General features: G+C 39.1%; 1 protein-coding gene and 3 long non-coding RNA genes across 10 annotated transcripts; 3 read left to right on the forward strand and 1 right to left on the reverse strand.

Annotated features, from left to right (window-relative positions):
- The first annotated feature begins 3,124 nt into the window (after nucleotides 1-3,124).
- LOC131247857 (uncharacterized) lies at nucleotides 3,125-16,793 on the forward strand. 3 transcript variants are annotated; one of them, XM_058247771.1, is made up of 4 exons: nucleotides 3,125-3,282; nucleotides 8,658-9,016; nucleotides 10,130-10,309; nucleotides 15,843-16,793. In XM_058247771.1, the coding sequence occupies exons 2-4, from the start codon at nucleotides 8,771-8,773 to the stop codon at nucleotides 16,500-16,502; spliced, it is 1,086 nt and encodes a 361-aa protein (XP_058103754.1). In that variant the 5' UTR covers nucleotides 3,125-3,282; nucleotides 8,658-8,770; the 3' UTR covers nucleotides 16,503-16,793. The 3 variants fall into 3 exon arrangements, with proteins under 3 accessions (XP_058103754.1, XP_058103753.1, XP_058103755.1); XM_058247770.1 differs by having other exon boundaries at nucleotides 3,147-3,325; XM_058247772.1 differs by lacking the exon at nucleotides 3,125-3,282 and adding an exon at nucleotides 3,366-3,389.
- Nucleotides 16,794-25,030: 8,237 nt separating this feature from the next.
- On the forward strand, nucleotides 25,031-37,901 carry LOC131247859 (uncharacterized). Its single transcript, XR_009172065.1, has 2 exons — nucleotides 25,031-25,627; nucleotides 36,871-37,901. It is a non-coding gene; the product is annotated as an uncharacterized LOC131247859 (long non-coding RNA).
- Nucleotides 37,902-49,657: 11,756 nt separating this feature from the next.
- Nucleotides 49,658-51,704, reverse strand: LOC131247862 (uncharacterized). 2 transcript variants are annotated; one of them, XR_009172071.1, is made up of 4 exons: nucleotides 51,648-51,704; nucleotides 50,610-50,837; nucleotides 49,831-50,410; nucleotides 49,658-49,755 (listed from the first exon to the last, which is right to left on the reverse strand). It is a non-coding gene; the product is annotated as an uncharacterized LOC131247862 (long non-coding RNA). The 2 variants fall into 2 exon arrangements; XR_009172070.1 differs by having other exon boundaries at nucleotides 49,678-50,410.
- A 3,318-nt stretch (nucleotides 51,705-55,022) lies between these two features.
- Nucleotides 55,023-56,615, forward strand: LOC131247861 (uncharacterized). Of its 4 annotated transcripts, none has more exons than XR_009172068.1 (3): nucleotides 55,023-55,163; nucleotides 56,066-56,158; nucleotides 56,371-56,615. It is a non-coding gene; the product is annotated as an uncharacterized LOC131247861 (long non-coding RNA). The 4 variants fall into 4 exon arrangements; XR_009172069.1 differs by having other exon boundaries at nucleotides 56,066-56,128; nucleotides 56,355-56,615; XR_009172067.1 differs by having other exon boundaries at nucleotides 56,066-56,128.
- Nucleotides 56,616-72,089: the final 15,474 nt, after the last annotated feature.

Raw genomic sequence — 72,089 nt, forward strand, 5'->3', positions numbered from 1 at the left:
CTCATCATATATATAGAAATGGAACATTAAATTCATTTAGATTGCTTTTGAATGAACCTGGATTGATTTTCTCCTAAGGCCGTATGGAAAAGGAAAAATAAAATAAAATACTTGTAAGGGTATTCTCAGTCTGATGGAGCTAGCGGGCGTGCAATAGGAAGGCTAAGTGGGGCATCGTGATATTTGTGAAATATCTACTCCATTCATCCATTTTGTCAAATTATGTTAAGACACAGGCTAAAAATAAAGCAAATCCAAAACATAAGTAGATTACAAAATAGGAAAAACTATGTAGGAAAATGCTTACCTTGGAAACCTCATTAGGATCCACCATGATGTATATATACCACTCATACCCTTTGTAATGTCATTGTTATCAGGATGTACAAAAACACAAAACAATATCAGCCTGATCCAAAACTAATGTGGCCTCGCAAATGTTTAAATGGTGTACGTTCAATGTTTAGTGTTTCTTGTAATGCAGCCCACTTGAGTTCTGGATCCGTCTCATTTTTCGGGTCATGTCCTGACATGATTGGCAACAGGATGAAGGGGATGGATTTCTCACAAACATCACAGTGAGCCCCATGTAACTTCCCGTGGCAGAAAGTTACAATCCGTGTCCAAGATGAGGATCCTATAATTCCTCCGTTAAAAGTACGCTTATTGTCCACATCGAAGAACACTGGCCAGCCAGCCGTTCGAGAACAGGCCTGCCCTTTATATAAATCCCACTTATCTGGATATGGGACCCACATAATGGGTTTCTGACACGGTTACCTTGTGTGTCATGTGAGTACGTGTAGAGGTGCGAATAGAGCCCCGAAAACGATTCCATTGAGAACTGGTGTGAGCATTTGGGCGCCAGAAGGTCCATCCAGATGGGGCTCTTCTCCAGGTAGGCTCCACCCCATAGAGTTCAGACATGTGGTAGGCAGGTGTAAGTAAAATGGATGGGTAGATAAAAAAATAAAATACCAACCACCTATATCGAACAAAGAGATAAGAAGAGCAGACTGCATTTTCTGCCTGAATGGTAGCCCGCATCTTCTGCCAGATCTCCGCACCGGGCATTCTTCCAGCAATTGCATCCTCAATCCCTCCTCGGGCAAATCGTTCAGCCAATTTCATGCATACATAAAGGCACACATGTAATCCTCGCTAATAGCTGCGTCCATTTCTACAGTAGTCCGCTGCAGCAGCACGCATGCATATGCCCACAGCATCTTGAGTTACGGTGGAGCAGGGACTAGTTTTGTTAGTAAAACTCATTTGGATGCCTGTAATTAGAATACACCATAATCCAAAATTAAATGGTATAAATTGAATTGACATGAATTGGAATCTGATGCAATTAGAATATACTGAAATTTAAAAATTGTGTGGATGCTTATAATTGGAATGAGCCACGAGTAGGCTCACTTTCGAAAATCTGATCATTATTTGACATTTTCATCTGATTCTAGCTTTTGAGAGGATTTCACCTCATTTGATTTTGCTACATTTCATTTCATTTCAGACCGAAACCATTTACCACTATTTATCATCAATCAAATGATGCCCATGTACATTCATTTTCTACCGATTACCATCACAACCCGAGTTCCATCCGACAACCTTCCACACCACCCCTCGTAATCATGGCCAGGAGCTACACATGCAGGAACAATTGAGAAGAGACGACCACCATGTGGTGCGTATTCCATCCAATCAATTAATTTGAAACATCTTTCGTGAATGGACGCAGATTGCGTCGTACCTCCGCTCGTCTCTAGCTGGGAACTTGCATGAACTTTGAGTGGCCAGTGTGATGTATGGGCCTTATCCACACCATATTATTCTAAGGTATAAGTTAAAAAATGAAGTAAATCCAAGGCTCAAGTGGACCACATCATAGGAAGCTGCTATAACAATGATACTCCACGTTGAAACTTTTCTAGTAGCCACTGTGGTGTTTATTTGCCATCCAATATATTTATAAAGTAATATAAACCTGGATGAAGAGAAAATACAAATATGAGCTCCATCCAAAACACCTATGGACCCCAGGATGTTCTTAATGGTAGGAGTTTAATCCCCATCGTGTAGTCCACATCTGTCCTGGATCTACCTCAATTTTAGTATTATATCCTTCAGAAAAATATGGTGTGGATAGGACCCAAACACCACGGTGGCCGCATGTTCCCAGCTGAAGACGGGCGGGGTTACTAAGCAATCCGCGTTCTTCACGAATGATGGTACATCTAAAAAAGCGGGCCCTGAAACTTTGAGGGCCTCAGATAAAATCAATGGTAGGAATCTCCTTCCCAACTGTTCTGGCTGTGTAATCCACTGGAATTCGTACGTTACCCCATGTCCGAGACCGGTAAGTTGGGAAACGGATTGGCTACTCCCCCTGACACCAGCCCGGTGGCTGGTGGTCAGTGCTCTGTAGGCCCCACCATGTTGTACGTGTTTCATCCATTCTGCTTATCCATTTTTATAGATCATTCTATGACTTCGTCCAAAAAATGAGAGGGACATAAATCTCAGATGGACGACACCACAGGAAAACAATAGTAACAAGATATTCACCATTAAAATCCTTCTAAGGACCACTGTACTGTTTATTTGACATCCAATCTGTTGATTAGGTCATGCAGACCCAGATGAAGGCAAAAAACAAAGATCAGCTTTATTCAAAACTTTTATGGCCTCTAAAAAGTTTTTAAAGGGCGACGTTCATTCAACACTATTTCCAGTTACGTGGTACACTTGTGATTCGGATACAACTCATTTTTAGTCTCGTGCCATAAAATGATCTATAAAAAAATAGATAGACTGCATGGATGAAACACATACATCATGATGGGCCCATAGAGCAACGACCATCAGCCATTGGCCGGTGGCAGCGGGAGTAGCCAATCCGTTTCCGGTAAGTTGGGGGGCGGTGGATCCGTACCTCCAGATTCGAGAGGAGAAACGTATGGATAGGATCGTCCGTGAGTAAAAGGCAGGGCCAAATCCGTGGAAGGCCTGGATCCACCTCATGAGTCATGAAATGCCACGTGTAAGAAAGTCCGTTACTAGAGAGAGTCGGCAAAGCACGAGCACAGGCGAGCCTCCATTTCCGTCTCTCCTCAAACGTGTCGCGATGCCAATCTACTCTTACCGCAACGTGTCCAAATCCATTTCCCGCTATCCTAATAACAAGCTGGTCCCCTCTATCCGTTCCCGTCTTCTCCTCTCTCTCTCTCTCTCTCTCTCTATACCCTAATACCGATATGTCATGTACGCGCGCGGGTAAGTATCGTCTCCTTCTCTATCAATCCTTTTTCTTGTTGAGGTATGATTCCTGTAATCTGGATTTGATACATTGTGGAGTAGGGTTTTATTTGTTCCCGTGATAGGTATATGGAATCTTTAGTTACCTTTCATTTATGATATCTTAATGCTTTCTAGGGTTGTGATGATATTAATGGGGTAGGGTACTTTTGCATTTCTCTAAAAATCCCCCTTTTCTTGTTGTTTTTCGTTTGTCGCTCTCAAGGGCCCCGCGCAACTCTCCGTGAGGTCACCTCCGCTAGCCTGAATCTTGCGTGGGGCATCCGGTCCGTTGCGTTGAGTGGGCCCTACCATGTCGATAACCCCGCACAAGAATCATGCTGTTGTGCATGCGTTTGCTGAATGCGGGTTTTCACGATGCAATCGCAGCACGAGCTGATGAGCGGATCACCCCTGATATATTGGTCGGGTTTATCTACACAGAAGTGCCCACCATATGCATGGTTTGGGATACCCCTCCACATATTTTGGTTTGGCGTGCATGGTTACACGTCGGTTTGGCATTTTTGCTTTCTTAGCGGAGCTCATGATTGTCTCATTAGCACTTTTTGTGAGAGTACGAGGGCAATAAACAAGTAAGATTGCAATTGCCAAATTAGATTTGATTGTTGGCAACAATAAGTTGGTAGTTAGAAAGGGAGACTGCAATTTCGCAATTTAGTGCAAGATGTAAGACAACTATGATATTGAAGTTGGAATTGTAAATTCTAACAGTTGGCATTGATGAAGTTGCCACGTATCCAATCATCAAATGGTTATGCCTGGTCCAAGAAATGTTGTTGGGTTATTATTATTATTTTCTTTTTTGCATAAAGGCATCTTTGAGCCCTTTGAAACTAGTTTCCTAAGAGAGTAGGGAGCTTGAGGGATCTGTTTTATTATTATTATTATTTTTTTTTTAGGTGGCATTGAGTTTTGTTACAATAGTTACTCCAAAGAAGTCTAAATTCATGGATTTTAATTAGCTCAGTATTTGTTTTTAGGGCTGGGCTCCAAATTTCTATGGGATAACTTCCAATTAGATGCCTTTCAAGTTGGAATGTAATGGCAAATTGAGTTATACTTCCTCATTGCAAACACTAGGAAACGTTATAGTTTCTTGTCATTTTAGTTGTTACGGTACCGTTTGGGTGATAATTAGGATGTTGCAAGGTTGCCACCTTCGCCAAATATTGCAAAGTTTTTGCTTTTGGCTTGCGAGCAAAAGTGGGAAAAATTGTAATATTCTGAAGAAATTACTGTCTAACATTGTAGTAACTCTTTGATGTAGGATCTACCACAAATGTGTTCTTTGCACGACTGGACCAAAATAAGGTCAAATGGAAGCAGAATTAGCCCATTAAATTTGGGCCTAGTCCTACATAGGGCATGACGTAACCGCGTCTTAGGCGTGTTTGGTTTGACGAAATTCATTACAGATAGGGAGAATTTGCCATTTGAAGTGTGAACCATAAATCGACCATAACTTTTGATCTGGGAATTGTCATAGGATGCATGACTTGTCAATCTCTATGTAGCGGGCCATTTGGGGCTAACCGACCCACTACGCGTTCGTCCATTTCGTGAGAAAATGCACGCTTCTTATTCAAAATTGTGATTTTATGAAAAATTTACTATTTTTAGTAATTTTGATTTTTATCGTATCTTCTTATTTTTAGAGTTTTAGATTTCTGTCTTTTTTATAGATTGATTGTAATCATGCTAGGAATCATCTAATACAGCTAATTTAGGACTTCCTATTTTTGGCAAAACTTACTATTTTGGGCAAGTTCTATTCTACCTGAATTAGGACTTATTTTAGGGTTAGAATTTTGCTATTTTGAGTATTCAAATTAAGGTATTTATTTATTTATTTATTATTATTTTTTATTAGTGGTATAATTGAGAAATCATACACATTACACATTATTCAATACAATATTCATATTTTCTATCTTAATTTCTTGTGTATTCAAGAACTCTCCTTGTGGATTCAAGGTTTTAATCACTTGAGGAAGACGGTGATCTTCCTCTTCACTTTTTTACACTCTTCCTTGCATCACTCCTAACTTTCAAAATCATCTTCATCTTAGCCTTCAGTGGAAATTACTGACATATCTTGTAGTAACTCTGGCTTTGATCATCATAATTATCATCATCATCTTGGCCTTTCTCCTTCTAGTTTCGGGTTGGCTTTTAAATGGTAGATCGCCAAAAGTTTTGTGATCATTTGCCCATTAGAAATCAACCTTCCTCTTTTAATTGGTCTCTTGGGACTAGCCATGGAAGAGTCTCACATTTGACACCACTCATTAGCTAGCACGGTCCCGTCCACTCCTAGCCCAACTATAATGGGCAAGCTCCAAAGGGCAAGTAAGCAAAGTAGGATCATGGAGGGGCAACCTCAAGTCCTACCTACTTACAGTTTGGGATCAGAACGAGAGAGTTGTACCATCATGCATGTGGTCATTGGTTTTGCCAAATAGGATTCACCAATGTGCCAGCTGTGAGGTTTCTAAGTGCGTGTGTACAAGAAGCCGATCTAGCACATGTGATAGCATGGGCATGAGCCTGTAGACACCCCACCTAGGGTTAACAAGTTGATCAGAGTGCAGTAGGAACCTATATAAGACCGCAAACTCTAAGCCTAGTCCAAGCCCACTTCAAGACCGAGCCCATTAGCACTTATGACCACAATAAGTGGACTAGAGGAGAAGTACCACAACAAGAGGGATCCCTACAAAAAATAGGGCCCATCATGCGCCACCTACCATGTGGACATCTGCCATCTTTTGCAGCGGGGTTAGGCGGGGGGATGATGTCAGAGTGCATGCATCGACAAACGCACTGGGAGTGGAATGACCTCGTTGCCTCCTCTTGTCCAAAATTACGCCTTTTACCCCTCCATCCAACCATTCATATCGCGCCATGTGGTGATCCCATTCCAGTTATCAATCTTGGCCCTTAGAGCCTTTTTACCCTTTCCCAAGAATCACCAAAAAACCACCCAAAAACCTTACGAATACCCCATTCGTTCCCATTTCAAATCATCATCCACATGTCATATCTTCCACATTCTTCACTTCCCATCTCACATCTTACACCACTCCTTAAGCCCATCCATTCACCAATGAGAGAAACTGCAAAAGAGAAGCCTATCTCGCCTTAGGTCAACCTAGCTAAGCCCAAACCTTAGCTACCTGAGTTACCAGAGGCTGATCCAGTCCACTCAAAGTCAATCATCACGATAAACCCATTCACCCATTTGCTCTACTCTAATAAACTTCATTCACATTTGCATCAGCATTGTGTATCACCATCTCCACTCCAACCCACCTGTTAGTCTAGTTGGTTCAAGTGTATGCTTTACGGCACTCCGGTGCACAGGATCTTGCCTATAAAAAACTCGAACTGAGTAGACTTTGATTGCTTCTTCTAGTGGGTGAGTCTGGGTAGACTTATCTGACTTGGGCCATCGCTTGTTGTAGGCACTGGATTGCCACACTGCATTACACATACATTTGCATCATCCGTGCACAAGAACTAATTTAATTCATGATATTTAGTCTCGTCCTGTGAAGTAGAGATCGTACACTTGTATGGGCAAAGAGGGTGCCTAACACATTCTCTCTTTGTAACCATGGTCCCTTAAGACGGAATTTCCCTTGATTCCTTATCTTAAGGTTTCTACGGGGTCTAGCCGACTGTGGAAATCTAAGTAATTAGTTGGTAGTGACTCAAGTCACATATACAATACCCCCAAGCCACAAATACACCACGAAAGCTCTAAAAAGGCACCCATGAGTGTGATCCGCCCATGATCCAGCGTCCACAAAGCCTTAAGACATCAGCAGGTGGGTTGATGCAATCAGATTCATAGTCCCATATGTGTTCATGTGGGCCTGACATGACCACATTGTCTCGAATCTCATGTTATGTCAGCTAGTTATTGATTAACTGGTATTTTTGCCCTTTCTGATGAAATTGATTAAAATGTCCTTATTAGCTGACTGTAATCTGATCCATTTAATTGGCTATTTCAATAATTCCTCATTAGATTAGGATTTCTTTATTGAGGTCCATATAATTTATAAAGGTTAAAGACCATGTTCAATTATGCCATGATGAATTGAAGAATGAATGTAGGTCTTGTTTTCCCAAGTCCTGTGATGAGATTGCTTTCTTCTTGGTGAGATGCATCAAGTACGTTGCTCGGGTGCCATGGAAAATTTGAGTGTGAGTCTACCTACCTATCTTGTGCTTAGGTTGAGGATTTGCAACATTTGGTTGCACCCTGGGTTCCCACTTTCCACACTCTAGATGCCTTGGCCTAAAACCGGTAGTTTATGCCCCTCTGAGTAATTGCAGGGTAAAATTGTACAAACACTACGTGTAGAGAGATAAGTTGGGCTTAGCAAACCTCTTGAAATATTATAAGGTTAGATTATTAGACATATTCAAACATACTCTGAACTGAATGTTCACAATTCAAATAACCTGTGCATCAGACAGCCTAAAGTGGTTGTGTGGAACCACTTTAGAAATCTTATGTGACACGAAATTTTCAGGTGGGCAAAGTTGTCTAATAGACAACAGAACAAAGCAAAGAAGCCACATGGACTCATCCCATTGTTTAGAACTTGGCTTAAGAAGAAGAATAGAAGTTCCTAGGTCATGTAGTAGCAATTGCCAATGACTACTATGGATGCTCCAATGATGTCTCATTCTGGGGCCGGATCTTATGCTTTGAAAAGATCATACCTCAAAATCTCATATTTCTGATGAAAAATTACTTCTACAGGCTGTCTAGAAGTGAGCTTCCTCTTCTACAATAATTTGTGCTTTATTCTCATAGTTATAACCTTTCACTCATAAGTGACTAGTAACAGGCACACCATGATATTCCTCCGAGGAAGTTTTTGACTGGTCGGTTAATTTCATCTCTTGGGAACAGAGATGAATGATTAGCAACACAGTAATAGCATCAATTCATCATGAGGATAAAAAGTACAAGGACCAAAGTAGGTCTCTATTTATCCTCATCAGCATGATGATAAGCAGGTTTGGTAGGCTTCTAGTTTCAAATATAGCACTTCGTCGTTCACTTCTTCATAACCTACTAGATTGTTATCCTCTCCTACTTCAGTTGTTAATAATTTATGTAGATTTATTAAGAAAAAAAGTCTGGTTAGAAGAGTTGAAACATGTCATCTTTGAATTCGATGCGTGAATGTCAATAAATTCATTGCATTGAACTGATGTATTTGCAGTATATGACATTGCTATGACTTGTGTGCTTCCTGAAGTTGGCTCCTTTATCTTCGGGGTTTCTCACAGGCATCTTTTGTGTGCAGAACTTCAATGTTTTGGTCTTGATCTTTATTCAACTGGTAGAGATGTTGTCTGGTAGGCATCTGGAACTGGGTAGGAGCAGAGAAGAAACTGATATTGTTGGATATTGGTAGACATGATGGGGCTGTTTCTTGAATTAATGACAAACACAATAGTCTTGGCTACAAAGCCATGCACTTTGATCAGACTTTTATGCCTGGTCGGTGCAAAAATTGTTGGTATTGTTACATTCACATGGTTGCAACTAGTGAAGGCTTTCATCAACTTCCACGTGGATGTGTGCTGGGGGATTTTGATATGGACCATTGCTCTCATATCTCTTCCTTTCCGGGTTCTCAATGCATTGCAAAGGGAGAGGGTGGTAAGTTTCTTACTCATTTTCTTGAACTATTTGCCAGTGTATCTGTACATGCAAGTTATTACGAAGCATTTTATAGTTTACCAGAAAAACCTTGTTTTCCCCAGAACGTCGAGTGTTTTAAAGGTACTTGTTGGTCATTGCTAGTCCTTCAAGCAGTCATTGAGTGAATTAAACCTTCAGGTTTTGACATTCCACATATAACAATTTCGCATTTGCATATCTTTTCGGCGAGTTCATTTTCTTGGGACCTTTGTCCTCTTTGTTGATAGGTGAGAGTGAAGATTGAACCCTTGACCTCAATGTCAAGAATTCGGCCTAATCTTTTCTTTGAAATTCCAAGTCCGACGGAACTTCTTCCTCAAGAAGCTTCAAAGTAGGAATATACCATCCTTCGAAGATAGTTACATTACTGACTATACCAGATTCTTCTTAGTTCCAAAGATGATTCATGGTCTCATTTTTTCACCCAATGACCTCGGCGGTCTAGAAATGCATTAAGGCAATGTAGAGTTTGCTTCTCTCAACACTCGCCAGAACGATATCTGAAAAGTGCTATATCCATGCAATACAGAAAGATATTGGAACCATGAGAACTCTTCATTGTGTCCTTCCTGCCTTGTTGTGTCCTTCCTGTTGATCCAAGAGAGCTTAAAAGGCAGCGGATAGCTTCATGTAGGAGGGTGTCTCTCTTTCATGCTGTGGGATTTTTGATGTCAATTACCTACCTTGATTGGTTTCTTGCATCTCTATTTCCATCTTTCTTTCGTGTTCGTAAAGAAATTTCGTTATCAATAAAGGAAAGTCCAATTGGGTGGAGTTTTGACCACATTTTGGTTTTTGTTGATCTTTTTCATCAGCATCCTTGCCTTTCATTTTTTATTTTATTTTCCTGGGAAATGAATTTCTTTTTCTCATGACAAACGGCTAATATAAATTGGTCTGCCAAAAAATGTGATGATTTTTTTTGCAAAGATTGTCACCGGGAATCATGTGACTACTATGCACTCAATTAATGATTCAGTGAATGATTTTCAATTTCGATTGTTCCTGAGTTTGTATTCTCTATTCATTCACTCATCTTATTGCATCAGTTTGGATGTTGACCATGTGCAGCTAGAAATTCATCTGCAAGCGATGCAGATTGACTTGGATAATCTTGTGTGTGAAAAGAAGGAACTCGAAGAACGGTTGCATATAGCTCTTAAAGACCGTGGGATCATGGAGACGGTATTAGCAGAGATTGATGAGGAGCATGATAAAGCTATAGCCAGAATTGATCTACTGGAGAACAAGGTAAAGTTTGATCTGTTTACTTGTTCTGAAGTGACTTCAGTAATTCTACTTTGCAATAGATTGATCCTTTCACGCCCTCCACAGTCTTTCCTTGAAAGGGACTTATTTTCCTGTACTGCTGCTGTCAGTTTTCTTACCTTTTACTGATAAACACAAGCACGTATTTATTTGGCTGCATCAGTGTTATTCTCACATGGTAGGATTCAGTTACAACTAGTGTTCGAAATATCGATACTATCGGCCGATATTATTGGTATCGCACCAGTGCGAGACGAAACTCCGCCGATAACACCCGGAAGATACCAAAAATCCAAAACTTCAGATATCGTACGATATTATCGCCGATATTGTGCGATATATCGTCGACATCATGCGATACATCGTCGATATCGCCGATACAACCCACCTCGATGCCGTGGGTTGCGAAAAATCAAAAAATTTTGAATTAGAAAAGAGAGAGAGAGAGAGAGAGAGAGAGAGAGAGAGAGAGAGAGAGAGAGAGAGTACCTGTAGCCGTAGGCTGTAGCGGTGATCGCAGGTGGGCCATTCGACAGGTAAGTATCTGTATCCCTCTTTTTTCGAATTTTTCTCGCTATTTTCTTCATTTTTTCTCTTTCTTCGCTGATTGGAGCGTGCCTGTGCGGATTTCTCGGAGATTCGGCGAGAAATCAGGCCAGATTTGAGGAAATAGAACAATATTACCTCATCCGGAACCCTCGCTGCGTGAAGGAGAGGGAGAGTGCTTGTGACAGAGAGGGAAAATGAAGAAGATGGGGCGGGAGGGGTGAAATGGGGATTGGCGCGGGTGTGGTTTACTGAGCACGCTCCTATCATACTCAGTAAACTCAGTTGGGGCCCACCTTTAATGTATGTGGTCTATCCACTTCGTCCATCTGTTTTCCCATCTAAATTAAGGGGTTGATCCCAAAACTTAGAACGGGAAGTGGATCATACCACAGGAAACAGTGGTGACACTGATTTCCATCGTTGAAACCTTTCTGGCCCCTGCAGTGATGTTTATTAGTCATCCAAACCCTTAATAAGATCATATGGACGTGGATGAAAGGAAAATACGAATTTAATAAGATCATATGGGCCCTGCAGTGATGTTTATCAGTCATCTAAATTTAATACTTCTGTGTCCAAAAATGGTATTTCAACGGCGGATGTTCAATTCAACTGTTTTGTAAGGTGTGGCCCATTTAAACATTGTATATGGTTTATTTTTGGGCTAAAGCCCTGAAATTATCTGTTAAAATGTATGGACGGAGCGGATAAAATACATAAATCGTGGTGGACCTCACATGAGTTTACACAGTACGCTAAGCGTACTGAGTTACTCACTGTACAATCATATAAAGTGGTGTCCGTGTTCTGTGGGTCCCACGGTAATGTGTGTGTCATATCCACACCGTTCATTAATTTGGAAATAATTTTTTAGGGCATGACACAAACAATAATGTAGATATAAATCTTTAGTGGACCTCGCCACAGAAAAAAGCGGAGAGAGTGACGCCCACCATTGAAACTCGTAGCATTCTTGAGGGCCCATCATAATTTTTATTTGTGATCTAATCTGTTCATAAGTCCAAAAAGATATGGAATAATGGAAAACACAAATATCATCTTAACCATCCATCTCTTGTGGCCCTCAAGAAAATTTTAATGGTGAACGTCACTCTCTCCACTGTTTTCTGCGGTGGGGTCCATTCGAGCTCTGGATCTGACTCATTTTTTGGCTCACGCCCTAAAATGATCTGTTCAAATGGATGGACGGTGTGGATAGAAAAAATACATTAGGGTGGGACCCACGTAACTTGGTGACATGATTTCAGTAATCCGCGCTGGAAGCGGATTGCGTACTGAGTAACTTAGGGTACTGAGTAAACTGTGTGGGGTCCGCTGTTATTTATTTATTTTATCCACTCCGTTAATCCATGTTAAAAGATAATTTTAGGGCTTGTTCCCAAAAACGAAGCAAATTAAAATCTCAATGGACCACACCACAGGAAACAGTTTGATTGAACCTCTACCATTAAAAATTTTTTGGAGGCCAAAGAAGTTTTGGATCAAGCTGAAGTTTGTGGTTTCTCTTCATCCATGTCTTTGTGATCTTACGAACAGGTTGGATGACAAATAAAAATTACTTTAGTCACTAGGAAGGTTTCAACGGTGGAAATCATTATTCCACACTTTCCTATGTAATGGTCCACTTGAGCTTTGTATTTACTTCAATTTTGGGATCAACCCCTAAAATTATCTGTAAAAATGGATGGACGGTGTGGATAAACCACATAAATTCACAGTGGGCCCAACTGAGTTTACTCAGTACGATAAAAGCATACTGAGTAACTCAGTACACAATCCAATTTCCGTACGGAGTAACTCACTATGCTTGGTGTGCTGAATAAACTTTGTATGGTCCACTATGATTTATGTATTTTATCTGCTCCGTCCATCTATTTTAATAGATAATTCTAGGGCTTCAACCCAAAAATGAAACACATACAATGTTCAAATGGACCACACCATAGGAAACAGTTGAATTGAACGTATACCGTCGAAAATTTCTTGGGGGCCACATAAATTTTGGATCAAGTTTATATTTATTTTTTCCCATCATCCATGTCTATACGATCTTATGAATAGGTTGGATGACAAATAAACATCATTGTTGGGCCTAGCAAGGTTTCAACAGTGGATATCATTATCCCTGCTGTTTCTTGTGGTATGGTCCACTTGATCTTTGGATATGATTCAATTTTTGGCTCAACCCCTTAAATTAGATGGAAAAACAAATGGACGGTGTGGATAGATCACATACATTCAAGGTGGGCCCAACCCACAGAACTGCCCGTTCGGGGCTAAAGGCGGGCAGGGATAGGACGCAATCCGTGTCTGTGACATGCAAAGACGAGCACTGATGCTCCTCGAGCTCCAGTTGCATGAACGGTTCAAAGGAGATCAAAGGTACATGGGCCCAAAGTGATGTATTTATTATATCTACACCGTTTATCTATTTTTAGAGATCATATTAGATCATATTAGAGCAATAGCTACACCGTTCAATTTAAAAATAGTTGTGTTAGTTCAGTTAAGCATCGCATAACTTATGAACCTATACAAAGGAAATTTATTATGTGCATCTTTTTTTTTTTGAGATATTATGATATAAAAGTGTGTATTATGGGCCTTTTTAACAATCCCCAAAGTTTCATTAAAAAATTCAACCATTTTCCCAATGTTTCCATATGTTTATCAAAAATTGCGATAAACTATGCGATACAAACGATATATCCCATGCGATAACCGATACGTATCTGCATACCAAGGGTGTGATACATTGTGCGATACCGATATTTCGAACACTGGTTACAACCAATGCTAATCGACTTCATAGAGTACTAGGTTGTGGCTTTAAATAATTGAGCATATATTATAATAAATTGACTCATACTTGTTTGAAATAGTTGTCTTTTGATAATAGTGAAGATGCCCGGTTTGTTTTCCCAACTATATAATTTTTATATCTCAGGGAACTAATTTGAGCACTCAAAACTGTTAGTCTCCATCCATGAATTTTGTCATGAAGGAGAGTTGAGAGTGATGTTTTCGTTTTTACTATCAGTTGATCAAAATTGTAGTATTTATGAATATTATACTGGTTATCCCCTGTTAATAAAATTGACTGTTAATTATCATCATCATTATTGTCTTAGCCTTTCTCCCGGTTGTTTGGCTTTTGCTTTTAAACGAAAGTTAAGGGCCCGTTTGGATACCACCAAATAAGTCACTTTTTCTACTTACAGCGGTAGATAAATAACTTATTTGAGATAAGTAAGTTTGGTTTTAGATCAATTATAAGTAACTTTTTAAAAAAAATTATTTAAAGTTATTAATCACTTCAGCTTAATAAGCAGAAACCAAGATAAGCTATTTGAGGCATTAGTAGCTTAAGCAAATTATGATCCAAACGCCTCCTAAATGATTGGCTGCCCAACTGAACATCAGCTTTCCTCTTTCACCGGGTTCTAGAACTGGCCTTGGCAGAAGCTCACCCTAAAATTGATTGTTGATTATTAGGAAAAAGTTAATCTCATCTGAAAGAAGCATGATGATTATTTTTAGCGATCTAGGGCTTCAAATCTTGATTGAGTGGTTTACAGGTCTCTATGGATGACATGCATCTCTGGGGAGCTTGTTCTGGTCTTCTTATAATAAATGGCCTGAGTCTTGATTACATTACACCATCTCTGGGTGATTTAGAGCTTGTTCTGGTCTTCTTATAATAAATGGCCCGAGTCTTGAGTATGTTACATTGTGCTCGAATGTTGCATAGGCACAGATGTCGGCCTTGGTGCATTTGACTTTGCAAATAGAAATATCTAGAATCACCTACTCATTCTTAGATCATCGCGACACTTTGTCCTAACTATTTTCTACATGCAATTGTAGAAAGTTCCCTCGTAACATGTTTGAGTTGTAGAAAAGAAAACGGTAAAAACCTTGATCCACCAGTGACCCAACTATTTTACCCTCAGGGGCTGTTTGCAAATAAAAAAATAAAATAAAATAAAGGCCCAATTTGCACGAATTGTGCATATCAAATGTCAGATACTGCATCTCAAGAGTCTTGACTTTTTGTTGGCTTTGATGACTCTTGTTTCGAAAAGGAGACACTAGGTAACAGTGGCTGCTAATAGTGGGAGGCTTAGTGCTGATGCTAATGGTCAGAAGTCTCTAGAGACTAGATTTAGCTAGTATTGTGGAGGTCAAAACCGCCACAGTTCAAGTTTCTGTTTATATTTATCACTCTATGTTGTTTCTTCTAGCACGTTTTTCTGTGCTTGTGTTGCCATTTCTTCAATATCCGTAGCTGCTGTCCAACATTGTGCGAAGCAGTATTTTCTAAGACAATCGAGGCTTGTTCCTAGGCATTAGTGACCTAAACATGCTTCCTAGATTTTTTATCTGCATCGATTTTATTAATCAATCTCTTCAACATCAATCATGTGTGGCGGTGTTGGTGAATATGTTCTTGTCCATCCACGATCTCCTGCAGATTGTTGCTAGTGAATTGGGTTGCTGCATTGCATTCTGCACTCTCCCTTGCGATGATTTGTTTACCGCCTTTATGCTGTGGTTGGTTGATGAGACCTGATTGATATAATCCGGCTGTTCTGTGGGGTCCACTCCTCTAGTAATACAGATCAAACAGAAAGATATCTCATGCATCTGAACTACAGAGCTAGATCTTATGTTATTTGGGGGCTGTGGTTGCCCATCTAGAATCCATATTTGCACAAAATAATGGCTCTGCCTGGTTTCTTGTTCGGGCACTGAACAGATTTTTGAGTCAACTATCTAGTTTCTTAACATTCAAAAAAGTAGATGTATCTCTCAATTCATGATGCTGATGCAGGGAAGCTTCTGTAGAAGTCCATGCTTTCTGGTCTTTCCTTGTGATTTTGCATCCTAGATTTTGCCATTTTATTTGATGAAATGTAACCTAAAACTGTGATTGTTCTTACAGCTGCAGGATCTGAAAGATGAAAATCTTCGACTAAGCGAAACCCATGGGAAAGACGCTGAGTATTTTACTGCCCACAACAATGTTGTTGGCGATGATGATTATGACATTCCCCTTGTTGCCGATTATGATGTTCCCTCCTGGAAATCAGGTTATGATGGAAGTGGAGCAAACCTCCAAGACCTAATGCATGGAGATGCATGGGAGGATGAAACCGACAGCAAACCTCGGAAGCAAGTATTCTTAAAACCTGGGTCAAAAGTAGCCCGGCCGTATCCATTTTCCCCCCGAATCGTCTCCAGAAATCTAACAGTGGATGAGGAGGCATTGGACCGACGAAGGGGTGTTGCACTCTCGCAGAGCCTTTTCAGCACATTTTTGTCACTTCTGGTTGGCATGATCGTCTGGGAGGCTGAAGACCCCTGCTTGCCCCTTGTAGTGGCACTCTTCACTGTGGTTGGCATGTCTCTAAAGAGTGTAGTCCAGTTCTTCTCCACCATAAAGAATCGGCCCGCTTCTGATGCGGTTGCATTATTGAGCTTCAATTGCTTCATACTTGGCACCCTTGCATCTCCAACCCTGCCGACCGTCGCCCGCATGTTGGCGCCACAAGCTTTAAGGCTTGCTGACTGGATGATCTACCAGCTTGGATTTTTGTCTTAGTAGCAGGCTGACTGCAGATCTGGAGCTCGGTATCCATTCCTTTTGGGGGTCTAGATATGCAGTTTCCATGGGAAGATTTTGTGGTATGTAACTTCCCTGTATATAACTGCCCCTAATATTGGCCTTTTGTTTTTCATTAAAATTTGAACTCTTCAAGTTGAGGTTGATGTGTTGCTTGAAATTGACTGAAGCCTGTACTATACTACTTGATCTAGTTGAACAAGGACACGTATACTCTGTTCTTTAGTTTCGAACATTCTGTAGAAAAAAGGTGAATGAGCTTTACTAGAAGATGTGCTGTTTTGATGTTTGTCCAATCTCTTGCCTTTCATGGGCTACAATGTTGTGTGATGAGAATGTGTATGCAGATGTTTCCGGCCTACCCCAAATATCTGGGGCATGGCGATGGCGGTGGCAAATATGTAGTTGTGACTTAGCAACGGATCTGCTTGTTGTATAGAATGTGTTTGGATGCATGTGTGAACTGAACTGCAAATGGCTGATTTAGTGAGGAAGAAATTAGCAGAAATTACTGATGGTGTATTCATATTGAGCAAGCAGCCCACAAATAGCTGTTTTCCATCCAGCTTAACTCGCAAGTAATGTGGCCAGGAAGGATGGATGCTACTGGAATGGTCTTCTCCTAAGGCAGGAAAGGGGGATGGGAATAGTAAGGAGATGAGGATTGTGTTTTATCCACTTTATTAGACTAACAAATGCAAATTGGCTCCTACATGAAAAGGTGGTTCTGTTCTCAAAATATCTCATTGAGCTGAATAGAACTCATCAATACGATTTGCAACCAAATCAGATATTACACAGAAAGAGGTTCCATGGTTGAAAATTATCCTGAGGATGTCGCCCTTTAGGAATAACTACTTGCATGGTTTGTCCAAATTTTCAATTTGGGCTGTAATTTGCTAATGGGGAATAACCCCTTGCGTGGTGGTCTGTCCGATTTTTTCTCCCTTGGCCTTCCACTGATGGGCCTCTTGGAAAGACTGTTTAAACTGTTCTTTCAAAGGACACGTTTCCATGGCCAACATTAATTAAATCTGTTGAATTTTTTTACATGGGGATATGGACTTCTCATCTATTGGGTCCCTCTGGAAGTCCTGGTCATGAATGGTGGACGTTTGAAAATAGTGGTCCCTGATTGAAGGAGTCTAGGAAGATTACAAAGAAGTTCAAGCAACTGTTAAAATTCTACGAGCAAACGTACTCTTAGTCTTATTAGTTGATTTTGGCATGGATCTCGTATGCGAACCATTTTTTCCACATGGAGTGCCAGATAGATAACTTGGATGTGTTTGGCATCTTTTACCTTGATTTTGTAGGCGCTGCTTCGGTGGATCTCCAGATCCACCTAGGTGAGTGGGATCGCTGAACGTGGGGCCCACCTTGATGTATGTGCCTTATAGCCACGCCGTCCATCCTTTTTGAAAACTCATTTTAGGGCCTGATTGAAAAAAATCAAGCACATCCAAATCTCAGGTGGACCATAATATAGGAAACAGTGATAATCAACCAGTAAAAACTTCTGGCGGGCCACAAAAGTTTTGCATCAAGCTGATATTTGTGTGGTCTCTTCATCCATGTCTTTATGATCTTATCAACAGGTTGGATGGCAAATAAACATTCCGGTAGCCCCATGAAGTTTTTAATGGTGGGGATTCAATTACGATTGTTTCTTGTGTTATGGTGCACCTAAGATTTTGATATGGTTTTTTTTTTTTTTGGATATGACCTAAAATGAGCTGTCAAAATAGATGGACGGCGTGGATGTAAGGTACATACATCATAGTTTGCCCCACAGTTAGGTATCCACGGACCTCGGTGGATCCGGAGATCCACCCAAGCCGCACCCTGATTGTGTCCACCGGTTTCGCGCGTAATCACTACTCTTTTGACTCTTTCTTTTCAAATCCCGCGGATTACACAAGTGTCTGGAAATCGGATTGCGTACTGAGTTACTCAGTACGCTGTCCGCTTCCAAGTATCTGATCTCAATATGGAAGCGGATTGCCGGTCACCCTGGTAGTGAGATATACCTTTGTCTAGGACTGTGTGGGCTTACAGAGATGTCTGTGACAAATTCACTCCGTCCATCTGTTTTAAAAGACCACAATAGGACGGGATTCTAAAATTCAGTCAGATCCAAAACTCATGTGGGCCACGCCAACGAAACAGTGGTAACAGAAATGTCCACAGTTGAAATCTTCCTGGACTTACGATGTTGTTTATATGATATAGACTGTTCACAGGTTTAAACTGTAGGAACAAATATCATCCTGATACAAAACGTGTCACCCCATACATTCAACCCCCACTTTTTCCTGTGGTGTAACTCACATGAGTTTTAGGTCTGACTGATTTTTAGAATCCTGTCTACAATATGGTCTTTCTAAACAGGTAGACAGAGTGGCTTTGTCACAGACATCTCTGTGGGCCCCACAGGCAATCTGCTTCTCTCAATATGTTGATTGCAAGTCATTCTCAGTATGTTAATTTAATCCGTGCCAATCTGCAGCATGTGTGAGGGATCCTGGACGTTCATAGGACACTGCCCATCGTAGATCGATGTTCCTTGGTCCATTAATCAGGTTGCTTACCCATGTGAGGAAATGGGATCTTTCCTATAACAACGGCCTAAGCGAGTCAATTCACGTGTCACTCACTCGCCTGATCAGTGCGCTGCATGCCCTTGGGAACCATCTGATGAACGGTCAGAAAAGATCAGTCCCTATAATGATCTTTAGGACCGCTATACTTGTAAAACTAAATAAGGGTCAGCTTAGATTGATTAACGGTCCGAATTTTGTAGGTGTAGAACCCACCTCAATGAATCTACACGGTAAGGACCGTCTGATAAGCGGATCCAATCTTACGCACGACTGTCAAGTCACTGCCACGTGGAAAATTCAAAGGGGACCAGAGCAAGTGAGATACCTGCTAATATGCTGGGAAAGGGAGCACAGACAGGGACCGCCTAGCGTCTGCAGGTGATTCATAGGACACTGCCCATCGTAGATCGATGTTCCTTGGTCCATTAATCAGGTTGCTTACCCATGTGAGGAAATGGGATCTTTCCTATAACAACGGCCTAAGCGAGTCAATTCACGTGTCACTCACTCGCCTGATCAGTGCGCTGCACGCCCTTCCGAACCATCTGATGAACGGTCAGAAAAGATCAGTCCCTATAATGATCTTTAGGACCGCTATACTTGTAAAACTAAGGGTCAGCTTAGATTGATTAACGGTCTGAATTTTGTAGGTGTAGAACCCACCTCAATGAATCTACACGGTAAGGACCGTCTGATAAGCGGATCCAATCTTACGCACGACTGTCAAGTCACTGCCACGTGGAAAATTCAAAGGGGACCAGAGCAAGTGAGATACCTGCTAATATGCTGGGAAAGGGAGCACAGACAGGGACCGCCTAGCGTCTGCAGGTGACAAAAACACCAATGGCTAACGTGGCTGGACGGCCTGGCCTGCAATTGTCAATGACTAAAAGATGCAACACTTCACACTTGTCGGACGCAGATTGCGTGGTGACCCCCTTACCACGTAACTATGTGATGTCAGGACTGTTGGGGCCCACCGTCGTATATGTGTTTTATCCACGTTATCCAACCATTTTTCCGTCTCATTGTAGGCCTGAGTAGCTACGATATATAGTGCGTTTGGGTTACCACCATGCAATCCGCATCTACTTTAGTCATGCTTTGATCTTTTGCAATCATCATGATGGTTATGAAATTCAACCCTCCATGGCCGCAATTTCCATGATGTGAGAAATGAATGAATCCTTTCACCATCAGATCGGATAGTTGGTGGGGCCCACTTGATCCTTCGGTAGGCCCTGTACACTAATCTCAATGGATGACAGTCCAAAATCTTTTAAAAAAAAATTTGTTAGTTACCCACGTGAATTGTGTCGGGTTTAACTGCAGATGGATATGGTGTGGGGGGTTTGTTTCGCCAATCTCGCGCATCTCAGCCTAACTTATTAACCCCATCAACTAATAAAAAATCATCTGACGATTCTGATAATCAGTTTACGTGGTGATTTGACTCAGCAATGCTGGATCGAAACCGGCTCACCTCTAGAAATTTTTATTGTGAAAGCATGATGTGTTTTTTTATACTTGAGTGGGGTGTGGTATTTGAGAAACGGCTGTTTTGTTTAGGGAGAAAAAATTAAAATAAAAATAAAGAGTATTTTTCTTGAGTAATAATGCTCACACTCCAACTAATTGGCGTGTGGGGCCCTCCAAAGTGTTTGCATATCATCTTGCCTATCCATTAATATGAACCCATCATGAAAATAAGATGCCCAATAATCAGGTACATTGTAGAAAATCATGAAACGACACCTAAAACTCCACATTCACATGGAACTTCCTATTTTATTAATTGGATTGTCCTGATTTTTGGTGGGACAACCTTGTTGGATGGATGAGATGACATACAAACACCATAATGGCCCCTACATAGCAACTAATTGGATCGTGCAAATGTGAGCATCTCTTATTTTTCTTAACATGTCATGTTTATGTTTTATTATGTTTGGTTTGAAAGTCACCCTAATCCATAGCTCAAATGGCAGACTGAGTGGAGATACCTCGTTTTAACAGTTGAGGTCTTGGTATCGATCTCTAGCCAAATTCATTCCTCCCTCTGTGAGCCTCTGTTTGGATACAGTTTCGCCACAGTAATGTAATGAAAATATGCCACAATTACATTTTTTTTACCATCCTCTGACTGAAATAAGTAAATACTGCGTACATCAGCGGCTTTTACTGCTGCCTATGTCAGATAAAATATGTTGGTGAGGCACATGAATTCATTGATGGATTCTGCGCTCATTTACTCTTCAAGGTGACAACCATTCCAGAGTAGCATAAAACGCTACCCCACCAACTCTTTTACACCCACGCCATCACTCCAGCAAATGCAGCCCTCCCGATCCATAGAGGTGTAGGCCCATCGTGGGTCATTTTATCATCTTGACAACCCTTCTTTTCCCTTTCAATTCCATCACCAATTCTCCCTCTTTCTCGGTGTCTGCAATGCAACCCATTGGCAATTACAACTGCGGCCGAGATCCTCTCTTGCCATTTCTCGATTTTAAAGGAATGCCGTTACCACCTGATGTGCAATGATAGGTATGGAACAATGGCTCTCTTCCTTCTCTATTTCCCGAAGTCAGAGGAATGATTTTTGCCGACATGGTACACCATACGGTTTGTTCATGCGTAATCGCCATTACACAGTTAGTAGCTAAAAACCCCTTCTGACAGTCATAAGCTTGTGGTGCAGCTAAATGAAAGGTTGAAGATTTTATTACCAAGTACAAACGATTGGTAATGCCATCCACCAGCTGCGGGCCGCAGGGTACTGTGGCATTGCCTTGGTGTAAGCATGGTATTGGAACGTGTGTCCGAATAGGGTCTCTCATTGCATCTTTACATTATTGTGGTGAAAGAGTATCCAAATGGCCTCAAGGAGTCGTATGGCCACATGGATTGATATGAATTAAAATTCAACTCATAATTACCATGGGCTCAACTGGAATCTTCAATTGTTTTTAGAATGATGTAGAGGGATTTTTATGTGAATAAAAATTTTGCATTCCAAACATTCCTATATGCATGAGATAAATTCTACCTGTTCTTACATGTGGCTAACCATGACATCCTTGTCAAATTCATTTTGATCACTAGGCCTGTCACTCCATTTTAACCATATGATTAAAAAATTAGCTTGGTATATGATTCAAGTGGACCATGCATACGGTTAAATATAGCATATAGGACATCCCCTCTCCAAATTGCTTCCCTTTGTATGGCCCACCTGAATCATGAACTAGGCTATTTTTGGCCTTATAGCTAAAATGGGATTACACACCTGAAAATTAGGATGGATTTCACTTAATTATTATGATGGGGTTCACTAATTCTTGAAGTCAAATCAAAGCCATTTTCATGCAAAAGAAGATTGATGCCAATTCATGCAAGCATAAAAAATCCTCATGTGGCATACTGTAATGCTTACGTAAAATTCACTCTAATCACTAAGTATGTCATTTCATTTTAGCTGTAAAGCCTAAAAATCAGCTTAATTTATGATTTGGGAATACTATATATACAATTGAAAATAATATATGCGATGTCATTCTTACAGCTATTTTCCTTTGTATACCCCACCTTAATCATGAAGCAATCTGATTTTTAGGCCCTACGGTTGAAATGAGATGGCATACCTACCGTTCGGGGGTGGATTTTGCTTAAACATCATGATGGGGTCACTAATTCTTAAAGTCCAATTCTATTAATTTTGTGTAGAAGTAACTAAGGTGAGCATGCTTGTATGCTTAAAAAATATTCTTACATGTGGCTTATAGTGATATTTATGTAAAATCCACCCCGATAATTAAGTGTGTCACACCATTTTAACTATAAGGTTAAAAAATCAGCCTGGTTTATAATCCAAGTGGATGATATGAAGGAAAATAATAATACTCACCCTCCAAGCTGTTTTCATTTGTGTGGTCGACCTGAATCAAGGATGGTCTTGAGTTTTGATATAAATGCCTAAATTTTGGCTTTACATCTAACAACTGAAGTGGATTTCATATAATTAGCATGATAGGTCCAAAAAATTTCAAGATTGGAAATCCCTCTCTCAGGTCGTTTCCGTTTACATAGCTCACTAAATGACGAGTCCAACTGAATTTTGGACCCTATCTATAAAAGGGGATAATGCACTGGTGATGATGGTAGATTTTACTTGAGCATCAAAGTGGGGCCCTTAATTCTTGAAGTCAAATTTACTTGATTTTCACGCCGAGTCATAATGAACCTAAAATCAAGCTACCACCTCAGCACATCATTTCAAATGCTACGACTTTTGCTTTTATCACTGATTACCATCGTTTTGATGATGCAAAAGACCCTCAAATTTCAAACACACTATTAGTTTTGCTTTTATCACTGATTACCACCCTTTTCATGATGCAAAAGCCTTTCATAGAGAAATAATTACTGATATGTTTGGGCTGCTTGAAAAATTATCCTTTCAAGTGGTCGGACCCAAATTGGTACTACCCCCACTTGTTTGGAGCCTAGTACAGGTAGGGCCTGAGGGCCCACCCTAATGTATGGGCTTCATCTTCACGGTCTATTCTTTTTCTCATATCATTAGTGTATAACCCCAAAAATGAGGCCCATCCAAGTTTCAAGTAGACACACCACAAGAGCAACAATAATAACAAAGTCCACCCTTGAAACTTTCATAGGGCTCGCTGTAATGTCTATTTGCCATTCAATCTGTTCATAAGGTCACATAAATGGAGTGAAAACACAAATATTAGCTTGGTCAAAGACTTCTATGGCTCTAAGAAGCTTTAGACAACAGGAATTTAAACACCACCATGTGGTCCACTTGAGCCCTGGGCATGTACACTAAAATGATATGGCAAAATGGATAGATGGTGGGAATAAAACCCACATATCATGGTGGCCCCTTAGGGGCCTAATCATGCCGTGCTTAGGTGTCCTAGTGATAATTACACTTTTCTTCCCTATTTCTTTATTAAGTCAGATAAAATGGCCGAAATTGCATAGTCATCTAAACCTGAGATGCATTTTAAAGTCGGATGAATGGTCATTCTTCATTAAAAGACAACCATTGCTCCTTTTCATATCAGTCGAGGACAAAATTTCCTAGCTAGGAAATAAATATAATTTAATTACAGCCTTAAAATTTTAATTTAAAATGTGACCCCACGACTTGAACGGTTAGATTTGAGATATCTAATTTCCACTTATGTGATGTTTTAGGGTCTGTTTGGTTTTTAAATTCTGGAAGTAAATACATATAAACAAGTCATCATTACTTATATTACAAATGAGTATAATGTTTGGTGAAAATGACTTTCTCAAGCCCTGTTTGGTTTTTTACCATTACTTAAAATAAGAAGTAATAATTACTCTCTTCTTTTGTTTGTTTGAAATATACATGTCTTAGTCATAAATACACATTAGAGAGAAGAGCCTAACATTAGATATTGACAAATATAATATGGCTAGTATTTAAAAAAAAAAAAAAGTACATCTTCGAATGCCCGTACATGCCACATGTGTGGAATTTGGATAGTTCGTCACACACTCTCCACGCGGGTGGCTAGTGGGTGTGTCCCACCAAAATGTATATATTTTATTCACACCATCCATCCATTTTGATGGATCTTTTTTTAGGATGCAGGTGGCTCGTGGTCCATGCTTTGATAGTCCTACCATGATGTATGTGTTTTATCCCTGCATGTACATCCATTTTTACAGAGTATCGTAGGGATTAATCCCTACCAATGAGTCAGATCTAAATCTCAGGTGGATTACATCCTGGGAAAAAAAGTAGTGATTAAATGTCCACTATTAGAAACTTTCTAAGCCTCATTGAAATGTTTATTCGACATCTAAATTAGTGATTAGGTCATATATACATGGATGAAAGGAAAAAAATAAAATATAACTTGAATCCAAAACTCTTGTGGCCCTTATGAATTTTTTAACGGTGGAAATTTAATAAACAATATGTGGTCCACTTGAGATATGTGGATCCAGTGTACCGTATTCTTCTTGCGAAAATATCTCAAGCTTTTAAGTCCGACTGGAGTGGACTGCTTCACAATCTGGGCTATAGATTTCACCAAAGTCGGTAGGCCACGTTTACGATTCCTACACAAGAAAGCTTCGTCGACACGTGTCGCGACGCGACGCATTGCCAACTCCTATATATAACATTTTCGGGGTCTTGGAAAGACGAAGAATCTGAAAGCTGTGGATGGAGGTTGAGCTGGATAGGGTTTTTCTGTTCGCTTACGAGAGAGAGAGAGAGACAGTGAGGGATGGATGCTGAAGCTCAGATCTTGAAAAGCTCTGTAGAGATTGTCTCGCAACCGTCTCTAATTCGCTTGGTGCAGGTCGGGAACGCTGCGCCTCTCCTTCTCCTCTCTCTCTCTCTCTCTCTCTCTCTCTCTCTCTCTCATTGCAGGCGAATCGTATCCCGCCTTGCATCAACTGAATCGGAGATGGCGGTGAAGCTTGCCCCTATTCGAGGTTTTCTTCCGCATCGATGCAATCTAAAAAATGTCAGATCTTTCGCAGCTGGTTTCTTGTTTGATGTTTCGATTAGTTGCGTTCCTTGTTCTCTTCTCTTATAGTGCCAAATATAAGGTCCGATCTCGCAGCTTTAATGTCCTTTTGATCTTAGATTTCGATTCTTCTCTCATCTTTCGAATTTAAGATGAGCTTTTTTTTCATGAGGAGTTTTCATTTTCCATTTCTGTCTATGATGACTTTAGAATGTAAGTTTAGGTAGATGCAACCGGATTTGTGCTAAGCCAATTCTATGCTGAAATGGGTCGAATTCCATTTGCTGCTGCATTAAGGGCTGGCTGGCTGTATAATTATTATTATTATTATATATTTATTTTTAAAACCCTTTTTAAATTTACTTTTGGAGTGTGTGTCCACGTATTGTCGCACTTTATTAAATCACATCCGTATTCTAATTCAGATGGAGCTCAAGTTTCCTTATATGCTTCAATTTGGAAGGTTAAAGAAAGGTTTTCTTGACATCTATCAGCAAACCATAAGTGAATGAATTTGTTTCTTTTTTATTTTTATTTTTATTTTTATTTTTTTATTAGAAATATTTGACTACTGATAAAATTGCATTATATATATATATATATATATATATATATATATTTTCAAGTCCAAGCGAAAATAGATATTGTAGAAATTTCAGACTTGATAATTGGTGTAGATAAAGTAGGAAGACCCTGGAATTCACCTTGTTGCAACTTAACTACCAGAATCAAATTATCGATAGTAAGGATTCTCTTACAACACACCAACCAAGTGAAAAATGCCACCCAAGGGGGGCTTCATTAAACCAATGATGGAATGGATGAAGGGGGAGGCGACGTCTAGGATCTGAAATCAAACCGAAGAGCGACTTCACGGAAGAGTTCCCAGACACATTTTTGGCCCAAATAATAGAATCTACTTATTGCCTGTCCAACTTGACAGTCCTTAAGATCTCAAGGAGACTAGAGAATTCATTAAATTCTGCATCCAATAAATCCCTGCAACATGGAGGCGCCTAGACTATCGAGTTCCCAATAACTGAATAACAATCTGCCACTTTGACAAAGCATTCAGGGGTCAAATGACCGATTCTTGGAAACGTCACTTTGGAAACATCACTTGAAGTGCTTGGTTGCCAAACCAAACTTCAACCTAGAAGCGAATGCAAAGCCCCTTACCGAGAGCAAACGCCATGCCCCTACAAACAGTATGCTTAGCTTAGTAGACGCAACTGTCTTCCAGATCATGGAGGAAGGCATAGTTCAAGTTATTAATATGTTAATCCGAAGCTTTTGCTGTCTTGGAATTTGATTTACATTTACCAGATAGGAGTTTCGAAGCCCGATTTATAACTAATAAGCTTGGTTAACCTGTGTAACAACATGGATCCCTTCATTTGAAGTCCCACTTCTCTTTGTGGATATCTTCACCTTTATCATATCTTTGCCTACCTTCACAAACTTGGTCCATGCCTAGCTACTAGGCTTGTGAGGTAGTATCAATGAAAGATGCACGCGGACACACAAAAAATACGCAGACACAGAAAAAATGACACAGCAAAGACTGGTCAGCCTACTTGCATATAGAATTCTTTGTCATGCCCTGGTCAACTGTTGTACTGCATGGTGTTTTGGCCATTATATTTCTATAACATTTGGGTTTTTAATCTTCTTTTATATAACATTTGGATTTTCATACGCAGCAAAGACTGGTCAGTCTACTTGCATATAGAATTCTTCGTCATGCCCTTGTTGACTGTTGTACTGCATGGTGTTTTGGCCATAATATTTTTGTGTAACTTTTGGATTTTTATTTTTCTTTTCATGTGCTTGTTGGTAACTTCTATGTGGTTATTTTGCTTCTCATACTTCCTAAGTACATGCTATGTGGTTATTTTGGACAGGTACTTTATCTTGAATTTGGCAATTGTTATTGTCCAATTCATGAAGTGTGTTTTTGAGGTATCCAATTCATGAATTTGGCAATTAGCAAAATGGTTTAAATTCATGAAGTGCAAGATTAAAAAAGACAAAAAAAGGATGAAATTCCTCTATTCATTGTCAATCATCAAAGCCTTATCCCAACCGAGCAGCTAAATGAATCCTATTATGCCATTCCACTCTATCATAGACCATATCCTCAGTTAAACCATAGGTCCTCTTAAGTCTTTTCTTAGTACCTCCATCCATGTGCTTTTGGGCATACCCCTTGCCCTTTTAAAGCCTGTCGTTTGAACCGTTGACTCCTTCTAACCGGTTAGTTCTTAGTTGCCGTTGCACATGGCTGAACCATCTAAGTCTACTTCTCACATTCCACTACTCTCATCCTATGAACATGTTATTCTTTGACTGCCCAAATTCCTCAATGCATAAAATGACCAATCCCATTGGGAGGTAGTTCTCGAGCTAAATGATTTATATAGTGGATAAATGACTGCCATTCACAATTGATTTGGTCCTTTTCTCATGTCGAGCTTCTCAAAATTTCCTTAGCTTCAAAAAGGATTTTCTTCGAGTGAATGCATCACAGCTAATAAAAAGGATTTTCTTCAAGTGAATGCATCACAGCTAATAAAAAGGATTTTCTTCAAGTGAATGCATCACAGCTAATTACCCTATTAATTCTTTTGTAAGTCGAAGAAACCTATTAGATTTTCAATATTTCCATTTATAACAATAAATGATGAGAGAGAGAGAGAGAGAGAGAGAGAGAGAGAGAGAGAGAGAGAGAGAGAGAGAGAGTGCACGAGTTCTCACCTAAGAAGGTGCGTAGATGATCATTTCTCTCTCTCTACACACACATGCATGTGTATATATATGTAACACACACATATGCATACATATATGCCATTACGTGGTTAGGATTGTCCATTGGAGTGGTTCTCTATGAGATGTGAACAATCCATGATGGGCCGACATCATTGATGATCTGAAAGTATTTATGGATCAACGTTGTTATGGTTGTTAATGATCATCCATTCAGTTGGTCAATGATTAGATGGTTATGATTGTCTGATCAAAGTGATTCTTGGGAGGTGAACAACAAGAGGGTCCTCGAGTTTGGACAATCTTGATCAACGATCAGACCTTTTTTTTTTAAAAATAATTGACGTGAACAATTCATTTTACTGAGCTTGTCAAATTATTATTGTAAGCTTGTGATCGGAGTAATTCTTGAGAATATAGGCAATCCAAAGTGGGGCCCACAAAATGGATTCATGGATAGTACACATAGACGAGTGAAGCTATCTTATGATTTGTTTTGTTTGTTGCGGATTGCAAGGTTACAATTAGGGATGTACATTAAGTCGAACCGAGTCGAGTTGGCCTCAACTTGAATCGGCTTGAACACTGGCTGACCTTAGCTTGAACTTGGCTCGGCTCGTTCCTTGAGCCTGACTGGCCAGCTCGGCTCGGTTCGATCAGCAGCTCGGGCCGAGTTCGAGCCAAGATCGAGCCGAGTTCGCCAGTGAGGCATTTCCACAAACAGCTGAACTGCAACTTCAAAATCTGCCGGTTTTACAAACAAAGGTAATGGTTTTCATGCCAGGTAATCATCATGCTATGGTCCACCTCTTCCACGGAATGGATATTCGATAGATGTCACCCACTGGTGGAATGATATGGCTGCACGTACAACCACCAGTGTATGTGATCGTCTTTCCTCTTGGGAATTTCCATTTGCACACACACTTACTGATAACCCTTTCTTTCTGCTTTTTGGTAATGCAATAGTATAAAGTAGAAAGTATGGGTGCCACTATCAATCAAAGTGGGTGCAGATACCAATTCCCTTTAATGTACATACCTTCCTTGCCACTAGCCAAACCTTCCTTGCCACTAGCCACATTTCGTTGAGTCATTTTATCAAACGGTTGGCGAGCAACATCAATGGCAAAGTAACTGAGTCACCGAACTGGTTCGATCCGAGTTCGATTCGAGCTGGATTCGATTTGAGTCGAGTCGAGCTGGGGCCTGCTTGAACTCGGCTCAAACTCATTTTCGAGCTCAAAAAATCAGCTCGACTCGCCTCGAACTCAGCTTCGAACCGAGTCAAATCGAGCTTTTTTCAAGTCGAGTCGAGCGAGCTAACCGAGCTAGCTCGGTTCGTGTACACCCCTAGTTACAATTGTCCAATCAAAGTGATTCTCAAGACTTTGAGAGGTGTTCCAATCTAAGTTGGGGCATGCATTATGGACAATACAAAATGATTATTGGACCATTTTAATTATAATCAATCCTGACCATCCATTTTAGTGTGCATCAGTTGGATCTTATGACCATCTTGTCAAAGAGATTCTTGGGAAATGCCTACAATCCAATGCGGGTGCATATAATGAGTGTCTGGATGTATAGACCACTTTGTTGTAATCAATTTGTTTATCCATTTTACTGAAAATTGATCAAATGGTAATGATCAATTAAAATGATTCTTGAGAGATGGTCAATCCTAGGTGGGGCCCACATGGTGGGCGGACTATTCTTAACAGCTTAATTCTAAATTTCTAATCTTTTGCAGATAGTATGTTTTGCTAGATGTTGATCAGATGGTTAAGATCATACAATCGAAGTGACTCTTGAAAGATATAGGCCATCCGCGGCAAAAATGTGATGGATGGTCTCGACTAATCGATGGACAATTTGATGATCCATTTTGCTAACAATTCCTGTTCTGAAGATTGTATGAACAAAATCATTTTGAGAATTTTGGATATCCATCATTGAATTAACTCACTTCTAAATTTCTAATTATACAAACTGTTTATTTCACTGGCTAGTGGGATGGTCATACCATCCCATCAAAGTCATTGTTGAAAGATATGGCAATCCACTATTATATATATATATATATATATATATATATATATATATATATATATATATATCAAAATTGGGTCCCAATGACGTGCAGTTCAGTCAAAGATTGGACCTTTTATTTGTTAATTGATTTGGACAATGAGAATTTGATGCGGGGTCCTATTAAAATATAAATCTTGATAAGAATGGCCTACCAGTAATGCTACAAAGTCATTAAATCTGACAAGTTTGCAACTAGAAAACAACACTGTTAAATAAAAAACTTCCAATTTCATGAAGAAACAAGTCCTTTATTAATTCATGAACTGACTAATTCTGTACATCCAAACACTCCTTAATCGTGTCAGTTATTTATTCACGTTTTTTTTTTTTTTGGAAAGAATTTCTCAGATGCCTGTGAGTGAGTGAGGCTTATATGGTTTGTGCTATAATTATAAATGCTTTATGATTCTTTGATATGGTTACACCTTTCCATCTGCAAATTGTAGAAACTATGCTAAAATAGAATCTAACAAATTATTAAGTATTGACATTTGAAAACTCTAAAATAGGAAAAGTACATGACAAAATCTGCATGGGGCATGCCAAGAGTTGTGTGCTTTTTATCTCTCACTATTTAAAGATGGTTGCGGGAATCCAGCAAAATTCTAATATTAGAAACTTAAAGAAGTCCATTTTCAAGTGTGTATTTTGATCATGACCCACCATGGTGGAGCATGCTAAATCTTGACACACACAATGTCTCCCCATAAGACGAAAATGATCTGAGGTGTCTGCGTGGAGGCTACCTCTCTTTCAATACTAACAAAAGGTATTTTTCCATATGAGGACTTCTTTTGGTATCCTTAATTGTAAGCTAGTTTCCAATTCATTAGACTTCCTGAATAGCTTGGTTAATGGTGGTAGCATCTCTCCTCCAACCAATTGTCTTTTTATGATTGTTCCATCCATGCTTTGCATAATGGGTTAGAGAAATGGCATTTTAGTTTTTGAAACAAGAGCACGGTCAATTTTTCCCACATCCTTGAAATATGAACTTGGAATACTCTATTAGGACGCATGTTATAGGAAGCGGTTACAATACCTCAGCTTTTTAGGGACCAGCATATAATTTTTTCTTCGCATCCATTTTGTCCATCAGATGAAGCCCCTCATTTTCACCATATATCCCAAAAGTCTGCCTGATCTAAAGCTTTGGTGGTCCGTGATACAAGAAACAATATCAAATCACAACTTAAACCTCTCAAGTTCGTGAATTTTGGCTTGCCGAGATATTGTATCAATCTGATTCTTGGGTAATATCTACATCTGGTTTGTCAACACCTGATTAATGGGCTAGATGGAATTTACACCCCAGTGGGGGCCCAAACGCAAACCTCTGGTTGGTATCCCATTCCAATTGTTCAATGTGGTGTGCCCACCTAAGGTGTAATGAGCAGATATTTCTCTATAATATACCAATCATAATATCTTGATCTCTTTAAAATGTGGATGAAGAATCTTTACTGGGTATATTCCCCAAGCACTGTGGGGATTTTGTTTGGATACACCAATAACATCATCATTATCTAAAGCCTTATCCCATCTAATTGGGATTGGTACAAAATCCTTTTCTGCCTATCAAGGGGCCATAACTTCAGTTAGACCATAAGTCATCAAGTCTTTTATTACTACCTACACCCACATCCTTTTGGGTCTTCCCCTTGCCCTCTTCAAGTCTCCAACTTTTACGAACGAACTCCTAACCTGCGCAGTTGTTGGTCTCCGTTCCACATGATCAAACCATCTAACTCTACTTTCCCTCATTTTATTACCTATTGGTGCTATTACTAAATTTCCTTGAATGAATTCATTTCTAATTCTATTCTTCCTTGTCTTGCTACTCATCCATCACAATATCCACATCTCATTTGCACTCGTCTTATGGACTTGTTTGTTACTTAACTATCCCGCAATCTGTCCCATAAAGCATTACTGGTCTTTAAGCCATCTAATAACATTTCCTTTTCTGCTTGAGTGGTGCATGAAGAACACATAAAACTCTAGAGGCACTTCTCCATTTCTTCCGCCCGCTTGAATTCTATGGGCAACATTCTTCTGAATCTCTCCACTCTAATGAATTATTGACCCAAGATTTTGGAAGTGGTCATTTTGGGACACTTTCTTGGTTGGCTATCTTTACTAATTCCTCGTTCGCAATCCTATTGTTACTGAAATTGCACTCCATATACTCTATACTCTGTTTTTGATACATTTGTCTCATGCCTTGGTCTTTTGCCCAATCACTTTTTCCCAAGGTTTAATAGTATGGCTCATATGCTTAATTCCATGATAGTGCAGCTCTGTATGCCTCTATTTTTATAAATAGATATCATAGTATTTTTCTTCCATTGGTGTGGCATTTTCTTCGATCTCTTACAATCTTGTTGAACAATTTTGTCAACCAAAATAACCAATATCTCCCATACACTTCCAAACCTTTATTGGTATACGCCATTTATATATTTAATTTCAATTCCAAAAATTACATTATTTTTGGGGTCTGCTACATGAATCCTTTAACGTCATTCCACTCTATCTAGGGATAAAAAAAGGTTATTGTGTTTGCCGGGAGTTTAAAATTATTCCATATTGACACGTTTTCACCAAAATGAGTTAAAAATTCATACAAAACTAGAATTAACTACTATTTTTTAGTTCCATTTTTTTAAAACCATAACAAAAAAGTTTTTTTTTTTTAAAAATCCATATAGCCCCTTAGTAATCATACTTAACTGTTCAAATTTGCTACTATGGATAGATCAGCATGTCGAAATCAGATTGGTTAAACAATCCTAAGTTCTGATTAATGGACAATTTCATCATCAAAGACTCACTATTCTTCTATTTAGAAAATCTAATTAAAGTGCATTGCTGTTTATCATCCATTTATTTTGGGCATGCAATTTGAACAGTTTAATTTGGGTTACTTGTGTTCCACGTCTATCAACCATCAGCCTCTGCCATGGTTCCGAATATCCATTTCATACGGCTGTATTGTATTTGTATTGGCATGATGCAATATGGGGTCGTATCGGTTTGACATGAAAATTCTGCCCTGTATTGACTGTATCAATACTGATATAGTGTACCCATACCAGTCAAACTGATATTGGCATAAAAGGCCCCAAACCAGCAGTCTGAGTCCCCCTTTTGACCCCAAATTGACATTCTTCAAGAGATTGTTCTAGAGTGATTTTCAGTAAGATCTACATGCATTTTGTGGATCGAAACAGGGAATTTTGAGTGTAATCAAAGCCTAGGGACCTGGTTTTGAGAAAAAAAAAGGTTTTAAAAATCTTATTTATTTATTATTCCTGGAATCAACTCAAAACAACATTTTGAAGCTAAATCGATCATATTATGTTCAAGTTGCTATCGATTTGGGCTTTTTCTTTTTTTTTTTTTTTGCTAACATTTTCTGGATTTTTCACACACACACACACACAAGGCTATTTGCACACCTCATAAGCTCTGAAGATTGGAGGTACCGAGCCTCGACACCCGGAGAGTGAGATTCCTAGAAATCTCTCGTGTGCGATGGTAGAACTTCTCAGATGTGAATTGCTGTGGAAGTTCTGTGTTGGGAAGCTAGGTGGGGCCCTTCGTGTTGTTTGTGAGAAATCCACCTCGTTCATCTGTTTTTCTAGATTATTTTAGGAGATGAGACAAAAAATGTGGTGGATCCAAAATTGAAGTGGGCCATACATGAGGAAACAGTGGGGATTAAACAATCACCATTGAAACATTCATATGGCCATAAAAGTCTTGTATTAAGCCAAGTTTTTTATTTGTATTTTAGTTCACTCTAGTGGGAATGACCTTATAAATGGTTTGGATGGCATATAAACATTATGGTGGATCCATGAAGGTTTTAATGTTAGGCATTTCTTTCACCACTTTTTCTTGTCCTGTGGCCCACTTGAGTTTTGGATTCACCACATTTTTTTTTGTCTCATGTCCTAAAATGATCTGGCTAAACGGATGGACGGGGTGGATCTCTTACAAACATAGCGGTGGGCCCTACCTAGCTTTCCAATGCAGGAACTTCATGCGAAAACCTTTTGGAGGCAATCCTTGGACCATACTCCTGCGATTGGAAGTGGATTGTGTGGTATGCTACACAGCACCGACTTCCTTGGCATGTTGACGTCACCAAGTTGTGGGCCCCACTATCATGTGTGTGTTATATCCACACACTGTCCATCCATTTGGCGAGATCATTTTAGGGCATGTGCCCAAAAAATGAGACAAATGCAAAGCTCAAGTGGACCACACCACATAGTGGTGAGGACAATGATGCCCACGGTTGATGCAAAGCTTGACTTCTAATGATGCACAAGGGGTCTATTTTCGATCAGATATCCACTAGATTGAGGATCAAAACAAAGGATTTTGAATGAAGTTGAAAAATCGAAGCCAATCCAATTTGGGAAAAGTTTTAAAAGAAAAGAAAAGAAGAAGTTAAAAATATAATCTTTTGTCTATTGCTCTTAGAATTAACTCAACACAACAATGTAAAGCTCAATCATTCGAATCATACTTGATTTGGTATCAATTTGGGGAAATTTTTTTTTTTTGTGTGTGTGTGTGTTTTCAGAAGCGCGCGCGCGCGCGCGTGTGTGTAATATGCAACCTGTAACAATGCACGAGGGGTCATTTTGGATCAGATCGTCATTTTCGATCAGATCTACAAATCTGAGGGGATCGAAACAACGGATTTTGAATGAAATCGAAGACTTGAAGCCCGGGGACTCAATTTGGGAAAAATAGAAAAAATGTTAAACATCTTGGAATCAACTCAACATAACATTGTAAACCTCGATAGATCATATCATGCTTGATTTGATATCAATTTGGTTTTTTTTTTTTTGGGGCATTTATGCTAGATTTTTCTGTATTTTTCAGATTTTGTTTTTCCCCTGTTTTCCAATGCAACCTGTAATGATGCGTGATTGAGGTTTTGAATCGATAGATCTATAGATCTTGGACATGGATTAATTAAATTCTTATTTTCAAATTTTTTTTTAAAAAAAAAAAAAAAAAAAAAAAAAAACCAATATCGATATGCGACACCATATCGTATCAATTTTTTTTTGTTGGGCTAATACACCTGCTAATACCGACCTTAAGAGCCATGCCTCCACTAGAGTATCAAAGTTTATTTATCTCAACTTGAGATAGCATGGGATCATGGTGGCTCTTTTGTTGGAGTGAACCCCGGTGGCTCTAACGGATTTGGTCTATTCCTGGTGTTAAGATTGGTTAAGGTATGGAGCTTTGTTAATTAATGAACTATACTATTGGTTAATATATGGAGGTTGGGCTATAGTAGTTTCAAACTTTACTGGAAACTTTTTCTCTGCTCCCCAAATAAGTTCGAAGGTTTGGAAAACTTTGTGTGAATTGGGGTAGTAATCATTACATACTAGATAAAAACATGGCAAAAACGTGGGTTATTATTTTTGTTTTTTGAGTGTGTTCTTCAAGAAAGGGATGGAAATGGATGTAAAGGTGTGGACAGCCATCCTATTAACACCAGTGTGGAATTTTTGCGAGTGTACTTAGCTTTATCTGCCGATATTGCACAAATTGATGGTATGAGATCAAATATCTTATAGTTCATTTCTCCCCATGCTTTTTTTTTTTTTTTTTTATTGTCCCGTTGTTTCTCATTCCCTTTGTGGTGTTTTACTTAAAATATCTGTTAGAGTTTTCTTGGATTAGGATTAAGATCTTGAATTGCATCATCTTGTTACATCATGTGTGATGCCAGTGAAGTTTGATGAATCGCACACTTGCTTCTGTCATTCTATAAGAGTGTTGGTGAAGGTGGAAGCTGGGCTGATCCTTGGCCTGACCACAGATAGCATGGTGCCCCAACATGAATGAGCTTTGGGCATTGCGACTGGTAGAGAAACTTTGGACCATCTTTCAAGGTGTAAACCAAGCATTGTTTCCTTTTTATTCACAAGTTCTTCAGCTGCAAGACATTTTCTGTATTAAATACATGTTAGGCCTGTTCTCTTTTCAATTTATTTATTGCACCAGGAGAGGAGGCAAATTGTAGTTGTATGCTGGGATTTCTTGGTGTGCCATAAGGGTGGGCTTGGTATGCTGGGATTTCTTGGTATTCACAGTGAGAGCATGCATCTCTATTCCTCCATGTTTCGGCTTGATTATCCTTTCTTCATAATTCTGTAAATGCATCATGCATATAATGTTGGATCTGGAAGGAATCGGTCGACCATCTCTCTATTCATTGTCCTTTTGCAATAAAGATTTGGATTGGTTTCTTCAGTTTATCTAGAGTATGGGTTGTTCCAAGATCGATAGGTCAATTTTTCTTAGCTTTGCATGGAGGGAGTAAGGATAAAGTCAGGAAGCGGATTTGGCATCTGTGCTTAGTAGCAGAGTTATGGAGTACTTGGTTGGAGAGAAACAGTCTTCGTTTCAAAAATCAAAGGGGTTGCATCTCAGAAGTTTTTAACAGGGTGAAATTGAATGTAATGGAATGGGTGTAAGCTTCTAATGTATTAGTTATTGATCAGTTTTATGTTGTTTAGGATTGTTAGGGGTCTTTATATGTTATTTATTTATTTATTTTTTGGCCATTTTCAATAAAATTATAATTATTGCTTCAAATAATAATAATAATAATAAATGTTGGACCAGGAGTGGTGCCTTGAGTTGAATTTTTGAAGGCTTTTTTTTTTTTTTTTTTGGAATTTTCGAAGGCAATATGTGGCTTTAGTGGGGTTTGATGATTCCATTGCTTTGTTCCAATATAAAGCTTTCATGATAGATCTGCAGGGAAAAGTGGCTGAGGCATGTTTTGATATAAAGGTTACATGATTACTGAAGAATTTTCGAGGCAGAAATTGACTTCTGTAGAGGTTTCTTCCTAGCATGTTTCATGGAGATGAAATATTAATTTGGGTTGAGAAAACAGAAGCAATTAGTGACACAACATTGGTTCAGCTTTCATTTTTAACACTGGCCTGAGCAAGCAGTTGGTTAGAAGCAGAGCGGTCTGTCTAACAAAAGATTTGATTGCAGGATATCTTTGGATGCAGCACAAAAATGTGTTCTTTAGCAATTGTCTTCGACATGCCTTTGGGTGTGTAATCAAGCTAGTCACTGCAGCACTTTGAAGAGTCCAGTTGAAAATTCAGTTCATTTGTCTGTGGAAATCCTGAAAATTGAAACACACCAGGTAACTGCACCTGTGGAAACCAGTCAGCTCTAATGTATGATGACCACACCCGCGGAAGCCAGGCTGTTCTAATACAGTATCATTGCAGTAAGATCACTTTATGGCTCGGTTGGGAGCTTGTATTTTGACTGCATTTGAATCCAAATCACGGTTACATCAGAGTTAAGATGATTTTAAATCCTCAGTTATGTTTGGCAATTGGAATTTGCTGGAATTCAAACAATGGATGGAATGCATTGGAAATTTGTAGTATATTTACAAGAATCTAAATTTAATTAAGTAAATCAGTTTTAATATTCTAAATTAGTGTACATATCTAATATTTGATAGAATCATTGTAATAAGCCTATTGAAATATTTACTTCGGGAAAAGATGATGAAATGAAGAAATTCCGAGCCTTGGGTGAGCTACAAACAAATGAAGGACTCATCCATGTTTTTAACTGTTCATTTAGGTAGCCAATGTCTGATATGATTTGTGTTGCAACCAATATATGATATTATTAGTGTGCCACATATACATCGGATTAGTATCCTAGAGATGTCTTTGTTAAATGTTAGTGTTGCAACGAATATAGGGTATTATTAGTGTGTCACATATACATTGGATTAGTATCCTAGAAATGCCTTTGTTAAATGTGCAACTCTCCGGCATTAAAAAAAAAAAAAATTGGAGCTAAAAGGGAATCCAAGGTGAGAATTTAAAACAGCAAAACTGAGTATTTCAAATACTTCCGAGGCCATTTATCTCAAAAAACATGGCGCCTGGCGCCAAATGCAAATATTCCATTTACCTTTAGGCTTCATTTGGCACCATGGATTTGGTATACCCGGATTGAAATACCTTGGATTTAGATGTGTTTAGCATCATGGATTCGGAATCCCCTATAATTCAGAAGTAGCTATGCACGCACTTAAATTCTGTAGTATTTTCGTGGGAGTTTGAATTTAATTACTAAATTAACTTAAATATCCTTAACTAGTATATATATGTGATGTTCGACACAATAATTGTCATAAGCCCATTGAAATATATATTTTGACAAAAAAATGATGAAATTCTAAGCCTTGGGATGGGTCATGAGCATAACATCACAACTGAGCAACTAGCCAATTTTTATTTTTATTTTTATTTTTTAAACGACTGACCAACTTAACCATTTGATTTATATGACCAATGGGCCACATGTATAATAGATTAGTAGCTTAGTGACATATATTACACATGCGACTTTGTTGCCTTAAAAAATGAGAAAAAGAAGAAGAGAGGATTGGTAATCCAAGCAAAAGAGTGGGATTGCAAAACTCTCAAAAAGTAAAGATTTGAAATCCCTGGATTCAGATTACCCTCTTATCTATCCTGCCAAATGACGCATGGATTCGCAATACCCTCAAATCTGTGGTGCCAAACAACCCCTTAAACATGTTGCCAAATGTGAAAAGGAGAGACGAGGAATCAACTTAGCCCCAAACACATTCAAAAGGGGTTGCCAAATGACTTGTTAGTCTAATGGGTTATTTGTGATCTGGATCCCGTACTGTTTTATTCCCAATGTGAAATTATAACTCTTTATTCCGTTGGTAAAATATGAATTTATTGTTGCAATGTAGGAAGAAATTATGATTCTCTACTTTGTTGAGAAAATGTGAAATTTAAATTTCTAATATAGGAAAACGTTACTTAGTTTTATGCACTAATGTGCATGTGATATATTACTATGCATGAGAAATCAAGACTATAATAGCTGTGCCTTGCTCTCAAATGGTGACGCTGCCGGCTAATCGCAACAGGCGTTGGCTCTCTTCTTCCTTTTAAAGAACTAGACACTCGTTGAAATTTGTGGTTTTGAAAAAAAAAATCAAAATATTCGAAAATTTTAGAATTTTCATTTTGTAATGCTTTTTAAAAATTTCAAATTGAAAAGTGATGTGTGCGCTTTTGTCCCATATGCAAAGAGGAAAATCATGATTTACATGTCAAGGTGTGTGTAGTATTCTTACTTGGAGCTTTGGAGAGTGAGATGCTCGGGTTGCATGCGTACTTGGGCATGGGCGATGGCATGGGCAGTGTGATTGTAGTGGCGCTATTTGGCACACTTTATACTTCATGCGAGACGGTGCAATCGTAGTGCAATGGGTCTAAAGTGAATCGGAGTTTTATAAGTGACTGAGAATAATCGGATTATTAATTCAAAACGGTCAACCGTTTTTTAAAATGATTAGCAACCTTGAAAGCCACAACGGTTTGAAAGCGGACGAACCATGATGATCCAATGGTTAGATCTTTCAATCCGATCACCAGAAATGGCTCAAATTAATGATTAAATGTTAGAAACGTTTTTCAAATGTTCTAAAACCATTGGTGGCCATCTAACAACGGTCTATTCCCTGGTGCCTATATAAACTGAAACATTACGATCCAAATTCCAATCAACTCCAACACATCTCTTCTCATCCATTAGATCATTTAGATAACAACTCCATCATAGAATATTGTAAACATGTCCTATGTTTAAGACTGCAAGAAGATCTATTATGTTAAATTATTTCTAAGTGGACCCTTCGTGATTGCTGCATGCAGGATCCAGATAGACTTGTCTTATCCTGAAAGCAATTCTTCTGTAACCCATCAGTAATTGATAAGGGGGTAAATCAAGCTTTAAAGATAACGTATATTTTACGTGAAACAAATATGATTACCCTTATTTTATTTTTTATTTTTTGATATTTCGAACACATTTTTCCAACAACACTTGCAACAAGTTGCATGCTAACTTTCCATGCATCATCGTCTTTCCAGCCTTAGCCCATAGGCCCAACCGACAAGATTCCAATTTAAGTGGTGAGAAATGATTTTGATTGTCAGGACTTTGGGCACGTTTCCCCATTATCTTATCCGAAAGGAAAGAGGTTCGTTGATCACGTGGATTGGAAAAATGGGACTGAATGACAGATTACGTACAATGCAGACAGCTCACATGCAATGATTCTCTTCTTGCAAAGAGGTCCATAGAACCCTAATGATATCATCATCCATACCCACCCCTTTTGCTATCATGGAACATGTGCGTGAATCCAGTCTGTTCATCAAACACATTCTTCAGTGGGGATTTTCTTCCACTGTGAGATCCCTGTCCAACAATCTATTTGGTCCTACAACCAGATCTGTGACCCACCAGTGAGTCGATATCTATCAACAAGGACAAAATGCTAAAATAATCTCAAAACCATCTAAGAATCCTATTTTTAAGCTTAATTTACTCTAATAACCTAAATAATGATAATATACAATATTACTCAATTTTTTATTATTATTTTTTTTTCTATTGACCAGTGACTCGCTGGACTCCACCCATTTTTATGTCACAGTTTTCAAAAAGGTTGTTACTAAGGCTTACATAACTCGCATTAGGTAACTATTGGGGTTACTTTCTCTAATTTTGGGGAATGACTAAAAATGTGCATGAAATGCAGTCCACTTGAGCTTTCAAACACTGATTTTGGAGTTGTTCTTTCATCCCAATTAATGAATGGATTGGACAGCACATAGACACCACCGCCAGCTACTGACGGTGGCGTTCCATCCTTTATGTTTCCTATAACGTGTCCTACTTTAATTTTGGATTATTGTGATTTTTTGGGTTAACATAAGGTAGTAAGTATCTCTGACGGTGGATGTCATGGAAATTTAACCCACATGGCTCTCTGTTTGTGAACCCTGGCGGGACCCAGTGCAAGGTACACTTATGTTCTTTTTTTTTTTCTTTTTTCTTTTTTTTTTTTTTTTTAAAAATTTTTAATTTTTAATTTAAAATATGTTTTCCTGAAAACGACTAGAGTGTCCCTCGTTCATGCATGACCTAGCTTTATAAATATAATGTTGCTCATCTTTAAATAAGATCCATACGATGTCCAGACCTTATCCTATTGACCAGGGATGCACCCCTATCCCTTACGATGAGAACTGATGGTCTATAGGCTGCCTACATGGCCTCAACCACAAAATCATTACCTTGGGCCGGAGAGAATTAAAGATTTTTTTTTTTTTTTTTTGTGACGGAAGATGCAAATGCATGGCTTTTGCTGTACATGATCAAGAGAAATTCAACTCTTAAAATTGACATAGTATCATCTATCTTCTTTTTGTTTTTTGTTTTGTTTTGTTTAAAAAAAAAAAAATTATTAACACGCGCACTCGCACCACAGTGAGTACTCGAACCCATGACACATTGGGTACTTGAACCTATGACCTCATGTTGAAACTCTTGTGAGTCTACCACCGAAGCATAAGTAAGGACTCAAGTATCATCAGATAAAGGACTGGATGGACGCCATGCTAGCCTAGTGTGGCTTATTGGGATAGTTCTTTCATCTTGATGAGGCACATCAGATAATGGTGTCTGTTTCATCGTAACTGTTTCCTATGGTATGGCCTACTTGAGTTTTGGATCAGCATGTTTTTTGGTTCATTCGGGTTTTTAAGAGATGGTTATTTTGCATTCTCGAAGTGGTGATTTAGTGATTTTGGAGGTTTTATTGAGCATGGAATTCTCCTTAAAACTCTCTGATTATGCTTTCAATCTGGCCTACACATCTCCCCATTACTCAGGCAAGGAAATTGGGACAACAATCCCATCCTCCCCTTTCACATTACTAAACGGTATATAAAAGCTTGCCAACCCCACTTCCCCCTTGGCTACCTTTTCCCGTCGGAAATCGACTTCCCAGAACCCAGCACCCAGCACCCGTTACATCCGACACTTGCTCACTACAGTGTAGTAGTAACCTTGCCACCATGACCTTCATGGTGGCAGGGCTCGGTGGGGTCCACCATGATGTATGTATTTTATCTACATTGTCCATCCATTTTTCCAGCTCATTTTAGGCCATGAACTAAAAACTGAAACATATCCAGAGCTTAAGGAGACCACACCACGGAAACGATGGGAAATGAACGTGTGCTTTTGAGGGCCACAGAAGTTTTGGATGGAGATGATATTTTTGTTTTTTCTTTCATTGACCTTATCAATCGCTCTGTATCACCCTTGAGAAGGTTTCAACCGTAGACATCATTATCACCACTGTTTCTTGTCTACTCCTCTTGGGCTTTCGAGATATAATATATATATATATATATATATATATATATATTGATTTTGGGTTTTCTATAAAACACGTACATCAGAGTGGCCCCACATAGTTCTGCCGTTGGGAGGTCGGTGGTGAAAGGGTCACCACACAAGCTACGTCCCTCCTTGATTTGGAAAATTATTTGCACGGTAAATACTCAATATCCAAGTGACTTCTTAGTGGCTGTGCATCATCGATAACACTCTGCCGGAGTATCCATGCTTGCGTCCTTTTCTAAAGGGAGTTTAAAGGATATTCTGGCAATATATGATGCACGATATCCAGGTGCTTGGAAATTGCATACATCTAAAACATCAAAATAAGATTGTTTGAGTAGTCCAACTGTTCAAAAATCGCCTACCAATTTAATAGTAAAATAAGTAAGCAATCAGTCTTTCTCTCTGATCTTCATCTCAATATTTTTAAACTTGCAAATTTATTTATTTAATATGCTAATATGTTTAGATAAATCTGATGCTTCTACCATTTTTAGAGTATAAAACTGCATCTTCAGAAATGGACAATTGATGAGATATTTCGTCATATAAATACTTTTAAACTGTGCCCATAAACTTACAATAGTCATCTCATATATGACATTGTAAATGACTTCATTAGCCAAACACAATTAAATTGCATTAATTGTCATTTGATCAAGTTCATTCCAATCTTCTTTTTTCACAAATTCTTGGTGATGCACTCTTACAATGAGTGCATATTACACCCATTGCTAAATTAAGATGGCTTTCATCTTCAATCTTCATATTTCAAAGTTGTTTTTACCTGTGAATTTTTTTTCTCGAACTTCACATTTAATCCCCTTGACTCCCTATCTGAAATCCAAGCTAACAATTACCTTCCTCAATCTAATACTACTTGTTAGAGATCCGGCCATGCAGAAGCACCTTAATTGAATGAAAGAAATAAGAGAACAAAAATCTAACCAAAGATAAAGAACACACAATTTTTATATGAAAAATCCTTGTAGGAGAGAACTACACCAAGCGACGATTAATCTACCATTTAGAGAAGATAACATAAATGGAGAGAATTTACAGTCAAAATCCTAACTCTCTCTTTCAGAGGCTCTCTCAAAAACTCAAAAATAATAATAAATAAATAAATAAAAATTATAACTTATTCTTAACCCTAATATAACTAACACTAAAAGTCATCATTTCATGAAAAAAAATATAAAAAATATCCCTCCAAAGATACACTAACACTTGGGCCTTGTTAGCATGCATTTGAAACATAGATCATATGGGCTCAAAAAAGCAAATAGATCTGATAATAATTTTAGTGTCATAATTTTACAATTGATGTATGTTCTCATCAAAGAAATAAATGTTTCAAAAATTAATGCAAATGACACAATCATGAGGGCCACAATGCAGACGTCCTTTGTTTTCTTTTGTGTGGCACACCTTATGATTGTGTGAAATTGATCTTTGGGTAATCAGTGGGACTGACTCAGTGTGCAGGTCGGAAGGTATGTTCAAAACACAGAAAACCCCAAATAGACAATTGGCTAATATTTACACATAGGATGGAAAGAGACATCCATGCAATTGGCAATGTTTACTTGGATCACACCTATCTTCATGCACGGTCGTTCATGTGGACCCCACTTATGCTCATGCGTCCTAATGCAGTGAGGTTCATCAATTAATAGGGTCCCTACTCATGATTTAGTGGTAAACTCATGCGAGTTTCAACACTAAGGTGATGAGTTCAAGTACCCATTGTGTGGTGTGTATGGCGTGAGAGTGTACGCATTAAAATAATAATAATAATAATAATAATAATAATAATAATAAAAGAGGAAGAAAATAATGTCATTTGGCAAAGGTAACCCCGGCCCATAAGGAGTACTCGAATAGTAATATTTATAGTCAACTAGAGATAAAACTGATCTTTCCGCAGATCCCATGACCTATATAAAATAGGTGGGCGTGCGGGTAAATGGTTTAAAAACAGTAGGTTTTTAGTCCATAGCTTGAAAGGCAAAGGTGTTGATATGGAAAAATCCCTATTTACAATCTAATAGCACAATGTCCCGGAGAAGATGTTTGTAGATTTTGGAAATATTAAGGATACCTGGACACCCACAGTAACCTTGTCCCCCCGGTGGCTATGATGTTAAAGTACCTTCATTGATATACATTAATACACCATTCTTTACGGGATCCAGTTTCTTAGAGCAAGCGGTCATTTGATATGGTTTCGGAGCAAATGGTGAAGAGCTTGAATCTTAGGAGAGCAAATATGGTTCGAGGGTCTAGGAAAATCAGGTCCGGTCCTTTATGACTCATGTGAACGGTACCTTCATGTGGCCTTGAGCAACAGACAAGTCACATACGAAAGAGACACAGATTGCGTGGCGAGTGAAGCCTTTGTTCATACGAATGTGAAAGGTCCCAGTGTCATTGACAATGCGGTTAATTAGAAGGACAAATATGAAAAAAAACAAACAACGCACGACAGTTCACGGAATTCACAGCTTGTACGACCACTCTGAGAGGGAGACGATTAGGTGTTACCTAGGTGGGTGCTTCTGTGATCATGGGCCCACTTTAATGTATCTGCTGTATATCCACGCTGTCCATCAGTATTTCTCAATAATTTAAATTTTAAGGCATGGTCCTAAAATGAAGAAGATCCAAATCTCAACCTGAGTAGTGTTTTTAGAAATTAATAGTCAACCAATTATGTGCACACCCTTATGTTGTCCTTAGTATCTAATTAGACAATTCATCTTTGATATTGGCTTCATCAACCTATTTATCTTCAATATAGGTGGAATTACACCATTGATCTTTCATATCTGCTTAATTTGACCATTCATCATCAATATCAACCTAATCAAAGTATTCATCTTCGAATCTGCCTGTTCGCACGCCGTAGTGGGATTTCACCACATATGGACAACGAACCCAAGACCTCGTGTTGAAACTCCTCAGAGCCTACCACTGAGGTAAGGACTAAGGACTCAAACCCGTAGCTAAAGACCTATAGCTACGGTTTTAGTCCGTAGCACGACCGTAGTCGTAGGTGCCATCACAATAGGTCTAAAACCTATAGCTACGGATTTAATCCGTAGCCATAGATCTAAATAGCCACAGATATAATCCGTAGCAACCATTTCTGTAGCTAAAAGTTTAAACAGCTACGGATAGTATTTGTAGCTAAAAGTTGTGATGGATCTGTAGCAATATGCCGAATTTAAGAACAGCTACGGTTGTCAGATTACCAGCTACGGTTAATATCCGTAGTCATTTCCTGCATTGAAAGGAAATTATAATCATTCAGTCATTTAATTACCACCTGCATAATCATTCATTCATTCATTCAATTACAATCATTCATTCGTTCAATTACTAGAACAGCTGCACAACCCAGTGCAATCCAATCATGGATCATGGTTCTCGAATTCTACTTCGAGTCTTTAAGAACATCTAATGAAAATAATGTATCGAATTCACTGTGAAGTACTTCTTGTACTAAGACTTGTGCCTTCATCAGATTACGAAGGTTGCTATGAGCATCAAGCTACCAATAAGGGGAAGATATGCAAATAGTATTTTCAATGCATACAATAAAAGAAGGAAGCTAAATGATAAAACAAAACAAGGATTCACCAAGCGAGGGTTTAATGCAAGAGCCTGGCGACAGCACTAGGCTGCCTCATTAAGTCTTCCTTTCCTCATATATGCACTAGCTAAATTTGACCACGCATCACAGAAATTGGGGCGAAGCTGCAAATCATAAAGAATAAACAATACAAATATGCAATATATGTATAACAAAGCAGATAAGAAAGGCAGTCTTGTCCTCTAGTCAGTGGTAAAGATTAACAAAAAAGAGAAACATCATAAAATGTCTCCTTGCAATACTTAACACAGAGAAAATCATAATTAAAATATTTGAATCAAGATAAGATCCAATAGATAAAAAGGAGGATCATAGATGCATTCTTTTGTTTCTAATTTGTGAAACAACAAACAAAACCACCCAACTCATAAGAGAGGAGAAAACTGAGTCTTTTCCTCTAAATATCAACTAGGCCTGGCAATGGGCAGGCCTGGGGCTGGTTCAGCATTGGATTTTGAAATAGACAGGCTGGGCCTATTCAAAATATCAATTTTGCCTTAGCTTTGGCCCATCCCATTACCAGCCATAATGTCAACATTCTCTAAGAAGCATGCTAATGTCTGTTTGGATCAGCCTATTTTTCATCTCATACCTTAAAATGACATGAGAAAAGGGATGTACAACTTGAATAAACAGATAGGTCACAGTGGCCCCCACAGATTTGCCCATACGTTGTCAGCTAGGGTAGGACGTATTCCGCGTACATTCCCTGAATACTCCCTTATGGAGCAATCCCAACCCTTCCATTCGGCCTGCAAATGGCCTTTCCATGCTGGGCTTGTTAGCTCAAAGTATCATTTCCCTTGCACATGTTTCAGCCATATCCTAAGGTCCAGGATCATATATTTCGTCTGTACAGTTAGTAATCCGATTTCAGACCCATGATCCACTGGGTCGTTCCTGCAATTTGTTGCCATTGGGAAATTCAACGATAAAGAGGTCAAAAGTTGAACGGCTTCAATCCTCCAATGCTGGAGAGTTTTGGGACATGGATCATCTGATCGGGCCCCTGGAGGTGGAAATGGATTGCATCCAGCCCCTGCCTGGACAGACTTGCCCAGGCAGGGGCTCTGTGGAGCCCACTGTAATGTATGGGTTTATATCACTCCGTCCATCCATTTTGCCAGATCATTTTATGGTCTATCCAATATTCAAACATTATGTGAATGTTTCCTGATCTGATCCTAATCCAATACACTTGGTGCATCCAAATGGAGCATCATGGAAGTAATGAAATTTGTCTCAAATTCCTTACCAGTGCGTGGCAAAATATTCTTCACAAAGATGAAAATGACCTTCTCATGGGTCAGATTCATCCTCTTTTGAATCACGTAAACAAATTGCCCCACAGTTAAGTTAGCAGGAACAAGATACCTGCAATCAAAAAATAGCATGCACAATAAATCAAGCCTAAAGAATGGCTAAAGGAAACATCCAACCAAAAAGAAAATGTAGTGTTAGGTATCTCCCGCTAGTTAGATGAGCAGACAGAGATGGTGTGGTGTGTGTGAGTGATCCAGGGTTCAATCCAATGCCTTTTTTTAAAGAGGAAACAACAATTTATTATGAAGCCCATAATGCGGGAAAAGAATACACATAACTAGCACATGGGATGGGCCATATACCATATCCTGTGCCAACTGGACAATGTAATCCTTAGATTGAAGGATTTTGAAGGGTGAAAATGGGAAGTCAAATTAACTTCAGTTGACTTCTGATAACCATCCACTTTCTTCCCCAAAACTCCAATGAAATTTAGGATTTGCCAGATCACTGTGATTTTGGGACATGGCCCATCCAAGGTAGAGACTAGAGAGCCTACCTCATGATAGGTTCGGATCAGGTAAACGTTGTAACATGAACAAAAAGAAAGTCACATTATGGGAAAGAAATTTGACAAATTCCATTCGCTAAACCTATTATAAGATGATTATAAGAGTAAACACTATGCCATGTTTTGTAATATGACAACATGCACATTTTTCTCCCAAAATAATGGTCAGTGAAGCTGTTGCAACTGTCGAAGTTCTGTACTACTGTGTCAAAAGAGAGACCAACTAGACTGAGAGCATTCATCATTCATGGTTGAGACACATGTTAATGCAAAACTTTAAAAGCATATTAGACAGTAGGAAAGGCACACGTGTGTTAGCAAAAAACTACTTGGGTTATAACACTATGTTACTAGACCATGACAAACATGTAGGTACACAGATATTTTCCCCTAGGATGGGACTCGCATGATGAATAGACCAGGAGACAGAAGCAAACTGCATATTGATTAGAGATTAGCTAGATTCCTTGCTACTTTCAATTGGTATTGTAATTTCAGCAAGATTGATCAGAAGCATTCATGAATATAACCTCAACATTCTTTTCAAATGCAGATTGGGCCCTGCATATCAAATGCAGAAGCTTGATATCTATAACAGATCAGATTAAATAGACAAAAACTAAGATTTCTAATTAACGATTAACCTCCATATAAGTCTGGAGAATTTCCTTCTCCATTCTGAATGGAACACAGAGAATGCTTGCATGATCTGATCCAAGTACTTTCTCAAGATGTTGATTGCAAGTAGTACCGACTGCATCAGGTAGTAGTCCAGTCACTTGTGTTCCATAGCAAAAAAGAAAAAAAAAAAAGGCATCATGAGGAAGGTAAAAACAAATGAGAATTAGAAATTAGAAGAGAAATCTCATGTTTCTGGCTTCTCTGGACAGGGTGAAACCAAAACCTGGAAATGGAAAGACTCTATGGAACCCTTAAATGTGGAAAATGACATCAGCAGGGGAGGAAAAACATTTCCTTATGGATGTTTGTTTTGCACCATCATTTCAATGGAAATCTAAAGGTCAAAGGTCAATCAGTAGAGTTGTCCCTCGTAACCATGGAATCTAGATTTTTTAACAAGATTTTTGTGGTGTGTTTCTCAAACACAGGAATCTGTCACACAAGGGGAATTCATTTGCTTTTCCATGGTTGTCCATAGTTCTCTCTAAACAAACAGGAAATGGAAATTTGTGATTCCCTAACTTTGGGCAAGAAATGATTTCTTATGGGTTCCATGATAAGGGAGAATCAGGATATTGGATAACATGGGGCCAATCCAGATGCAAATTGTCATCATGAAACTTACAATGAGAATTTGAGGCATGATATCAAGGCCTTGCTGCTTTATTCTGAGAAGCATCTCATGCTCCAATGCACGAACTTGATCCAAAACATAAACAACCTGCAGAAAGAACAACTCAACAAAATGACATTCTAGAGGTGAAAGAGTAGATGCAGTCTTTAAAAGGGAATATACCTGGCCCCCGGTATTGGGCAATCCCATAACATTAGATTGGGAAAATGACCCATGGGGTGAAAGGAAAAAGGAAAATAGGCATCTTCAGTACTTGTCATCAAACTCTGAATAGGGTGTCTCTGGAGGGAGCCTCGACAGATATTCCTCTGCATTCTTCATAATTGATTGGAGAGCATTAAGACTCTGAATTTTTTCATTCAACATCATTGTCTGCACAACATAATCAAGTGTTAAATGCATTTAAATTGCTACATTGCAATTTTTTATTACTCTTAAACCTTCATGACAATATATTAAATCTGGATTTCTGAGGTTGTGGACATGACAGGAGTGGATGAGACATGGAATGTTAAAATCTCCTTTCTCAATTCCCTTCCAAAAGGACATTACCCAGCTTCTAATTCCCTTCCTTCATGAAGGTCTCCCAATACATTCTCACCTAGACACCTTCTCTTTCTCGGTAAAACACTGTCTTTTGATGGCTACAATTGGTTGCACGGTCGAGCAGTTGTTGATGCCAACAAATAGAACAGATGCGTACATGGCTCCAATAATGACGGTTAGATCATTTGCATTTTCCCTGCACCATAACTACAAAGTTCATGGTTTTGTACTCATGAATACTCGAGTAAATAAAAAAATTTTGTTTAAGATTCTCATGAACTACCTAATCATTTAATGGGACTGCACACATGAAATGATCACTATAGGAGAAACATGGCCACATGGGAGGCTGAAATTTTTCTTAAAACATTTGAAATAGAGGAAGTGATGCTTACCTTTTTGTGCCAACCCGCCAAAAGATCATGCCAAGCATGAGGGCAGCAACTAAGGTGAAGAAGTATTGGGCGAGGTTATAGTCAGGGCTTCTCCAATATGTCAACCATTGCTTCCAAAGACATGATTTGAACTACCCGAAAGTAGACTGAGAATATTATGTGGGGAAATAGATATCTTCGGCTCCTGGGGCAGGAGTGCTTAGCTCCTTAACAAGTGCTTTATTTCTCCTGGAGATAATCACAAGGTGCACATTAGCACAAATGCAACAAAATTTTATACAATCACATGGAGGTTAAGTTGATTGCAGGGTTGTCTTCATCTATCTGTGAGATAAAAATATACAATCAGAGTGCTGCAATGAAGTACTAAGTTCTTCCATCTAATAACTGAAAATGATAGTCACATGGATGTGTAAGAAAAAAGTTTCTTAGATGCACTTGAATTCATCAACATAAGAAGAGTTTGATTCACACATCCAGGAGCCTTTTCTACTTGGGTTGATTCCAAAGGTGACCAATCAATTGCATGCATTTTTGAGATTAGTAGTGCTCTTATTAGAAAACCAGTTTCCTTCTCTGTGTATGTTTGAAAAATGATTCAGATTGATGTCCACCACATTGATTCTGGTTTTGCTCATCCGAGATTCAAAAATTATTTTACCTAAGAAATTGTCATTATTACGATCCTTCAATAAAAAACAAAGGAGATTATAGTTCACTTAATGATACAACTGCAAGGACTTGTAGTGCTCAGCAAAATCAATTCCCAATCGAACTTCAGCGGCAATTGAGGTTGCTTCTAGCATCCATGTTGCCGGATTGTATTTCTCTTTTATTTTTGGGATGCCAGGAATCTCCTACATGATGTAAACCAATGGAAGCTGAGTCAAATCACCATCTTTTTCTCTTTCCATTTTTATTTTTCTCTATTCTTCTAATGATTGTCAAAATTAATACTTCATGTATGTCAGATTTTGTGTGCAAATGATCAATACAATAATAATGATGATGACTGTAAAATGGGAAAAAGCGTCTTACTGCAAAGTATTCGATTATCTTCTGAGAATTCCGGCCCAAAGGTCCAGAGTATATCACGATATACTCGCCCTCCTCTTTTCATCAGTAGAAGCTGTTAAATTCCATAAATTTCAAATGTTGCATAAATATTACACTCCAAAACTTTTAACTATATGGGTATGGCAGAGAAAGAGAGGTAGATTAGTTACCTCATCGAAAGCTTCAAAGATGTCAATGCTAGGTTGATGGATTGTGCAGACAACTATTCTTCCTGTATCAACCGTGTTCCTTACAGTTCTAATGACAATGGCCGCTGCCTGATGTTGGTTTTTTTTTTTTTTTTTTTTTTGGAGTTAATAAACGGTTCAGATTGATCGATTGGACTATCCAAGTGAACATATGCAAGTACATTATACCTTAGTGCTCAGATAGTACCAGAGCATCTCTCTTTAATATCAATTTTATGTCCAAGCCCATCCATCTGTTTTTGAAAAATCTTCACGGTATCAGAATCCAATCACCACCAAAACCCATTTGATGAATCCAATCACCAACAAAACCCATCTGACGAATCCGACGATTCCCCATCCCCCAAACCTGTTGCCCCCGCCCTTTCAACACCCCCCTAAAACCCATTCCAGCGCCCTTCCTCAATTATGGTGAACCCAATCCGTTTCAAAACCCATCTCTGCTAGCAACCATCCAAAAATAAAAGAACACAAATAGAAAAGAATGGGAAAAAAAAACACACCCTACCTCAAACCTTCCGTGCACACCCCTCTCTGTTCTGCCCCCACCTGCAGACCAGACAATGCTCCACCTCTCGGACCAGCGCTCCCTTCTCCCTCAGCCTGTGGACCTGACCCACGTTCAACCTCTTGACCAGGAATCAGGACTGGACTGACTGGACCAGACCAAGTCTCTTCTTGATGTTGGTTCATCCATGAAGATGACTGAAGGGTTAGCGACAAGCTCCATGGCTATTGTCAACCTCTTCCTTTGTTCTGTCGACAAACACCATTAAATATATAAAAGCATATTTTAAAAATACATTGTTAGAAAACCTAAAACCAAGCCATTACACGCAAGAACACAAGAGATTAATCTAACAAATATCCAGTGAATACAATGAGGAAACTGCGATTCTAAAGAAAATGCGATTCGATGGCGGATCCAAACGGAACAGATTTCAGAAACAGAGAGAGAGAGAGAGAGAGACTAACCGTTCTTCTTCTTCTTCTCCTTCTCTTTCTTGCGGCGAAAGGGGGTTTTGAAAACCCTAGCGAGAGAGAGAGGGGTTGGGAAACAGAAAGAGGGGAATGCGGCCAAGAGACAGGGAGAGGGTGAAGGAGAGTGCGAGATCGAGAGAGGGCGAGGGAATGGGAGAGGCGGAATGCGAGAGAGAGAGAAAGGGTGAGGGAGCCTGGGAGATAGATAGAGGGGTTGGGAGATGGAGAGAGGGGTCGACGCAAACACTTCTGGGATGTAAGCGCGCGGGAGATAAGGGCGGATGTGCGAAAATTTTGTTTTTAAGGGGAGGGGCGCGTGACGGACGGCCCTTTAAGACAGTGGGTTTTAGGACCGTGGGGCCCAGCGTGATGTATGTTATTTATCCACTCCGTCCATTAGTTTTAAAGTATTATTTTAAGGGTTGACTCAAAAAATGAGTCAGATCCAAGCTGTAAGAAGATGACACAATATATTGACAACAGAAATTTAATTTTTATTATTTCTTATAGTGTGGTCCATTTAGACCTTTAATTTACATAATTTTTAGGCTCATCCACTAAAATTATATATCAGAATTTATGGGCGGATTAGATCAAATACATATATTCCAATGGGCCTCATGGAGCCCCTTAAGTACCATCAATATCTAATAAGGTTTATGTGAGGATATAAGTTTTAGCTACAGATCAATCAGGTTTTCGCTACGGATTAAATCTGTAGTATAATTGCTACAGATTTAATCCGTAGCTAAAAGCTTTCAAAATTTGTAGCCTTTGCTTAATTTTTTGGTACTCAGAGCCTACCACTGAGGTAAGGACTAAGGACTCAAACCCTCAAATCTGCCTAACTATACCAACATAGACTTCAACACGCTATAACGGATCAAGTTTTTAATAGACTTTGGCACACTTTAATAGCCTCCATCATATTTTGATAGACTTGGGCAAACTTTGACAAGCTTCCATAAACCCTAATACACTTCATCACATTTCTACAGCCTTGGGCAAACTTTGTGCACCAAGTCTCTCAAAGTTTCTGAAATCTGTTATATGCCAAAGTCTTAATTAGTATGCCAAAGTGCATTGAGGTCCACCAAAGAATGCCAGATTTAGCAAAGGAGTCCACAACTGTAGTGGGAAGCACAGACATGGATTGCATGGTGACCCTGCCACCATGTGCGGAGTTAGAGTTGGGCAAGGGATGACTCAACTCGTCCGATTCGTTTAGACTTGACTTGACCCAAACTGAGTGGGCGAGTCGATCCGAACTGAGTAGACTTCGAGTTTGGGTCACCCAGTAACTCGACTCGACATGAAATCTAACTTGGTACTGACTTGACTTGATCTGAAGCGTATCTCGTACATTAAAAAAGAAATCCAGATTTGACATTTCAGATCTGAGAATGTCGTGTGGCTGATGGAGAGGCTACGATTTTAGCAGGTGCACTTAGGTTTTGAGCTGTGATTTCATCCTGCGGATACCTGCCACACCTGACCGACTCGATGTTGACTCGACCCGACTCGATATTTGTGCTTTGGTCGAACTCGGTCCGAATTAGTTCAGGCCATACTCGGACTCGAATCGGGTCAGGCATGTTGGACTCGATACTGAGTTGAGACGAGTTTGGATCAGGTCTATTTCAAAATTGGGTCGAGTCGGGTTAGTCCTAAATCGGTCTGACTTGACTCTATGCCTAACACTTGATGGAGTGCGGATTTGGTGAGCCCATGACAGTGGGGCTACCTTGATTTTTGTGTTGTACATCCACACCATTTATCTATTTTGGTAGCTCAATTCTTAGGGCATTAACTAAAAAAGGAAGCATACGAAAGTTTTAAGTGACCCATGCCACAAGAAACAATGGCGTTGAACACCCACAATTAAAAACCTATTGCTGCTCACCGTAGTATTTATTTACCATCTAACCAGTGGAAAATGTCACACAGATATAAATGAATAAATTAAAAACATAAGAATCAGCTTGATAAAAATGTTTTGTGGCTTACAAGAAGTCTTTAGCGGTAGCATTTTATCACTATGGTCTCACATGAGATTGTCTGCTTCACGTTTGAGGCATTCCATCATAACTATCCTTTGAAACAAAAATCAAGCCCGGTCATGAATGACTGACTTGGACTGACAACTTTCAAACGTGTTTTACGTTCTCATCACTGAAACTGCACCTGGGGCAACTGAGACTCTCATTATAATATCGGGAACACCTAAACAGACCCATGCTGCACAGAGCCTGCTTCAAGCATTTGTAATGAGCGGGACAGCCTCCCTCTGATTTGCCGTAGTGGACAGGTAACCTTCCTTGCATTCTTCCTGTTGTATCAAAGAAAAACCCTTTTCCGTGTTTGGAAAGCTGACTGGAATGGATTTTTGTCATGGTTGGTTGTTCTGTTTGCATCTTCAGTTATTTTCAGGTTTTGACCCTTTCAATACAATTCTAGGCGTAACCTGCAAGCATTTCTTAGCTTTAAACAAACCATTTTAACAGTCTCTAGGATGCTTTTGTAGTACATCAGTGAATTTGCTCTGATTAGTCCATTTTTTTGCCACATTTTGTAGGTGGAATATCAATTATCCATTCATTCATACATGTGAGGCTCATGTATGATTTGACTGGCCCATTTTGGCCTAAGCTGTATTCATCATCGCCCTGCCTCATGGACTTCCTGAATACTTAGCAAGTGTGCCAAAAGCACATCCATCTTTCCTAAATCTAATTTTCTCCAAAAGTCAGGTGGGCCACATTGCAAGAAATAATAGGGATTGGACACTCACCATTGAAAAGTTATTGGGGCTCACAAAATTAAGTTTAAGACAAGGCTGATATTTGTGTTTTCTCTTCATCCTTGTGGACATCACCTGATGAATGGGTTGGATGGAACATAAATAGAATGGTGGGCTCCATAAAGGTCTTATTGATGGTGTTTCCATCCTCTAGTATTTCTTGTGGTGTGGCCCACCTAGGTTTTATTATCTACCTAGTTTTTTTATTAACTCATGGACTACCATGACTTGACAAAACTGATGGATGAAGTGGATGTCACAAGGACATTGAGACTTTCTGATCTTTGTTACATCTAAAAAATGTATCCTCCTAATAACTATGGTCTAAAGAGATTGAGACTTCTTAAGATCCATCAGCAACAAGTATTCCATGTTGCAGCTTTCCTTTAACAATTTCATGCTTCTAGTAGGAATTATGGAGCTGCATCCAGGAGAGATCAATAGCATCCCAAGTAAAGCACGCATAGAAATTGGTATGCCTCCTCTTTGGTGAATAAAATTCAGTGAGACCCAGGATAATTTTAATATTTGTGATTTTGAAGGAGAAAAAAAAGATATGGGTTTAGTAAGGATTCCTTCATTGAAATTCTGTTTTCTGTATAAGATGCCTTCATTAATTATATGGCGATTAATTATCTTTGATTCCTAGCATAATAGTTAGTATGACTTTAAGTTACCAATTAATTTCAATTTCTATAGTTATTTGTATTCTTAGGTGGGAAGCGCCTTGTTCCTATGGGTCTAGGAGATGATGATCAATGCATTGAGGAGGGAGCTTCACACGCCATCTCCGGAAAGCTATAATTTAAAGTGCTAGCCTTTACTGTAGCTTATTTTGTAAATTTGATTTTGCAATGAAACATCTTCAAGCACATTATTTTCTTATGTTTTTCTTTGGATTAATCTCTATTTTGATGGAATGTAATAAACTTCTGTTAATTTATTTCCCTTGATCTTAAATTCTGTGTTTATCTAGGTTTAAAATTGTTCCTAAAATTCAGTCCTAAAATCTGACCGTTGGCAATGTTAAGAAGGTCTAAAACCCTTTTTAAAATTTCGTTCCTAAAATATGATTGATGGCACCAGAACGGTTTAAAACCGTTCCTACAATTCCATCTTTGAAATTGGAAATTGTACCCAAACCGGTTCCGAACCGTTCCCGTTTCTGTGACGTCTCATTTAGGAACGGTTGTAAACCGTTCCTGAAGCATTTAGGAACGGTTAAGAACCGTTCCTAAATGACGATTTTGGTGTAGTTCATAGGCATGCATCATGACGTGTACGTCACATCTACTTAAGTAGTTGCGACGTTTCACCCATTTCACCATACGGAGCAGAAAAAGGACAGTTGTTTGTACAGTTGGTAGCAATGAAGGTAGTGGGAGACAAGGATAAACAGTAGCTGGATTAATGTTCAGCAGCTGGGCCATGACTCCCAATTTATATCAAATAATATCACCTGATTTGGCATTGCAATGGTAACTTATCAAATGTCTACTGTTGAAACCTTCTCAGGTCCACCCTGATAATTTATATACCATCCAAAAACCACTAATAATATCATTCCCACTAGAATGAAGTGAAAAACAGAAATATTAGCTGATTCAAAACTTGTATGGGGCCATGAATGTTTCAATGCTGGGTGTGACCCACTTGACCTTAACAGGAGAATTTCTCGTAAACATTGTGGTGATAACTTTGGCCCATAGGAACTTGCTGTGGGCGAGGGGCACAGATAACTTGGGTCACTTTCCTAAGCCAATGCATTTTATTAACAATCAAATATCCTAGTTACAATAGGAAACTGACAGCCACATCAGACTCAAAATCTAACAACCGAATTAAAATAAAATTTTTTTTAAAAAAATAATCTAAATACGACTCTATTAATTGGAAGCAACACAGAGAGAAATAATAGGCAAAGGGAACCCCAAATATCTGCCAAACGGCTGAATTGTTGTAGACGAAAAGTATGGAAAGCTTCTCATAGCACTGTTAATGCCGATTTTACGGCGGATTTTACCTTTTTCTTATGTGGATCTTACTGTGGATTTTACAGAGGGTTTTGTCCTTTTGTGCTCTTCATAGACCTTTCTACCGTGCATTTGCTGCTGTCACGTGGCATTTGTTCTTGTTGTGTCTCTAACAGACCAGTAGCATCATCTTTGAGAAATTTACGACTGTGGACCCCACCTTTTATCCAGTGGTTTTTACGAAGCAATACAAACCTAACATACGCACTTAGACCTCCTCGTACGCACACCGAATTTGAGGACGAAAATACCCCCTGCCTTCCTCGTGCTGGCGTGCAGAGACGGGCGCTGACGGACGGTCTGGCGATGGGAACTCAGGTGGGGCCCACTGTGATGTTTGTGGGAAATCCTCCCCTTCTAAGTTCATTCATAGGGTCACGAAGACCTGGATGAAGAGGAAAAACAAATTTCATAATGATCCAAAACTTCTGTAACCCCTGAAAGGGTTTCAATGGTAGACGTTCAATTTCCCACTGCCTTTTACAATGTGGTCCACTTGATAGTTAAATCTATCTTATTTTTCGTCTAAAGCCTTAACATGAGCTTACCAAATAGATGGACGGTTTGGATATAACACAGACCTCATGATGGGACCCACGAAAGCAACCAAGAAAAAAAAAAAAAAGGCACTGGCGGCAGTGCCGTGGCTGTCTGGCAGTTTATTTTATTTTATTTTTATTAACGGAGAGAACTTTTTCTCTCTTACATTTTTCTCTAATACATAATTATGTCAATATGTATATATGTATATAAAAATATTTTTCTATCTTTTAATTCATTTCTTTGTCTATTTATTAAACAAGCATATCTCTTAAATTAGTATTTTTTTTTTTCTTTTTTTTTTTTACACATGCACACACACCCCCATGCACTCACACTAGTGGAATTTCACCACGTATGGATACTCGAACGCTTGATCGGGTGTTGAAACTCCTAAGAGTCTACCACCCGAGCAAGAGTAAGAATCCTAAATTAGCGGGGCAAGCATGAAAATTAGTGGGGCAAGCATGTAAATGAGCGAGGCAAACATGAAAATCAGCAGGACAAGCATGAAAATGAGTGGGGGAAACTAGAAAATCAGCGGGGTAAATTGAAATATGAGCGGGGCAAACTAGAAAAACAGTGGGACAAACTGAAATATGAGCGGGGCAAACTAGAAAAATAACGGGGCAAACTGAAGTATGAGCGGGGCAAACTAGAAAAACAGCGGGACAAACTAAAGTATGAGCGGGGCAAACTAGAAAAACAATGGGAAAAACTGAAATATGAGCGGGGCAAACTAAAAAATGAGCGGGGGAAACATGAAAATGAGTGGGGGAAACATGAAAATGAGCGGGGCAAACTAGAAAATCAGTAAGGCAAACTAGAAAATCAGTAAGGGAAACATAAAAATGAATGAGGGAAACTAGAAAATTAGCGGGACAAACTGAAATATGAGTATGGCAAACTAAAAAAACAGCAGGGCAAACTAAAATATGAGCGGGGCTGTAACACCCGTACTTTTTCTTTAATGGTGGATACTTGATCCCACCATTCCTTATGATGTGGCCCACTTGAGCATTGGATTGCCCTCATTTTGGGGCCCTCGCCCTAACTTGACCCGACAAGACTGATGAACGGTGTGGATTTGTCACATCATTCCTGTAGGGCCCATTCGCTAAAATAAATAAATAAATAAAAGGAAAAGCTTCTTTTGCAGTGACGTGCAAAAGCACGTCACCTCTCCCCACTCTTGTTGATGGTCAAATATTGCATATCAGACCCCAGTTATTGCCTGGGTTTACGAACATGATATTGATTAATGGCTCATTTTAATTGTGTTTGTAATGCAAGGTGAATTTACGAGCGTGGACTGGAAAGGATGTTAAAAGCATGGATTTAATGCTCAGGCATCACCAAGGCATTGGACATGACTCCAAGGGACCGAAATCGAAGGATTTACATGCCAGATATCCGAGAAAATTATGCCATTCACTTTAAATGAGCCTGAAAATCGTTCAGATTGCAAGATCACAGGGTTTCCACCATCCGTTTGGCTCAAAAATTTATATCTGGCCTGAAGACCATAAATCAACCATACACGTCAAATTTCAGCCATTGGATCTCTGTAGAAGTGGCCCAATAGATAGATCAGCCCCTTTAATTCTTAAGTGGGGCCCACCTAATCACTGGATATGCTTCAGTTTTGGAATTAATGTCTTAAAGTAAATGAGGAAAGGAATGGTTGGAGCGGATTTTTTATATACATCAAGGTGGGACCCACCTTACACGGTGCATGTACACAGTACACGTGCACTGGATGAACACTGCACCTAAGGAATCGGTCAACAGAAGCTTGGACCGATCTTTCCTAAAAGGAATTTAAATTCCTGTTTTGCCGCCGCTGAACAGAGATTGCGGACGGGTTTTCGTGGGCCACCAGGACTGACCTATTGGAAAATCCAAGCCATCCACCTTGTTACCCATCCAAAACCGACCGTCCCCTGTCCCACTTCTTGATTTCCTCGGAGGTTACATGCCCATGAAGGTTTAGACGCAGGACGAATGACAGTAAGAAAGATTCTGTGGGCTACACTCAAACCTATCCAAAACAGTCCATTCCAGACCAGTTTTTTGATGTAATTCCAATGAATGGAGTAGATTTCCTCACTAATGTTGATCATGGGCCCCATCAGCAGCTCAGCGCAGTTTTTGCGCAGACAGAGCATCCAAGCAGAGCCCGGACGCTGCCGACTACCGTGGCCCACTGTGTGATCTTGATCGTGGCCGGAATAACCATCCGTACCGTCCAAAATGTCCACAGGGAGGCCATAACCTTGTCTAAGAAGTCTGTTTTGAGAGATCTTGATGGCTAGTCTCTCACACTCGGCCCAAACGCAGGTTGTCTTGCGTTATTGCGCGTTGCGGCCGCGAAACATGTTGCATTGTGTAAAGAGAGTCGGTTCTCCACCGACTTCAGCACGCATCGCCTCTTGTGCGTGAGGACCCTCCAGCCGACCTTCACAGTTATAAAAAGAAGAGAGAGTGAGAGAGAAATTTATTCAATTCTTTAGCGACGTGAGCACAAGAGAGAGTAGTAGTTAGAGTTTGGTTCCTTTTATTTTTATTTATTTATTTTTTCTTTTTTAGAGTTAGCTGCATCATGGCAGGCTAAACCTCTTAGCTAGGGCTAAGAGGTGAAGCTTGTGGCATGATGGGAAGATTTTACAGTTTTATTCATGTTGAACTTGTTATTGATTGGTTTGATTTTTAGGAATGCTTTAGTTTTTAATGGTTTATTGTGACTGATATTCAGTAGATCTGCGATGGCTTGAGTATTTCCTTTTCATTATTCTGATTATGCGGTTAGGAAGTCCTATTGTTCACCAACATCTCCTGGGCATGGTTGGATGACGGAACTCTTCCTGACATTCATACATCTCTCTGATTGGCTGTGGATTAGTTTAACTCTGTTGTTTACTTTGTCTCATGGGCATGGTTTTGTGATAGAATCCATTCTAATTTACATCCGTCTTATCTCTTTTAGACTAGATCAAAAGAAGTTCAGATTTAATTTTCATGGTATATCTTCCAACTAGATGAAGATGAGACTCGAAGTTCAGTTGAGATCATGAATCAAGCATAGATCTCCCTGATCTCTACAAGTGGATCCTCTGAATCCCTAGTTTCCTTTCTCTGAATTCCTTAAATTTTAAATTAGTATTTCATTATTATTTCTTAAAATCATTCGATTTAGATTTCATCTTAATCTAGTTCTAGTTCCAGTTCTAGTGAGTTTCAGATTACATACAGGTTTCAGTCCCTTGGGATTTGACCTCGGTCTCACCGAGTTTATTACTACATCACAACCCTATACTTGGGGAGTGAACAAATCTCTGTTGGACTCTCTCTCTTTCTTCTCCTTCGGCAAACATGGTGGATCCTACACCCATCTTGATTCAAACTGCACGCTTCTTTCTCCATCATTCTCACATTACAACATCCGGACTGTTCAAAATTCATTGGGATTATCCTCAACACCATAAAATACTCCAAGAATATCATGTCGACAACTTGAGTTATTAATTGATTTCAATTAATTATCGTTATGTGCTCAAATTGCAATTAATTCCTTATTATTACATGATGAATAATGTATTTGAATTTATGGGTGCTCTGCCCTGAAATGATCATTATATTTTTATGGGTGCTCTGCCCAGGGTTATTCCCCAAAGGATCGGCACGGTATGGGTGCTCTGCCCAAGGTCATACCCGAAAGGATCGGCATGGGTGCTCTGCCCTGGGTGATTCCCTAAAAAGATCAACACACACAGGTGCTCTGCCCTCGGTATTTACCCTAAAAGTCTATTCACCAGGTGCTCTGCCGAGGGTCATTCCCTAAAAGGATCAACACTGGTGCTCTGCCAAGGGTCATTCCCTAAAAGGATCAACACACACGAGTGTTCTGCCCTGGATTGAACCAAAAAGGATTTTAAATGACTGTATTATCTTATTTTGTTATTATGAAATACAAATTGTTATTATTATCATGTAAAATGCCGATTTAATCCTCGTAATTGATCTTATTTCTTTTATTGAGTTGTATTGGTGTTAGCATAAAGTTTTCAATTTTAGGAATGATTTAACCCTACGAATCGTCGCGCTCACACCCATATAGACTGTTTTGCAGGGTTTGTATTTGAAGAATCGGTTGGGCAAGATTGGAGACTTTTATAGTTGTTTATTTAGAAATTAATTAAAATTCATTGTATGTTGTTATTAATTATTTTTGAATGTCAATGTAATTAAAGATTTAAGGATTGATTAGTTGACAATATTTAATGACAATGATTAATATCCTTTTAGTTGCTCTGATTGCCTTGATAAAGCATGAAATAATGTGGGTTGCGATATATATTTTATTTAAATACAACTCATAGTCCTGAAATTCGGGTTCGGGCCTGGCCAACTCGGTTCCGATTTTCGAGGCGTGATAGGGGCAAACTAGAAAAGCAGTGGGACAAACTAAAATATGAGCGGGGCAAACTAGAAAAACAGTAGGGCAAACTGAAGTATGAGTGGAACAAACTAGAAAAACAGCGGGGCAAACTAGAAAAATATCGGGGTAAACTAAAGTATGAGCAGGGTAAACTAGAAAAACAGTGAGGCAAACTGAAATATGAGTGGGGCAAACTAGAAAATCAGATGGAAAAACATGAAAATGAGCAGGAAAAACTAGAAATGAGCAGGGGAAACATGAAAATCAGCGGGGGAAACATGAAAATCAGTGGGGGAAACATGAAAATGAGTGGGGCAAACTAGAAAATTAGTGGGGGAAACATGAAAATGAGCGGGGCAAGCATGAAAAATGAGCGGGGCAATCATGAAAATGAGTGGGGCAAGCATGAAAATGAGCGGGGCAAACTAGAAAATGAGCGGGTCAAGCATAAAAATGAGCGGGTCAAGCATGAAAATGAGCGGGTTAAGCATATGAATCGTCATTTTTGCAAACACAATTTTGCTATTTGCCTGTGTCATATATAATTGTTACACCTGCATATGAATTGTTATGCCGACAGTGTGTAACAATAAAGCCCATTTTCTCTTCTTTTTTAGTGTAACACTGACTAAAAAATAAAGGAAATTCTTCCACCGTACACGGCATAGCTGTACGACAATCCAAGCCATCAAAATTTGATTGAAATTGACCGCAAACTGATTAAAATTGATCGCGAAGTGAATGAATGGATTTTCGACCATTGACCTGATGAAATCTTGGAAAATAATCAGGTTAGTTGGCTAAAGTTGCTTCTCCTACCCCAAAATCATATATGATGCATCAAGTAAATAATTTTGGTTTAGAACATATTCTTGTTAAATGAATAAAAAAAGAAATTATAAAAAGAGAGAAATTTTTTTATATGCTTGTATAAATCTGTATTAGAGAAAAATGTAAGTAGGTAGAATAAAGTTCTCTGTGTTATATATATATATATATATATATATATAAAACAGACTGGCGCGACACTACCGTCGATACGACGGTACTACCGCGGTACAGTGGCTACGGTTATAATCCGTAGCCATAGAGGGTGCACAGACTACCGCGACACTACCGCCGTAGCCATATAGGGTGCACAGACTGCACAGACTACCGCGACACTACCGCCGTAGCCATAGAGGGTGCACAGACTGCACAGCCTACCGCGGTAGTACCGCCGAACCGGCGGTAGTGCCGCGGTAGTCTGTGCAGTCTGTGCACCCTCTATGGCTATAAATTATAACCATAGCCATTGTACCGCGACAGTACCACTGTATCGGTGGTAGTGCTGCTCCAGTCTATTTTTTTTAAACACAGAGAACTTTATTCTACCTACCGTGGCAGTACACTCCCATTGTACTAAGTAAACTCAGTTGGGCCCACATTGAATGTATGTAGTATATCCATGCCGTCCATCCATTTTTCCATCTAATTTTAGCGGTTTAGCCCCAAATTGAAGCATATCAAAAGATCAAGTGGATCATACCATGGGAAATAGTGGGCATAATGATTTCCACCATTGAAACCATAGTGGGGCCCAACAGTGATGTTTGTTAGTTATCAAACCTATTCATAAGATCATATAGACATGGATTAATAGAAAACACAATTATAAGCTTGATCCAAAACTTCTATGGCCCCTAAGAAATGATCAACATTAGAAGTTCAATTCAAAATTTCATTTGGTGTGGTTCATTTGAACATTGGATACGTTTAGATTTATCGACTCCAGCCATGAAATTATCTATTAAGTTTGCCCCGCTGATTGTCTAGTTTGCCCCGCTCAATTTCATGTTTGCCCCACTGATTTTCTAGTTTGCCCCACTGATTTTCTAGTTTCCCCGCTCAATTTCATGTTTGCCTCGCTGATTTCCTAGTTTGCCCTGCTGATTTCTAGTTTGCCCCGCTGATTTTCTAGTTTCCCCTGCTCAATTTCATGTTTGCCCTGCTGATTTCCCAGTTTGCCCCACTGATTTTCTAGTTTGCCCTAATGATTTTCTAGTTTCCCCCGCTCAATTTTATGTTTGCCCCGCTGATTTTGGTCCCGTTTCTTTCACCCCTTTCCACTGCGTTGCTTTCACTGTTGCCGTTTTCACCCCCTTTCTTCACTCCGTTCCAGTAAGGGCCTGTTTGGCCGGGCGAATCCCATGGGATTAGGAGGGATGGGATGAATTTTAAGGTAATGATGGTGGTGTTAGTGGATTGGAAAAAGATCCATGGGATTGCTAGATCTCGGGACAAGTTCATTGGGTCTATTTGGCATGCCCGGCATATCCCGGGATTTTACCTTCCAATTCGTCCAACCAAGGGATGGGATCAATTTTAAGGTAATAATGGTGATGTTAGTGGATTGTTTTAAGTTCCATGGGATTGCTAATACATGTCCTTTTAAATGTAGACCTATGGCTACGGATTTTAAGTAAATCATTCTAGTTTAGGAGATATGCTTGTTAAATAAATAGACAAAGAAATGAATTAAAAGATAGAAAAATATTTTTTAATACTTATATATACATATTTACATAATTATGTATTATAGAAAAATGTAAGGGGGAAAATGTTCTCCATGTAAAAAAAAAAAAAAAAAAAGAGAAAAAAGTGCATAGTACTATAGTTATGGCTACGGTTATAATCCGTAGCCATAGGCCAAGCTCTGACCCGAACTCGCTGGCTTCTTTTCTTTTTTCCTTTTTTTCCCTGTTGTAATCCCCACCGATTTTTGTGGGTCCCATTATGAGGTATGTGTTATATGCAAACCGTCCATCTATTTGACGAACTCGTATTAAGGCTTGAGATGAAAAATAAGACAAATATAGCTATCAAGTGGACCACACTATAAAAGGCAGTGGGGAATTGAACGTTTAGCATTGAAACCCTTTTAGGGGTTACAAAAGTTTTGGATCATTATGAAATTTGTTTTTCCTTTCATCCAGGTCTTTGTGACCCTATGAATGAACTTAGACAGGGAGGATTTCTCACAAACATCACAGTGGGCCTCAACTTAGACGGGGGAGGATTTCTAATGGTTGATGCTCATTCAATACTTTTTCCTGTAATGTGGTACACTTAAGATTTGGATATACCTCATTTTTGGTCTCATACCATAAAATTATCCGGAAAAATATATGGACGACATGGATGAAAAGAATAAATCATGGTGGGGCCCACAGACCACTAAGGATTCGCCATTGGCAGTTGGCAGGCGGAGTAGCCAATCCGTTTCTGTGAAAAGGAGGGGTATTTTCATCCCAGAATTTGTCATCCGTATGAGGAGGTCTAAATGCGTATGTTAAGTTTGTATTGCTTCAAGAATATCCAATGGATAAAAGGTGGGGTCCACGGTCGTATATTTCTCCATCATCTTTTTTTTCGGAAGCAAATTGGCTGGTGTACCACAACTATATAGCATGTGTACATACGTGTCGTGCGAAGATGATCGCGACACCCCTCGAGCTCCGAGTTGTACTAACTGTTCAAAGGAGAGCTGGCGTACATACGTGTCGTGCGAAGGCGACCGCGATACTCCTCGAGCTCCCAATTGTACTGACGGTTCAGAGGAGATCAAAGTTACATGGCCCCTCAATAATGTATTTATTATATCCACACCATTCATTCATTTTTAGAGATTATTTTAAAGTATTAGCCAAAAAATGAATTATATCCAAAGCTCAAATGGGCCGCACCAAAAATAGTAGCGCGGATAATGATTTTCCCTGTTAAAAATTCGTAGGCCCACCATAACATTTATTTTTCATCCAATATGTTTATAGGGTCACAAATACAAATACATGGATGAAAAGGAAAAACAAATTTCATATTGATCCGAAATTTCTGTGACCCCAATAGGGTTTCAATGGTAGGTGTTCAATCCCCCACTGCTTTTTTCAGTATGGTCCAATTGATATTTAGATCTTCCTTATTTTTTTGGCTCAGCCTTCAGACGAGCTCACAAAATGAATGGAGGGTTTGGATATAACACATACCTCATGATGTGACCCACAAAACTTGCTGACGTCAATATACCAGCTAGAGCTGGGCATCGGATCGAGTCGACTCGGATTTAGCCCAACCCGACCAGGTCCGGATTTTACATGTCCCAACCCGAACTCGGATAGAACCGGGTCCGAGTCTGAGTCAGCTGACTCAGACAGACCCGAATGCTGGTCTGAACTGATCCGAGTCCGACTCGGTCAGGAAAACCGAGTCGGATCAGATTGTGCAAGGTTCGGATCGGTAGTTTTCCTGTGGCCTACAAATAGTTTTTAATGGTCATTCATCACTGTTTTTAGTGGAATGGTTCACCTGATATTTGAATCTTCTTGAATTTTGGTATCTTGTCCTAAAATGATATGGAAAAAAGGATTGACAGTGTTGATATGCAGCAAATACATCAATTTGGGCCCCAACAAATGCACCTTTGTTTATATACTGATTTTGCTGCCATTGACTCTTTTCTTTTGGATCCTGTAACTTTTAGAACGAAAAGTATTAGTTAGTGGCAATGACTTCTACGCCTTTACACGTGTCGACCCAAATGGAAAGAGGATGGCATGGATTGAATGGGGTCACCCAAACATCCATAAGGGAGATGCAATGCTCAAGTGGGCCACATCACATGAAATGGTAGAGATGGAAACACAAATCGTTAATACCATCCTGTAGCATACCTTGATACTTATATTCCATCTAACACGTTCCAAGGAAATTTAACAAATAGGGTCCTATTGCAAAACTTCTGTGCTCTCGAGAAAGTTTCAACCATGCTATTCAACTTTCTTTTTTTTTTTTGTTTTCTTTCTTTTTAAGTAGCTCTAAATTTTGGACAAGAATAAATGTGAATTGCCAGCACACTCTGCCTGTTGGATGTTCCAGAAGATGGTAGCTATATGGGCCTGCCATGATGTACTAGTGACATTCACACTGTCCATTAGTTTTGCTGGCTCATGACTTTTCCTATTATGTGGCCCACTTGAATTTTGGATCTGTCTTACGGCTAGGCTCATGTCCAAAAGTTATCCCAGAGAAATTGATGGACGGAGTGGATTTTTATTGGGCATTGCAGTGAGTCTACAGGCTCTCTGTATGGTTCTGCCTAAGGAGTGGATTTTTCATGTTCTAAATAATTTCAATTCCTACAGACTTGCCTACGAGCTCCCTGTATGCGGGGGTGCTGGGAACCCTAAGCTCTTTGAGGCCCACTGTGATGTATGAGTTATATTCCCTCTGTTTATCCATTCTTTTTTCCTATTTTAAGAATTGATTTAAAAAATTAGGCAAGTCAAATCTCAAATGGGTCACATCAAAAGAAACAATGGTGATTGAGCAAACACCATAAACTTCTTGGGGTCCACAAAAGTTTTGGATCAGGATGACATTGGTGTTTACTTTGATCTGCATAGGGATCAACTTACAAGTGGGTTGGATGGCATATAAACATTGTGTCGGCCCTTGGACAGTACAGCATGGGAGTTTCTGTCCTTTATTTCCTGTGTTCGGGCTCAATTCAGTTTTTAATTTTCCTGATTTTTTACATCAGACTCTAACATGAGCTTGCATAATGAATGGAGTAGATATATCACAGACATCACATAGCCCCTGCGCGCAAAGCTTAAGGTTAAAGGGGATTTCTATTACAACCGCTCACTGGGAAGCCCATGTCTATTATTCCAAGGAGTGGGGCTGAGATTAGATGGTTTTGGACTTAAATTCCAATGACCAACTTAAAAGGTACCAATCCATTGGTGTCTAGAACAAATAGACTCAATGACTAAAATTGGTAACTTTAAAGATTGGAGCACAAGTGGAACAAATTGTAGCACCAACACATTTGACAATAGGGAGTTTTGCATCATGTGGCTGACATGAGTTTTACATTAGCGTGATTTTTAGGCTCCAAGGAAAACTTGGGGGAGTGCCTGCAACGGATGGGTTAGCACTTGGCTGTCATGTACGCATTATGGTGGGCCTCACAAATCTCGTTTGTAGGTTAAGCTTACCGGTCGTGAGTCTCGTGACTTTGATGGACATGAGTTCAGGATGCTTAACTTCTTCCAGTGGACAAGAGAAATTTGCTTCCGCTCATTGTCTAGCTCCTTTTCCACAACAGGGAATGCTATTGGTCGTTTTTGCAACATATAAGGCTTTTGGTGGTAGCTTATTTATAGCCAAAAGGAAGAGCTGCAACATGCATTTGTTGTTAGGAGATATATAAATTAATTTATAAGCATTGAACATTTCCTTTATATTACACCAGAAACTGGTGAAAGAAACAGGTCCTTAGCCACCAAATCCACATTAAAAGATGCACAAGCTGCACAACGTACCAGCCCATAGAGTTTGAACAAATCATTTTTATCCTGAAACTGTTTAAGTAAATTAAGAAATGTGCGTGTAACAACGTAGAGAGAAGAAGGAAGAGAGAAATCAGGACTACAATGGCCTGAATTGCAAGGCATATGGAAAGGATGGATTGCACTAGCTAAATAGTCACCATGTGTGGACAAATATGCATCAGATCCATCCGATACATCAGTTGGGCCATCACATTTTCATCAAGTGGGCCACACCATATAAAACAATGTCTAGACACTGATTAATAGAAAAACACAAGTGTGGTCCACTCACTCAGTTGATGTTGCTAAGTTTTCCAAAGATCCTCGTGAAGAGGAAAACCTATTGGACAGGTTGGATGTTGTATATACATGAAAGGTTGGAAGTTATCTGCTAGTTGGACGGTAACATATGCTAAGTACATATGCATGCATGTAAGAGCTCTTCAATATTAATAAGCATACATCCAGTAAACATATTCATAGAATAATCATTAGTCATTATGGGCTAGAAGTCTATATACTTGCTGCTGACTGTACACAAATGGGATGAACTCTCTTAGTTGAATGTGAACAGTTTCTTGAGATTGTTTAAACCGTTGTGGTTTTCCCACAAGTCTCACTTCCTATCAAATGCCTAGAATCATCTGAAAGGTTTCATGACTGGGCTTGCATGAGAAGTAAATTTCCATTGAAGGGCTACTTCCTAATTTTAAATACATGGAAAAATTATTTCAATTTGGTCATTTCCTCTTTATAGAATTGAATTTTCACAATTCAGTATGGTTTTGCATCCTGCACACAGCTTTACATATAGCATGTACTTATGGTTAGTAGTGACTTTGAAATATAATATAGAATTTTTAGCAGAAATTTGAAAACATTTTGTAGATGGTTGTCAATTTCCAAACTTTGATTGATGAAACATGATGCGTTTTGAAGAAAACAATATATAATGTTTGGCTACGCAGAACAGTCTGGTGGGCCTCATGTGGATGGAGCATGCTGGAAAATCTCCAATGTTGGATGATTCTAACTCCTAACAGATCAATTGGACCCATGTTTTTCTCTTTTAGCGTGAGCTGTTGATTGTAACCTTCCATTTAACCTACAGCAGTTAAACTTCTGTAACTTACAAACATATTAGCACTTCTATACAAATGTATAATTGAAAGAAATAACAAACCATAGTCCCAATAGATCAGGACTTCATCCATACATCAGAACCCTACAATTCAACATGCTGATTTTTAGTGCTACATTAGACATGTTATTTTGTGCCACATTAGATATGATATTTAGTGCAACCAAGATGTTAAGAAGTTGTATAGAAAAAAAATAGTTATGGTTGCGGCAAATACTAGGAAATTTCATGACTAATCAGTCTAACTTGGTGCAGATTTTCATGAAATTTGGTACCAAACACACTTTAAGCTAAATTTTAAAAAATAATAAAGAAAGAAATAAAGAAAGAAAGAAAAAGAAAAAGAAAAAGATTAGGCTAGAAAAGCAGAGAAAGGAAGAGTATCATCCAAATGAAAGAACATTCTTCACTTCAAAAGTAAATAAACTATGTCCAACATCATGTCCAAAATCAAAAGTAAAAAAACCAAACATGCACATATTGACATATAGATTAGGTAAAACTTGCATACATTCAATACCTTTTATATGATGAATGACTTTGTGGCATGTAACTAAATGAACATTGTCCGTAATAGTAACCCCCTCCTCCACCTCCACCTTCGTCGCCAGATTCATCCTTCGGTTCTCTTTTTACTGATTCAACTGTAGGAGAACTCTTGGGCGACTCCGAGCTGGATGTGTCCAAAAAATGGTCGTTCACCTCTGCTGAATTGGATGGTGGGGATCCCTTCCCATCGTCCTCATTCACAGATGCAAGAACTTTTTTCAGACGCTTTTTATGAGCCGATTTGTACGGGATTCCCAATAGCCTATAAAATACTACAAGACTTTTAACAAACTTTGATGGTTTACTTGTGCTTGCTTCAGCATCATGTTGTCTTAGAGGTGGATGTTGTTGTCTAGTACTTCTTGATCTGTATGCCACTTACATGCTTTCTTTGACGACCTCTTTATAATCCCGTTCTTCTTGCTCCCTTAAAATTCTCTCTTGTTCTTATTCTCTATTAATTGTGGTTTTAGAAGGCCTGGAACTAGATCTAGAGGCAGTTGCAGTTCCTCTGCTAAACCTTTCTTCATTTATAACAGGCCTACTTCTATATATTCTTTGATTAGTTGTATTGGTTGTAGTTGCAGGGTGAGGGGTGTGGGAAGTCTTTGTATTAGATCGAGAATGGCTCCAAATAAATCTCGGACCTCCTGAGAAGCTTTGCTACAAGGTGCGGCGTCTCCTCCCCGACAAGACAAATGTAATTTGAGTCGATTTGTTTTGTTGACAAACTGTTTTCCACACAACTTACATTTCAACTTTATCTTTCCATCCTGAGAGTAGGTTTGGACTCCATAATCCCAAATATCCGTCGATGCATCATCTTTCGATGACATATCTGGTGTACATTTAGTTAGCTTATGACAACCCAAAAAAAATAATAATAAAGTTATGAATGAACGCAATTACCTAACAATATAATAAGAGATTTAAACAACATTATCTAATTGAATAGTACTAATGAAAAAATATTATATGTTAATCCACCCATAAAACATAACCATAAAACTTCAATGTAACTGTTTTAACAAAATTACAAATAATATGATATAACAGAAATAGAATGCATCAAAATTATATTGCAGCTGCAGGTACTGTCTTATCACTCTCCTCTTCATCGAACTCCTCATCAATAGAGTTCTCTTTCCCCCACATCGGATGTAGCCAATCCTGAGTACAAATGAGCACTTCAACCAATTCAAGTGTAAGGGAGCTTCTATACTTGTTTACGACCCTACTTCCCGTATTAAAAGTAGATTCTGAAGCAACAGTTAAAATTGGAATTGATAATATGTCGCGTGCCATTAACGAGAGCACAGGGTACTGTAACTTACCAGATCTCGCCCTCTACCACTCCAA

This window comes from Magnolia sinica, chromosome 6 (assembly GCF_029962835.1).
Source record: "Magnolia sinica isolate HGM2019 chromosome 6, MsV1, whole genome shotgun sequence".
In the NCBI taxonomy this organism is placed as follows: domain Eukaryota; kingdom Viridiplantae; phylum Streptophyta; class Magnoliopsida; order Magnoliales; family Magnoliaceae; genus Magnolia; species Magnolia sinica.

What these genes read in the sequence shown, in the direction of transcription:
- LOC131247857 (XM_058247771.1), top strand. Translation starts at nt 8,771, where the DNA reads ATGATGGGGCTGTTTCTTGAATTAATGACAAACACAATAGTCTTGGCT. An exon ending in CATTGCAAAGGGAGAGGGTG is followed by an intron (nt 9,017 to 10,129) that starts GTAAGTTTCTTA and finishes GACCATGTGCAG; the next exon opens with CTAGAAATTCATCTGCAAGC. An exon ending in TTGATCTACTGGAGAACAAG is followed by an intron (nt 10,310 to 15,842) that starts GTAAAGTTTGAT and finishes TTGTTCTTACAG; the next exon opens with CTGCAGGATCTGAAAGATGA.